Genomic DNA, 63,682 nt, shown 5'->3' on the forward strand with positions numbered 1-63,682 from the left:
GATCCCTACACCAACGACGTCTTGCCTGAATGTGACGATCTCTCAAACAAGGGATCACGCGAGGACGTCGGGCGCGAAGGTGACCCTATGCAGTCGATTCCGAATCGTCTGGCCACTCACTCTCACACCAGTGTCTGTTTGAAGACGAGCGCTGACCTGATTTGCTGTGATGACACGATTTCTCAAGGCCAAGGTACGGATAAATCGATCCTGGGCTTGAGTTGTCGCCCTTGGTCGACCTGAGCGTGGTCTGTCCTGTACAGATTGTGTATCACGGTATCTGGACCATAGCCTGCTTATGACAGACTGAGAAACATTCATCGTCCGCGCCACAACCGCCTGTGTTGTGCCGATCTGTAGCATGCCAAGGGCACGTAACCTTTCATTTTGGGTAAGCCGACGCATATCAAAATTTGTTTTCTGGTCACTAAAACAATTAAACTGATGTTTCCACCCTGGAATTCAATGCCACAATAACTGTAACATTCAAAGTCAGAGTCGTGCAAATCTTGGGTTGGACCCCCATGATGATCCCAAGCATCACCTGCATTCCATGCGGTAGCTATTGGTGCGTTTGGGCGTCACATGTAACTGGAAATGTTTCTTCTGTTAGGTTCTATAGTGACTTTTTTCGTAGTCATTTGCATATTTTAGTATTATGCTCCCAAAATCAAATATCCCCTACTTTTTTTGAATAGTATATTATAATTAGAAGTGCCAACTCATAATCTAATTTTTCATAATTTATCTTTAAATAACTGGTGTACTTATAGTTATCAATATGCTTAGCTTTAATATGCTATACTTTAATAAATTGTCAGCTACAGGTGTAATATAGATTTAAAGTGTAAACTGATGTATTGTGATATCTTCTAACAAATGTAGTAATATTTAAATATATTGCCACTGTATATATATAAACATATGTGAAAAGTTAAAGATAACTACTATTAGGTATTAAATACACAAAAATATAAAAGTTTTTGAAAGAAGAACTACATTATTTGGTAATTACTAGCACTTTAGCTTATTTTATATTTATATTTATTTATATTTAAATATTATATAAATTTAATCTTAGTTGACAATGGCCTCTATTTAATTGTCCTTTTTTGAGATACATGTATCTTGAAATGATTTATATTATTTATATCAAAATAGTTTTCAAGAATTATAGCAATATTCTAACACAATGCCTAGATGTTATCTCAAAAGTTTGTCAATTATCCGAGTTAATAATGGCTTCAATTACTTTTTAATAAATCTTGTCAATTATCATCAAGTTCGTAATTAACGACAATTCATGATCTGTCGTAATAAGAGGTATTCCCGAATTTATTAAGTTCTTACCAATATTATTATTTATCTTTGATTTATAAGAATCTTTTTTTATGTTTATAATCTTTTATTGGTTTAAAGATATATATTGTTATCAATAAGTAACCCGAAATTCAGCCATCATGATATTATGTAATTATACAATAAAATTAACACATTTATTTAGATTTGTTCTTTAATAATGACACCAAGAAACTAATTAAATGGGGACAAATAATTTGCTTCAAGCATATTAAGAATTACAGAATATTAGCTTCATTGAATAGGGCATGAGTTTTCTATGGTTCCTATTTGTATAAACTGTGTAGTCCATGGGTAAATATGATGGATCAGCGCCAGCATTACTATTCGACTTGCAACAACAGCTATAGCCCAGACACGTTCAACGTGGTACTTGATCTTAAATAATATTAGTATTTATTGTTGGCAAAGGGGCATTAATCGTTCCTGATAATAGGAAATCTGAGGTAATGAACACAGTCATACGTCGTACAGTAAGCTATATGGATTCCAATTGCCTAGAGATCTTTTACCTTTACGGCAATTGTGTTCACAGGATGTCGCTTTTTCGTCCCATCCGAATGACTATACATTGTCGCATGCCAGTCCCTATGTTCTGCACCACTGACAAGGATGAACTACCCTGGCCCACGCAGGGATCTAACACCAGACCACCAGAGGGGGGGGGGGATGCATGGCCGAATGGTTAGCATGTGCATGCTGTATCATACATAAGGCCTGTCATTGAGTCAACTGGCTTGATTTCGAATCCCCAATTATAGGTGACAAGGAGTAGGGTCGCCTGTCCAATTTCGTGGGGTTTCTCCGGGTCCTCCGGTTTCCTTCCATTTTCTGGTTTCGTGCACGTTAAAGATTTGACGTCCCTAAAATGTAGTATTAATTACAGATAGAGTCCATGCTCAAACAACGTCAAGCCTTCTATTCAAATTTAATTTTGCAGAAAAATATTTGTATCGTTGGAATCGGATTGACGCCAGCTATCAAAACTGTAATCAGAATTTAAAAATTCCAAGAAATAAAATTTTTAGAAAATTTTGCAATTTTCACCAAAAAAAATCAAAGCGACAAAAGTTATAAATTCGACGTTTTTGAACTGCTATCTGCTCCGAAATGTCACCACCTATCCAAAAATGTAAATATGAGAAAAATCGGTTGGGAATTAGCAGAATTGTGGCCGATTTTCAATTTGCGTGCACGTTAAAGATTTGACGCATTTCCGCTATGTGCACAAATTTGGTTTTATTTTTAAGCACTAACCACCACCCATTTTCCCCGAGAGAAAACCAAACCTCAGACCTCTATCTCTTAAAGTTGCTGAGATCTAGCTTCCCCCAATAAAAAAAATAATAACTAGATCTGCATAGCAGATATGAAAGCTTTCATATTAACTGCAAAGGGGGTTATTAGAATCTATTGAAACAATAAGTATAAATGTCATCAGGTATCTGAAAAATTACATTTACCTTATGAACAAAATGGGAAAAATACAAAACAAAAATTGTCGACTTGTGGCTACCATCCAAGGCATATTTAGAAAACCGTATATTATATTTATAGAGTACGCAGGACAGGAATTAGTTGTGCTTCAATGTAAACCGGCCCGTTTCTTGCCTTTAGTTTTAGAGTTAGGTGTGATTTTCAAAAGATTCAATCGGAAATCGCTGAAAATCAATTGGCTTCTTCATCTCATGACCTTAAACACTGTATAAATTTAAGGTCAATCGGATATTGAATTTAGCTTCTAGAGCGTCCACAAGATTTTTTAAAGTGATCAAGGGCAATAACTCTCACGGTAATTATCGGAAATGGCAGTAAATATCAGATATCGCTGAAAATCAATACTGTAGGCATCTTCGTGTCATGACCATAAATTTAGAGTCAATCGGATATTAACTTTGGCCTCTAGAGCGTCCACAAGATATTTTGAAGTGATCAGGGGCCACAACACTGCGCATAAATTTAAAGTCAATCGGATATTAACTTTGGCCTCTAGAGCGTCCACAAGATATTTTGAAGTGATCAGGGGCCACAACTCTGGCAGTAAATATCAGATATCGCTGAAAATCAATCGCCTACTTCGTCTCATGACCTTAACCACTGTGTATAAATTTAAAGTCAATCGGACATTAACTTTGGCCTCTAGAGCATCCACAAGAATTTTTTTAAGTGATGAAGGGCCATAACTCTGACAGTAATTATCGGAAATCGCTGAAATTCAATTTCAATGTGGGCGTATAAAAATTAACCGATGGCATATAATATTTAATGTATGATAAAGACAAAATAGTCTATTTCGGTTTTTGGTGTTGCGCTCATTTTAAAAAAAAATGTCTTTTACGGATAATGTGTATAGTACTAATAGCAATCACATACGGAAGAGGCGATAAGATCCCTTTGCATTTGGAATTTCAAAATTAATTAAAACCAAATTTAAATTCCGAAAATCGGTTGTTTATTTTTTGCTGAAACTCCTTTTTTTAATCTGTTAAAATGGGAGTAAGTCACAGAGTGGTAATTGGCATATTGTGTCCAAATTTCATGGTTTTGGGACAATCGGTGCCGGTTTCGTGGCGAAATTCCACTTTTTTCGCCCTTACAGAAGCCGTAAATGGCGGAAAAAAACGAACGGCAGGAACCGTGTCAAGAACAAACGATCTGAACGAATGCAGGTATCGCCTTGAAGTTTTCAGTGCACCTAGGTACCAACGTGAAACGTTCCTCGCCGGAATTTGGTAGTCAACGTACCTTTGGTTCCAGCGTGGCACATGCGCGAAGCAAAAAGAAATTACGGTCGATTTTGGGATTTTGGCTATATTTCGGAGTGGTTTGGTAGATGACGGTGGATCAGGGACTCAGATTGATCTAAAATGGCGATCATAACACAACATGATAATCACTTTGAAGTATAGGTAAATTTTCGCGACCGGGTTGTTTTGCTCTACCCAGGCAACGTTCCTGTGCTCCGATTGCCTTCAAATTTGCACAGAATGTACCTTGGGATTCTAGCTATCACATATTAAAAATAGAAGAGTGTTGGATTCCGATGGGATTCTAGCTATCACATATTAAAAATAGAAGAGTGTTGGATTCCGAGAACGTTCAAAATAAATTCAAAACCCACCCCCAACAATCAAAGGTTTTTTGCTTAAAAAATTGCCGTATTTTATCGAATTTTTATTGTTCTTGATATCTGAGGATTTTCTCAATTTAATATGTGATAAATATCATCGCGGCGCAGCCAACCGCTAGAAATTCCAGAGATTTGGACCACCGGAAGGATGCCTCAGCAGTCAAAAAAGGTCAAAATAGGCGATTTCGGTTTCTAGTGTTGATACATCGTTACGGTCATTTTAAAAAATTGTCTTTTAAGGATAATGTGTATAGTACCAATACCTATCACATAAGGAAGAGGCGATAAAATCTCTTTGCATTTGCAATTTCAAAATTAATTAAAACCAATATTAAATTCCGAAAATCGGTTTTTTGCTAAAACTCTTTTTTTTTAATCGGATCAAAATGGGAGTAAGGCACAGAGTCCGGGGTGGTAATGGGCGTATTGTGTCCAAATTTCATGGTTTTCGGACAATCGGTGCCGGTGTCACGGCGAAATTCCACTTTTTTCCCCTCATGGAAGCCGTAAATTGACTTGAAGCCAGGGTCCTTGAAGTTGTACAGCTGCACCCGGTGACCGATATTTATTTAACGGGGAATAAGTGATAATTCATATTATAGCAGTAAATAATTAAAATATTTCATAGGGATTATAATAATATGTATATCTTGTCTGGGTACAGGGTTAAAACCAATATTAAATTCCGAAGATCGTTTTTTTGCTAAAACTCTTTTTTTTTTAATGGGATCGAAATGGGGGTAAGGCACAGAGTCCGGGGTGGTAATGGGCGTATTGTGTCCAAATTTCATGGTTTTCGGACAATCGGTGCCGGTGTCACGGCGAAATTCCACTTTTTTCCCCTCATGGAAGCCGTAAATTGACTTAGAAAAAAAACGACGAAAGGCAGGTGACAAGAACAAACGACTTGAACGAATGCAGGTATCACCTTGAAATTTTCAGGGTACCTAGGTACCATCGTGAAAAGTTGCTCGCCGGAATTTAGTACTCATGGTACGTTTGGTTCTAGCGTAGCGCATGCGCGAAGTCAAATCCAGCTAAACTCGAAAACAACCTTGTCGGCACGGAAAACATCAAAGGAGAAATTCGAATTTTTGAAATATTCAAATACCAAACGTTCGACCATGATCCAGGCTATACGAATCAATAGTGTCGTAGCTAGTAAAGAAAAAAAAATCAAGGCAATCTGACCTATATTTCGTCGATTTTTTTGAAAACTTTGATCCTTAATTTCATCAAGGGGAGATAATTTAGAAAATTTCTAATGATATTTTTGAAGTCGCATTGATAAGATCTACTTACATTCTAAATTTCATGAAAATCGTGCAACTATTAAAAAAGTTTTCAAATTGATCTCAACTTCCGGTTCAAAATCACAGCGACGAATTTTCGAAATTCGAAAATTCGAAATTGCAGATTTTAAGTAAATGTTTCAAGGCACCCCTCAAAAAAAGAATTAGTAAAATAGGTCAAATAGTTACAAAGTTACAGTAATGTAGGTCAAATGAATTTGTTCGTAAAATTCGGTGATTTCGGATTCGAAAAACGATTTGAAAATATATTTAATCAACATTCGCACCCCATTTTTGGGGGGGTAGGTCAAAGTTTCAGATTGATCCTATGGTTAGATTCTGAGAAATCCGATTTGTAGAAATGACACCCCAAAAAAAAAATAATAATAGGAACAAGTGGTATCAGATGCCTCAGAGAGAATATTCAAATGCTCCTTGTGATACGTTTGTAACACAATTATAACCTAATGTATTACACGGGAGTGGAGTGGGTGGGTCGGGGGGCTTTTCGATTGGCAGGGGACTATTAAAATGGGTAAGCAGAGATAAGCAATTTGATGAAACTTTGTGTATAGTTTCATTACATTAGTACCTTGACCATATTACCATGACCAAGTTCGACAATGAGCATTCTCTTAGTCAGGATAAGCAAAGCAACTTGATTGGCCGGGACTTTGAATTGGTTGATGCTTTGGGGTATGATAACTTTGGTTATAATGAAGTACTGGAACATAACAACCCAGCTTTTAATTGAGCTAGAATGTTTAAACTTGGTGTAGATGTTCATCAGGTCTTGACTGAACATTTTGAGCTACAGCTTGGCAATTTCATTGGTCGATGCTTTGGGACAAGATAACCTTGATTTCTATCTGACAGAGAGTGATGAAATTTACAGTATAGTTTGATTGCTCGATACTTTTGAAAAAAATATGAAAGTGCGATTAATTAATGTGTCATCTTTTACTTTGGGGTTTTGGCGGGAGACATCAGCCATACTGTTTGCTTGTTTAATATCCCCTATACAATATACGCTCGACCTCATTACCCGAACTGGGGTAGAAAAGTGGGATCTTTGACAATGAGGCAATGAACTTGTACATTCTTTTGCAGCTGCACAAGAGGGAACATCAACGCCGGATTAACCATGGTGGTGGGGAGGGGGGCTGATACCGACCGTGAAGCCCCGCAAGGGGGTCGGGTCAGGGGGTTCTCCCGCTAAGAAATTTTAATTGGAGGCCGAAAACGTGATTTAATGGCATTTCAGGCACTTGTGTCGGAGCCATTTAGAAATACCTCCCCCAGAAAAATAAAATTCTGCCACAAAATTAGCCACAATCCATGCGGGTGCTGTGAAATTTCTAGAGGAGGGAGCTGGAACCCATGAGCCCATTAAATTCGCCACTGTAAATGAGCAGAGCTACATCAAACCTAATTTTGAGTCCCTCAGTGATAAATAACGTGATTCAAAATCGTATTTTAGCCCCAACGACGATTTGATGAATGGAGACCGTAACGTTACGACAATGTCTAACACTGTAAGTACCAAATAGTCATACGAGATATGTGCATCTCATCAAATTCAGCTTATACCATACCCACAATAATGTTACGGAGTCAGTGAGTTCAAGTTAGACAATACGCTGACCTTCCACTGACCATGCTTATAATATAAAATCTGTCAATGACAGCTGATTCATTGTTTAGTTTTTTATATGATATATTTAATATCAATAATATATGTATATGCATGCTTTATTTTACTTTACACGACCTCTAAAAATGCCCCAAATCGTAAAAATACGACTTTTTGGATTTCGATCTCCTTTTTTCGGCTACCCCGGACATTTTCAAAAAATGATACAATGATTTCACACAACAGGCCAGCTATTAGCCTCTCGATTGACAAGAGTTTCATCGCCCTCCATTCATTATAACCAATGTCATCGTGCCCTAAAGAATCAACAAATCAGCTTGCTTATCTCTGCTTACCTTAGGCAAAAAATGCTCATCTTTGAACTCAATCATGACATTGACCTAGTGAACGCCTACACCAAGTTTGAACATTCTAGCTTAATTAGAAGGAGAGTTCTTGTGTTCCAAAGTCCCGGCCCTTCAAATTGCTTCTATTTTTCATTTTCAATTCAAAATGGTGACGATCACGTGACCGAAATCAAAATTCTGATCCGATAGATTTTTAGGCATTCCTTCCAGGATTCCGAAAATATGACGCCCGAGTCTGTAAGTAAAATAGCAAAAAAGCCTTTTTGATTTTTCACGTTTAAAGATGGTGGCACTTCCGGTTCGATCGACAAACTCCATATTTTGTGTACGAATCAGTAATTACTTGTCTAGTATCGAATTTTTTTTTTAGGTCATTCTGACCTATATTTCGACGATTTTTTTGAAAACTTTGATCCTTAATTTCACCAAGGGGAGATAATTTAGAAAATTTCCAAGGACATCATTGAAGTCGCATTGGCAAGATCTACTAACATTCTAAATTTCACGAAAATCGCACAACTATTAAAGAAGTTGTCAAATTGGTAATAACTTCCGGTTCGAAATGACAGCGACGAATTTTCGAAATGCCAAAATCCGAAATTGCAGATTTGAAGTAAATGTTTCAAGATACTCAAAGAAAAAAGAATTAGTAAAATAGGTCAAATAGTCACAAAGTTACAGCATTGTAGGTCAAATGCATTCCTTCGTAAAATTCGGTGATTTCGGATTCGTAAAACGTTTTGAAAATATATTTAATCAACAGCCACCACCCATTTTTGGGGGGATAGGTAAAAGTTTCAGAACGATCCTATGGTTAGATTCTGAGAAATCCGATTTGTGGACAAAACACACAAAAAAAACTAGATCTGCATAGCAGATATGAAAGCTTTCATATTAACTGCAAAGGGGGTTATTAGAATCTATTGAAACAATAAGTATAAATGTCATCAGGTATCTGAAAAATTACATTTACCTTATGAACAAAATGGGAAAAATACAAAACAAAAATTGTCGACTTGTGGCTACCATCCAAGGCATATTTAGAAAACCGTATATTATATTTATAGAGTACGCAGGACAGGAATTAGTTGTGCTTCAATGTAAACCGGCCCGTTTCTTGCCTTTAGTTTTAGAGTTAGGTGTGATTTTCAAAAGATTCAATCGGAAATCGCTGAAAATCAATTGGCTTCTTCATCTCATGACCTTAAACACTGTATAAATTTAAGGTCAATCGGATATTGAATTTAGCTTCTAGAGCGCCAACAAGATTTTTTAAAGTGATCAAGGGCAATAACTCTCACGGTAATTATCGGAAATGGCAGTAAATATCAGATATCGCTGAAAATCAATACTGTAGGCATCTTCGTGTCATGACCATAAATTTAAAGTCAATCGGATATTAACTTTGGCCTCTAGAGCGTCCACAAGATATTTTGAAGTGATCAGGGGCCACAACTCTGGCAGTAAATATCAGATATCGCTGAAATTCAATCGCCTACTTCGTCTCATGACCTTAACCACTGTGTATAAATTTAAAGTCAATCGGACATTAACTTTGGCCTTCTAGAGCATCCACAAGAATTTTTTTAAGTGATGAAGGGCCATAACTCTGACAGTAATTATCGGAAATCGCTGAAATTCAATTTCAATGTGGGCGTATAAAAATTAACCGATGGCATATAATATTTAATGTATGATAAAGACAAAATAGTCGATTTCGGTTTTTGGTGTTGCGCTCATTTTAAAAAAAAATGTCTTTTACGGATAATGTGTATAGTACTAATAGCAATCACATACGGAAGAGGCGATAAGATCCCTTTGCATTTGGAATTTCAAAATTAATTAAAACCAAATTTATATTCCGAAAATCGGTTGTTTATTTTTTGCTGAAACTCCTTTTTTTAATCTGATCAAAATGGGAGTAAGTCACAGAGTGGTAATTGGCATATTGTGTCCAAATTTCATGGTTTTGGGACAATCGGTGCCGGTTTCGTGGCGAAATTCCACTTTTTTCGCCCTTACAGAAGCCGTAAATGGCGGAAAAAAACGAACGGCAGGAACCGTGTCAAGAACAAACGATCTGAACGAATGCAGGTATCGCCTTGAAGTTTTCAGTGCACCTAGGTACCAACGTGAAAAGTTCCTCGCCGGAATTTGGTAGTCAACGTACCTTTGGTTCCAGCGTGGCACATGCGCGAAGCAAAAAGAAATTACGGTCGATTTTGGGATTTTGGCTATATTTCGGAGTGGTTTGGTAGATGACGGTGGATCAGGGACTCAGATTGATCTAAAATGGCGATCATAACACAACATGATAATCACTTTGAAGTATAGGTAAATTTTCGCGACCGGGTCGTTTTGCTCTACCCAGGCAACGTTCCTGTGCTCCGATTGCCTTCAAATTTGCACAGAATGTACCTTGGGATTCTAGCTATCACATATTAAAAATAGAAGAGTGTTGGATTCCGATGGGATTCTAGCTATCACATATTAAAAATAGAAGAGTGTTGGATTCCGAGAACGTTCAAAATAAATTCAAAACCCACCCCCAACAATCAAAGGTTTTTTGCTTAAAAAATTGCCGTATTTTATCGAATTTTTATTGTTCTTGATATCTGAGGATTTTCTCAATTTAATATGTGATAAATATCATCGCGGCGCAGCCAACCGCTAGAAATTCCAGAGATTTGGACCACCGGAAGGATGCCTCAGCAGTCAAAAAAGGTCAAAATAGGCGATTTCGGTTTCTAGTGTTGATACATCGTTACGGTCATTTTAAAAAATTGTCTTTTAAGGATAATGTGTATAGTACCAATACCTATCACATAAGGAAGAGGCGATAAAATCTCTTTGCATTTGCAATTTCAAAATTAATTAAAACCAATATTAAATTCCGAAAATCGGTTTTTTGCTAAAACTCTTTTTTTTTAATCGGATCAAAATGGGAGTAAGGCACAGAGTCCGGGGTGGTAATGGGCGTATTGTGTCCAAATTTCATGGTTTTCGGACAATCGGTGCCGGTGTCACGGCGAAATTCCACTTTTTTCCCCTCATGGAAGCCGTAAATTGACTTGAAGCCAGGGTCCTTGAAGTTGTACAGCTGCACCCGGTGACCGATATTTATTTAACGGGGAATAAGTGATAATTCAGATTATAGCAGTAAATAATTAAAATATTTCATAGGGATTATAATAATATGTATATCTTGTCTGGGTACAGGGTTAAAACCAATATTAAATTCCGAAAATCGTTTTTTTGCTAAAACTTTTTTTTTTTTAATCGGATCAAAATGGGAGTAAGGCACAGAGTCCGGGGTGGTAATGGGCGTATTGTGTCCAAATTTCATGGTTTTCGGACAATCGGTGCCGGTGTCACGGCGAAATTCCACTTTTTTCCCCTCATGGAAGCCGTAAATTGACTTGAAGCCAGGGTCCTTGAAGTTGTACAGCTGCACCCGGTGACCGATATTTATTTAACGGGGAATAAGTGATAATTCATATTATAGCAGTAAATAATTAAAATATTTCATAGGGATTATAATAATATCTATATCTTGTCTGGGTACAGGGTTAAAACCAATATTAAATTCCGAAAATGGTTTTTTGCTAAAACTCTTTTTTTTTAATGGGATCAAAATGGGGGTAAGGCACAGAGTACGGGGTGGTAATGGACGTATTGTGTCCAAATTTCATGGTTTTCGGACAATCGGTGCCGGTGTCACGGCGAAATTCCACTTTTTCCCCTCATGGAAGCCGTAAATTGACTTGAAGCCAGGGTCCTTGAAGTTGTACAGCTGCACCCGGTGACCGATATTTATTTAACGGGGAATAAGTGATAATTCAGATTATAGCAGTAAATAATTAAAATATTTCATAGGGATTATAATAATATGTATATCTTGTCTGGGTACAGGGTTAAAACCAATATTAAATTCCGAAAATCGTTTTTTTGCTAAAACTTTTTTTTTTTTAATCGGATCAAAATGGGAGTAAGGCACAGAGTCCGGGGTGGTAATGGGCGTATTGTGTCCAAATTTCATGGTTTTCGGACAATCGGTGCCGGTGTCACGGCGAAATTCCACTTTTTTCCCCTCATGGAAGCCGTAAATTGACTTGAAGCCAGGGTCCTTGAAGTTGTACAGCTGCACCCGGTGACCGATATTTATTTAACGGGGAATAAGTGATAATTCATATTATAGCAGTAAATAATTAAAATATTTCATAGGGATTATAATAATATCTATATCTTGTCTGGGTACAGGGTTAAAACCAATATTAAATTCCGAAAATGGTTTTTTGCTAAAACTCTTTTTTTTTAATGGGATCAAAATGGGGGTAAGGCACAGAGTACGGGGTGGTAATGGACGTATTGTGTCCAAATTTCATGGTTTTCGGACAATCGGTGCCGGTGTCACGGCGAAATTCCACTTTTTCCCCTCATGGAAGCCGTAAATTGACTTGAAGCCAGGGTCCTTGAAGTTGTACAGCTGCACCCGGTGACCGATATTTATTTAACGGGGAATAAGTGATAATTCAGATTATAGCAGTAAATAATTAAAATATTTCATAGGGATTATAATAATATGTATATCTGGGTTAAAACCAATATTAAATTCCGAAAATCGTTTTTTTGCTAAAACTTTTTTTTTTTTAATCGGATCAAAATGGGAGTAAGGCACAGAGTCCGGGGTGGTAATGGGCGTATTGTGTCCAAATTTCATGGTTTTCGGACAATCGGTGCCGGTGTCACGGCGAAATTCCACTTTTTTCCCCTCATGGAAGCCGTAAATTGACTTGAAGCCAGGGTCCTTGAAGTTGTACAGCTGCACCCGGTGACCGATATTTATTTAACGGGGAATAAGTGATAATTCATATTATAGCAGTAAATAATTAAAATATTTCATAGGGATTATAATAATATCTATATCTTGTCTGGGTACAGGGTTAAAACCAATATTAAATTCCGAAAATGGTTTTTTGCTAAAACTCTTTTTTTTTAATGGGATCAAAATGGGGGTAAGGCACAGAGTACGGGGTGGTAATGGACGTATTGTGTCCAAATTTCATGGTTTTCGGACAATCGGTGCCGGTGTCACGGCGAAATTCCACTTTTTCCCCTCATGGAAGCCGTAAATTGACTTAGAAAAAAAACGACGAAAGGCAGGTGACAAGAACAAACGAATTGAACGAATGCAGGTATCACCTTGAAATTTTCAGGGTACCTAGGTACCAACGTGAAAAGTTGCTCGCCGGAATTTAGTACTCATGGTACCTTTGGTTCTAGCGTAGCGCATGCGCGAAGTCAAATCCAGCTAAACTCGAAAACAACCTTGTCGGCACGGAAAACATCAAAGGAGAAATTCGAATAAAAAATGATACAATGATTTCACACAACAGGCCAGCTATTAGCCTCTCGATTGACAAGAGTTTCATCGCCCTCCATTCATTATAACCAATGTCATCGTGCCCTAAAGAATCAACAAATCAGCTTGCTTATCTCTGCTTACCCTAGGCAAAAAATGCTCATCTTTGAACTCAATCATGACATTGACCTAGTGAACGCCTACACCAAGTTTGAACATTCTAGCTTAATTAGAAGGAGAGTTCTTGTGTTCCAAAGTCCCGGCCCTTCAAATTGCTTCTATTTTTCATTTTCAATTCAAAATGGTGACCATCACGTGACCGAAATCAAAATTCTGATCTGATAGATTTTTAGGCATTCCTTCCAGGATTCCGAAAATATGACGCCCGAGTCTGTAAGTAAAATAGCAAAAAAGCATTTTTGATTTTTCACGTTTAAAGATGGTGGCACTTCCGGTTCGATCGACAAACTCCATATTTTGTGTACGAATCAGTAATTACTTGTCTAGTATCGAATTTTTTTTTTAGGTCATTCTGACCTATATTTCGACGATTTTTTTGAAAACTTTGATCCTTAATTTCACCAAGGGGAGATAATTTAGAAAATTTCCAAGGACATCATTGAAGTCGCATTGGCAAGATCTACTAACATTCTAAATTTCACGAAAATCGCACAACTATTAAAGAAGTTGTCAAATTGGTAATAACTTCCGGTTCGAAATGACAGCGACGAATTTTCGAAATGCCAAAATCAGAAATTGCAGATTTGAAGTAAATGTTTCAAGATACTCAAAGAAAAAAGAATTAGTAAAATAGGTCAAATAGTCACAAAGTTACAGCATTGTAGGTCAAATGCATTCCTTCGTAAAATTCGGTGATTTCGGATTCGTAAAACGTTTTGAAAATATATTTAATCAACAGCCACCACCCATTTTTGGGGGGATAGGTAAAAGTTTCAGAACGATCCTATGGTTAGATTCTGAGAAATCCGATTTGTGGACAAAACACACAAAAAAAATAACAATAATAATCTTAACAGAAACAATAAGCTTTCATATGTAATATGAAAGCTTAATAACAATAACTAGATCTGCATAGCAGATATCAAAGCTTTCATATAAACTTCAAAAGGGGTTATTAGAATCTATGAATCATCAACCACTCTGACGGATGTAGAAAGGAATATATTGTTACTAAATCTGTTGTACTGTTTCTTGTTATGGTAAAGAAAACATGAATACAACTATGAGATTTGTATAGAATTGGCAGTAATCAATATATTTATTGTTTAATACTACATGTATATTATAGATACAAAGTGAATTAAATGAACCCAATTACATGTACTTTATATAAGCAATGTTTTTTTATTCATCGTTACTTTGAAATCACATTATTTTCATTGATGATAAAAAGGTTGTATTTGTACCGAATCCAAAAAGTATGTTGTATGACATTGCATTATCTGTACCAATTGTTTATTTGCAAACCAATATACAATGTTTATTTCTACTCCAATATATTTGTTTCAACCTATGATAGTTTATTCACTCTTCTCACTTAAATACAAGAATAACACACGATTAAATTACTGAAACAAGTAATGCTGGTAGATTATAATTTGATATTGTATACCATTTACTCTCTGTTAGATAAGGCGACGTGGTAATCTGTTAGATAAACATACATGGAAGTATATGTTAGATAACTACAATTTATGATATATTTTAAACCAAGGAAGTGGCCTTTCTAAAAATAAAAAAAAATAAAGGAAAATATATTTCATACAATTGTTATACTGTTACTGTTATCGTGAAGAAACATGATTGTTTATTTAATGTTGTTTATGACAAACATGTAATCATGTACATTTTTTAAATAAGAACAATTATGCTACATGTATGAATAACTCTCAAAAATTATGTTTTCATCAATCCAAGTATTTTTTTATTTGTATTACTTGATTTATACTGAATAAAGATTACACAAACATACAAAATGGTGTTGGCTGTGTGACGGAATTCCTCGTTGAGAAGTGGTATCGGGTGTCCCATAGAGAAGAAGCAAACCCTCCTTGTGATACACTTGTGAACATTTTAAAAGACCCATTTCGCTGTGTTCCAGAAAAATCCCCATTATAGCTAGTGCATTTTTGGGGGGATAGGTAAAAGTTTCAGAACGATCCTATGGTTAGATTCTGAGAAATCCGATTTGTGGACAAAACACACAAAAAAAATAACAATAATAATCTTAACAGAAACAATAAGCTTTCATATGTAATATGAAAGCTTAACTAGATCTGCTAAGCAGATATTAAAGCTTTCATATTCACAGTCACTGTCACATGTCATAGAAATAATATGAACAGAAAAAAAAAATCATTATAATGAGTAAAAATTTGGTGAAGTTAATTCGATTTTTCACTGGTAAATAATTAAATAGACAAGTGGCATAACTTGACCCGCATCCCATCAGCTATCCTGAAAAATGCTGGAAAAATTAAACAAGTAAATTGTGTTTAGTACTGGGTTAATTAAGACAGGCATATGCCTTTGCTATACAGGATGACATGAGGGAAATTTAGCTTGGGAGGTGTAGGCCTGCAGCCAAAATTTCTAGCTAGCTTAGAAACACAACTCCGCTACACGGTCTTCCATAAAAGAAAAACTATACATTTTTGGAAAGCTTATGATGCCAGGAAGACAAAATCTGGGAGTTCCAAGCAAAATGTTTGCAATTTATTGATTTAGGGCCAGATGAAATTCGTCAAAATTGTCAAATAAATGCTATTTGTGTACTAACAATTCTGAAGTTGACATAACATTAAATAGTTGGTAAAACACCTCATGCCTTCATCCTTGGCAATGAACAGTTTATTGGACAGATTTTGATGTAAATAAAAATGCTCAAAACACAAATGTCATGGGTGAATAAAGAATTGTGGAAATCCATTAACGGTAAAAAAGAATTATCTCCCTTTCTGTCAAATGCCTGTAATTGATAGACTATCAGGTCTTGTATGAATCATAAGACCAGGTGTGGGCAAACAAGCCCAATAATTATTTTGTTTGTTGGATCTCAAGGGCCTGTTAGGGTTGGTTGTTGGATGTTTGCTCAGAAATTATCGCTTGTATGGAACATGCTAGAGTCGATTTGTAGCATATTCTAGCCAGGGGATATGTTTGACAGTAGTTGAGTGATATGCTTTTGAAATAATGGAGATCAGTAGCACTTTATAAGCATTGAACCACATGATTCCACTAAGATAAACATTCTAAACCCACATACATGTTCCCTTTCAATTAGCCACTACAGTATTTTTACAACTGTACATGTAGCTGTGAACTACTATTTCGGATATGATTAATGGTCAAATTACAAACATACATGTAGATATAAGTTAAAAAAAATAATTGTGTATCTGGGCTGGAATGAAGGGAAAGGTTAGAAAACAGGATGAACAGTTGTGAAATTATTTATTAAAGTGAAACAATCATTGAAAATCAAAATTAAACAGTTACTCTGCACATCAAATGTCATCAAAGTTAATCTTCATTATCATCATCACTGTCACTAAATGTATTAACATCAAATTCGGTCTCTTTAACAGTTTTTTTTTCATTTTCACATTGACTACACATGCACAGGTCTGTACAAGAAAGGGGGGTTGGGATGGCCTAGAGTGCCGCGCTTCGACCTCTAGCTGGTCGGTCACCTCTGGCTTGTGGCTGTGGCTTTGATCCCAGGTGTGAGCGTATGTGGCATGGAGATAGAGGCGTCTTCTCAACCTCGTGGGTTTCCTCCGGGCACTCCGGTTTCCTCTCACTGCTAAAGACCCATACGCGCAAGCGAATTATTGAAATAAAATTGAAACTGTATGTTAGTCCCAAAATGACCTAGTTTGTGTTGAGTGGACGTTAAACCCCATTTCTCTCTCTCTCTCTCTGTACAAGACAACTTTGCTGGCCATTTATGATTCTTTCTCTTATGACATCTTCACAGAATATATTGTATGTGGTTTAATATTCGACGGAGGGCTAGTCATCTTTGCTGAAAAGTATAAATAAACATATACATGTACACAATTAAAACAAAATTCTGGAGCTTGGTTTACTCTCATTAATTTCGTACAACAGAGGAAAAAGACACTTACACAGGGGTTAACATCTTATTTTCATGCAGAAACCAGCTAATGAAGACAGGAAGGCATTAGCAGTACAAGGAGAGATAGAGAGGAGAATTGCGGTTTAACGTCCACTGGACAAAAACATAGTAATTTCAGGACTCACCCATGGTTCAGTTTTATTTGAATAATACCAGTGGCAAGAAGGCGGAGAATACAAATAAAAAAAACATCACAAATATTTACCTTTCTGATAACTGTCTAAGAAATTCAGTACATTAGCCACAATCCATGCGGGTGCTGTGAAATTTCTAGAGGAGGGAGCTGGAACCCATGAGCCCGTTAAATTCGCCACTGTAAATGAGCAGAGCTACATCAAACCTAATTTTGAGTCCCTCAGTGATAAATAACTTGATTCAAAATCGTATTATAGCCCCAACGACGATTTGATGAATGGAGACCGTAACGTTACGACAAAGTCTAACACTGTAAGTACCAAATAGTCATACGAGATATGTGCATCTCATCAAATTCAGCTTATACCATACCCACAATAATGTTACGGAGTCAGTGAGTTCAAGTTAAACAATACGCTGACCTTCCACTGACCATGCTTATAATATAAAATCTGTCAATGACAGCTGATTCATTGTTTAGTTTTTTATATGATATATTTAATATCAATAATATATGTATATGCATGCTTTATTTTACTTTACACGACCTCTAAAAATGCCCCAAATCGTAAAAATACGACTTTTTGGATTTCGATCTCCTTTTTTCCGCTACCCCGGACATTTTCAAAAAATGATACAATGATTTCACACAACAGGCCAGCTATTAGCCTCTCGATTGACAAGAGTTTCATCGCCCTCCATTCATTATAACCAATGTCATCGTGCCCTAAAGAATCAACAAATCAGCTTGCTTATCTCTGCTTACCCTAGGCAAAAAATGCTCATCTTTGAACTCAATCATGACATTGACCTAGTGAACGCCTACACCAAGTTTGAACATTCTAGCTTAATTAGAAGGAGAGTTCTTGTGTTCCAAAGTCCCGGCCCTTCAAATTGCTTCTATTTTTCATTTTCAATTCAAAATGGTGACCATCACGTGACCGAAATCAAAATTCTGATCCGATAGATTTTTAGGTATTCCTTCCAGGATTCCGAAAATATGACGCCCGAGTCTGTAAGTAAAATAGCAAAAAAGCCTTTTTGATTTTTCACGTTTAAAGATGGTGGCACTTCCGGTTCGATCGACAAACTCCATATTTTGTGTACGAATCAGTAATTACTTGTCTAGTATCGAATTTTTTTTTTAGGTCATTCTGACCTATATTTCGACGATTTTTTTGAAAACTTTGATCCTTAATTTCACCAAGGGGAGATAATTTAGAAAATTTCCAAGGACATCATTGAAGTCGCATTGGCAAGATCTACTAACATTCTAAATTTCACGAAAATCGCACAACTATTAAAGAAGTTGTCAAATTGGTAATAACTTCCGATTCGAAATGACAGCGACGAATTTTCGAAATGCCAAAATCCGAAATTGCAGATTTGAAGTAAATGTTTCAAGATACTCAAAGAAAAAAGAATTAGTAAAATAGGTCAAATAGTCACAAAGTTACAGCATTGTAGGTCAAATGCATTCCTTCGTAAAATTCGGTGATTTCGGATTCGTAAAACGTTTTGAAAATATATTTAATCAACAGCCACCACCCATTTTTGGGGGGATAGGTAAAAGTTTCAGAACGATCCTATGGTTAGATTCTGAGAAATCCGATTTGTGGACAAAACACAAAAAAAAAATAACAATAACTAGATCTGCATAGCAGATATCAAAGCTTTCATATAAACTTCAAAAGGGGTTATTAGAATCTATGAATCATCAACCACTCTGACGGATGTAGAAAGGAATATATTGTTACTAAATCTGTTGTACTGTTTCTTGTTATGGTAAAGAAAACATGAATACAACTATGAGATTTGTATAGAATTGGCATTAATCAATATATTTATTGTTTAATACTACATGTATATTATAGATACAAAGTGAATTAAATGAACCCAATTACATGTACTTTATATAAGCAATGTTTTTTTATTCATCGTTACTTTGAAATCACATTATTTTCATTGATGATAAAAAGGTTGTATTTGTACCGAATCCAAAAAGTATGTTGTATGACATTGCATTATCTGTACCAATTATTTATTTGCAAACCAATATACAATGTTTATTTCTACTCCAATATATTTGTTTCAACCCATGATAGTTTATTCACTCTTCTCACTTAAATACAAGAATAACACACGATTAAATTACTGAAACAAGTAATGCTGGTAGATTATAATTTGATATTGTATACCATTTACTCTCTGTTAGATAAGGCGACGTGGTAATCTGTTAGATAAACATACATGGAAGTATATGTTAGATAACTACAATTTATGATATATTTTAAACCAAGGAAGTGGCCTTTCTAAAAATAAAAAAAAATAAAGGAAAATATATTTCATACAATTGTTATACTGTTACTGTTATCGTGAAGAAACATGATTGTTTATTTAATGTTGTTTATGACAAACATGTAATCATGTACATTTTTTAAATAAGAACAATTATGCTACATGTATGAATAACTCTCAAAAATTATGTTTTCATCAATCCAAGTATTTTTTTATTTGTATTACTTGATTTATACTGAATAAAGATTACACAAACATACAAAATGGTGTTGGCTGTGTGACTGAATTCCTCGTTGAGAAGTGGTATCGGGTGTCCCATAGAGAAGAAGCAAACCCTCCTTGTGATACACTTGTGAACATTTTAAAAGACCCATTTCGCTGTGTTCCAGAAAAATCCCCATTATAGCTAGTGCATTACATGGTTGTTGTTGGGGGAAAGGTGGGTCTTTTCTATTGGAAATGATTTACTTTTTATAGGCCCACATTGAAATGTGGTCGTATATTGTCGTCGCCCCCCTTTTGCTGTTAATATCCGATTGACTTTAAATTTATACGCAGTGTTTAAGGTCATAAGACGAAGAAGCCTTTGATTTGCTCTGCCCAGGCAACGTTCCTGTGCTCCGATTGCCTTCAAATATGCACAGAATGTACCTTGGGATTCTAGCTATCACATATTAAAAATAGAAGAGTGTATTTTTTATTATTTTAAATTAAAATTGACAATTTGGTATAAAGAACAGCAAATATTCATATAAATTACAGTTGGTAAATAAAATTGGTATTTTTTTGGTGAATGTGTTTAATAATTAATGTCAATTTATCACCCCAGAGAGAGAGAGGGGGGGGTAATATCCACTGGACACAAACTAGGTCATTTCGGGACTAACATATGTTTCAATTTTATTTCAATAATTCGCTTACGCGTAGGGGTTTTTAGCAGTGGGAGAAAACCGGATCACCCCAAATAACAAACCAGCGGCTGCCAGGCAGGATACGCCCACATTTTGCAAGAGATGGGTAGAGAAAAAGCTAAAAACAAACGGGATTTTTTTGTACAATCAGGGGCAATAATCCAGAAAGTTATGGTCTGAAATGCGCAAATATCAAAAGGGACTGGGATCTTTGGGATATAAAGATAGATTTTAAGTTTCAGAAGAATCGGATAAAAACTGTGACCTCTAGAGGGTCGACAACCTTCGTATTGCATAGTATTATAATATGGGTTGTTACATGCTAACTGTTTTAATCCTCATATAGGAGCTGTAGATTATTGAGATTAATGATATATCAACATTACGATTTCTTATTTACATTTCATATTTATCTTTCATTTTTTTGTTCTTACTCCGTATTCGTAATGAAGATTAAGGGTTTATTAGTATCAACGGTTATTTTAGTTTAATTGTATATTTCCCTCCCTTTAAGGGTTTCTTATAGATTAATATTAATAATAGTTCATAGGTATTAGGTTTAACTTTGAATGGCTTCTGATTTAACTCTTAATTAGCTTATTGTTATCCACTTGTATATTGTATATAAGGGTTTCTTATTGATTAATTATAGTTTTCATAGGTATGGGGTTTAACTTTATGGCTTCTGATTCAAACTCTTAATTAGTTTATTGTTATCCACTTGTATATTGTATATAAAGGTTTCTAATTCATTAATAATAGTTTTCATAGGTATGGGGTTTAACTTTATGGCTTCTGATTCAATCTCTTAATTAGTTTATTGTTATCCACTTGTATATAACCTTCTGTAACATGTTTGATTGTATCATTGCTTGATAACGGTGAGAGTATTATTGCAAAATTAAAGAAGAGACACTTACTCACTTGTTTGAAAACTGTCCGTATTTATATTATTATCGTAAGTTCACTACAACACATATACAAAACATCTCCGATAACAAATCCTTCCAATTACCTAAACCATACTTTAATTTGACATCTTATAATAACCAAACTATACTATTTCTTTTCTATTACTTTTATACTGTGTGGGAAAATAAAGACAAACTTCTGGTTTCGGATGAATTAATATTTCAATTTTACCATGACATTACTTCGCAATATTAGATTTTTTTTACTTTTGAATTTTTCTACATATGTAAAAACGTTTGAGTTTGGTGTATTTTATACTTTCAGATTGTGTAATACTGCATTTACTTGTTTATCAAATGTATGTTAGATTTAAAAAAAAAAAAAAAAAATCATGTTCGACGTTTAAAAAGAAGAAAAGAAAAAAAAATCGGGTCACATAACGCATAATTACATCATTATTTGTGTTAATGTTTGTTTAAATTAGTTCTTTATAATGAATATTATAGACTGCTTCTTAAGATATTTTGACAAGATATTTTGTATTCTATTGTATATATGTATAATGCCAAGTTTTATTGCCATGTCTTTAGAACTGTTTAGGTGTATTGAAATATTAATTACTTGTAAAGTGTAACGTGAAAACAATAAAAAAAAAAATCCTAATTGAAACGTTGCAGTTAATAAAACCTAGTGAATGTTATCCATAAAGTTGTCATTTTATTATATATCCTGTTCACTAAATGCCCTTCAAAGATATCATTTTAGATATATTTCATTTAGATCCTGTTATAAAGTACACACATTCTTTATGCATCTGTAACTGTAAGTTATGGTAATAGCACGATATTAAAATTGAGAAAATTGTGTTAATGCTGTATTTTTTGTATTAATGGCTAGTCTAATTATTATATTTATTGAAATTAGATGCCAGGTTTTAGCAGCAAACAATTAAAATGTTTTATACCCATACTTTTTCTCGACTCTTTGATGAAAATGGATGGGTATACACCGATACACACTTTAAGCGGCCGTGTATCAGTTGAAAAGGGACAAAAATAACAAAATCATGATTTACATATTTATTTGAACATCTACAACCCGTTTTGAACATCTTATGGTAAAAGAGTTATCATTTTCAACTGTCTCAGAACTTTTCGAATGTGCGTCACTCTCAGTCATATTCTTACATTTTGTCTCACATTTCTTTACATTTTGAAATCTAGTCGCACTTTCACATTTTGTCGCACTTTCACATTTTGTCGCGGCTTATGCTCATCCGCAGCATATAATCCAAATATTTTACTATTATAAATTAATCTCTTGGCATTTTCAACACTATAAACTTCCACATTTTGTCGCGGTTTATGCTCATCCGCAGCATGTAATCCAAATATATTACTAGTATAAATTAATCCATTGGCATTTTCTACACTACAAACTTGAGAACTCTACAATTCCAACTCGTCTTCATTTAATGGCTGTTCTTGTTTTTGTCTGTCAGTGGATGTCAATACCTCGCGAAGTTAATGAATTGATCTGTGTGGAAATTAGCAAATGTACCTTGCTTATCAAAAAAGTTAAAAACCCAATCTTTTGTACTGATCTCGAAGTGTCATCATATTACTATGCAATTGGTATTTTTCCTCGTGTTTGGCAGAATTCGACTCATCTGCATGGCTTTAATTTCTTATTCTGCGAAGGATCGGGCTTCTAAATCTTCGCGATCATTGACATCTCTTGCAGAACTGATATTCTCGGTCTTAGAAATATATATCTGTGACATTATAAAGTAGGATTCTTCGACGAATTTCCGCATTCATTTCTGCCATCCACTACAATCGACGCAGCAAGGATGTTGGCAAAACAACAAGAAATGGCTATTGTACATAATGATTGGATGACGTTTGCTTTTCTCAACCAATCAATGTCCCTGCTATGAACATTTTCCCTGACCTGATTTAAACCGTGAAATGCACGTGTGGTGTACCGACATCATTTACCTGAGTAGAAATAAGCGTTTGCCATGAGATAATTGGGGGGGGGGGGCTCTGAATGGGAAACTTTGATAAATTTGTGAAATGTAAAATGCTTTTGAAATTGGGAAAAATAGAAAAAATAGAAAAAATCTCTATTTCTCGAAAAAGTATTTATTTTAAGTCAGTTATATACCTTGTTTTCTCGGTGTATGGGTTGATACACCTTGAAAACAAGGTATATAACTATTACTTACTGACATATTTACAAAATTAGTCTCTGGTATAAAATTTTTGAATATAATTAATTATGTACAAATTTTATATAGTTATGAATTTCTTTACAGAGCTCTATAAAGTCAAATCAAATTGAGAATAAAAACTGTGAAGAAAATACTTTGATTAATAAAATGGTACAGACAGAGAAAATAGTTGATGCTATCGCAGGTTAGTTAAACTCATTTTATAGACTTGTAGATTTTTTATAAGATATGGCTGTAAATGTTCAACATAAAAACATGATTATTTTGAAACAAGTTGCTGCATGGTTTCTTTTTCGGGATATATTCTCTCTATGCAGAATCCTGTCTTGTAAAAGTGACAAAGTTGCAAAATTGTGCCCCAGTTATGAGAAGTTGTCCCTGAATCTGAAACCAGTGAATATGGTTTCTAGACAATTTATATTCATCTTCATCATCATTTTGAATTATAAAGAAATCTTTCAGTTTATTACATGCTTCTGTAAGTGTCAAATCTCAAGCGGAGAAGGACATTTAATTTTAACGAGCCAAGTCTCGCCTTTAATACAAACAATTGCATCTGGTGTAGCACCTAAAAATGAAAAAGCAGGATTTATTACAAGTCCAATGTCATGAATATGATTCCCAGTCTGTTTGATATACATTTGTTTAGCAATGGTTTCGTTTGCTTGCTTATAAGAAGTTGGAACAGAATAAAAATTACCTTTGTCAAATGTGTTTTTAAAAATGAATTGTTTATTCTTTCTTTTCATAATAGCTCCAAAATTTGAGGCAGTAACACCACACTTTCTTTCGTTCATCCAGGTCTTATTATTATTTCTTGTAAATCTCTCTATTTTTAAGGCTTCATCTTGCTTTACATCTATTTATTTCCACTCAACTTTCATCTTTTCTATCTGATTTAAATCTAAATGTACATCAACTGGTTTTGGAAAAACTATTTCACCACATTTATCAGGGTTCTCTGTTCTCGGTTGAGTTGTCACTTGCATAAGGGGTGCTTGAAATACATATTGTAATCTATTTACTGTATATATTTTTCAGGATTTCAATCATGGACATCTTGGCATTTGCTGCAGAAAATATAAAAATTAAGGAAAAATATGCAAAATTAACTGTGGAAAATGAAAATCTTAAATGCAGTCAAGTTCATCAAGTATGGCCACACACAAATATTATCATTTAAAACTGATTTTGGCTGACTTGTCTGTTGCATTTTAACAAATTTTATGCGATTCCGTACTGAGAAATAAAAATGGAATATAAAATACTGCATTATGTCTTCTTTGTTACTGAAAATACAGGGGGATAACTAATGATATTGTTTTTATTACGGTTTTGCATCTGCGGTTTTGCTAAAAATACCTAAACTGGCCCAAATCAATGTAGATACATTATTACATACATGATATGCAAGTGGGGATCCAATAAGTTGAGGGCCAATAATGGGTGTTGTTATGGAGTCTGCTGTGCTGCTCACCAAGTATGAGATTGGACTGTCCTTCAAGGTTTGAAGATGTAGTATATATTGGTATCTGATACTTGAATTTTTCTAAAAAAGAAAGTATTAAGCTACAAAGCAAGCATACCATTATTTAAAGAAATTGCATTTGACACTCCTTGTATACTGAGCGCCATGGAAAACGCATCACTTTTTTTTCCCAAATATTTTATTACTAGGTGGTTTTGTATGTATAATATTATGCAATACTATGAACTATTGTTTCACACAATGCTCCCAAACGCAAAAAAATATCGGCCCGTGTGCAAAAAAAAAATTGCACGAGATGCACATGAAAAACCCAATATTCACGTGCAGCATTGTGTGTGAGCCCTTTAAAAGCATGTTTTCAACATGTAGCTCAAGACAGCTACATCTGGGTCACTCACCTGCGTGACAGATTCCGCCCAGCGACTCGAACAGGTGCAGCAGTCGTCGGAAGACAAGGACCAGTAAGAGCCAACACCAAAAGACGTCGTCTAAGAGAAGTAGGACTCCGTGCACGACGACCTTATGTTGGAGCTATGCTCAGGTCAGGGCCCATAAACCAGGAAGTTGCATCTGATATGCACAAACATCGAAAGGAACTACTTGCGGTTATAAAGATACATTTCAAGCCCAAAGTTTTATCATAACCAGATAAAAATTGTGACCGTCCACCAGCTAAAGTAACCAGCGGCTGGCAGGCAGGATACGCCCACATTTTCGAGAGATGGATAGAGAACAAGCTAAAAAGAAAGTGATTTTGCCAACAATCAAGGGCCATAATTCAGGAAATTACAAATCGATATACGCAAATATTGAAAGGAACCGAGATCTTTTGGTTATAAACTTACATTTCACGTTTCAACAAAATCGGATAAAAATTGTGACCTCTATAGGGTCCACAACCTTGATATACCTGATACCATATTTTTACGCTATTTTAGAACTAGGGGCGGACATTTTGCCTGTCAGTTCTGGGCCGATTTTCACAAAATTCGAACTCAGCCGTCCTTAGGGTGTAACGGTGATACACTAAAACGTTTTTTTTTTAAATCGGATAAAAATTATGACCTCTATAGGGTCCACAAGCTAAAAACGCGATTTTCCCTACAATCAAGGGCCATAATTCAGGAAATTACAATTCGATATGGGCAAATATCGAAAGGAACCGGGATCGTTGTGTTATAAACTTACATTTCAAGTTTCAACAAAATCGGATAAAAATTGTGACCTCTATAGGGTCAACAACCTTGATATACCATATTTTTACGCTATTTGAGAACGAAGGGCGGCCATTTTGTCTGTCAGTTTTGGGCTGTTTTTTACGAAATTCGAACCCAGTCGTCCTTAGGGTGAAACGGTGATATACTAAAAAAAAAATTTTTAAATCGGATAAAAATTATGACCTCTATAGGGTCCACAAGCCAAAAAACGCGATTTTTCGTACAATCAGGACCCATAATTCAGGAAGTTACGGTCCGATATGCGCGAATATCGAAAGGAACCGAAATCTTTGGGTTATAAACTTACATTTCAAGTTTCATCCAAATAGGATTAAAATTGTGACCTCTATAGGGTACACAACCTTGATATACCATATTTTTACGCTATTTGAGAAAGAAGGGCGGCCATTTTATCTGTCAGGTTTGGACCGATTTTCACGAAATTCGAACTCGGCCATCCTTAGGGTGTAACGGTGATATAATAATACGTTTTTTTAAATCAGATAAAAATTATGACCTCTATAGGGTCTACAAGCTAAAAACGCGATTTTTCGTACAATCAGGGGCGGCCATAATTCAGGAAGTTACAGTCCGATATGCGCAAATATCGAAAGGAACCGAGATCTGTGAGTTATAAACTTACATTTCAAGTTTCAACAAAATTGGATAAAAATTGTGACCTCTATAGGGTCCACAAGCTAAAAACGTGATTTTTCGTACAAACAGGGGCCATAATCCATGAAGTTTCGATCCGATACATGCCAATATCGAAAGCAGTCGAGGTCTTTTGGAGATAATCCTATATTTCAAGTTTCGTCAAAATCGGATAAGAATTGTGACCTGTGTCTACAAACAAATTGTGGACGCCCGGACGGACACGGGCAACGACAATATACGTCCACATGAAAATGTGGGCGTATAAAAACGTGATTTTCAGTGCAATCAGTGGACATAAAAAATAAAGTGGTCCGACACATGTCAATTTCGAAAGGTACCGAGATCTTTGGAAAATTTCGGATTATATTGTGACCTGTCCAGCGCCCACAAAAAAATTGTGTACTGACATCCAATGAATGAATGAATGAAATGGGGTTTAACATCCTACTCCTAAACTGGGCTAATGAAGACGGGCATATGCCATACAGTGTGCTAAGTGTCCCGGGCAGTGGCACTACGGCCTACTCTTATATCGAATTCCAAATGCCAAGGGATCTTTTACGCGCACACCAATGTGTACACAGGACCTCGGTTTTCCGTATCATCCGAATGACTAGACAGCTGTCCTTGTCAGGCCCACCGTCCTACATCACTGACAAGGGGAACCCACGCCAGAAAATCTGGATGAACTTTCTCGGCCAATGCAGGGATCGAACACCCGACCTCCAGGCTAGCGAGCCAGCGTCTTACCCACGTGATCATCCTGGACTGACGTCCAGACAGGGGGGTGAGTCAGGTGAACGACATGATATACCGGTACGCAGGGGCGGATTGGGACCGGGAACCGGCCTGGGCTCCAGTGTCGGAGCGGCCCCTTTTACTGAACGCCGAGCCCGGACGGGGGGTCCGCGGGGCTCTCCCCCGGGAAATTTTGAAAAATGAACCCCAAATATGCGATTTGGTGGCATATCGTCTCGCACTCATATTCAGCCAACAGACCAGCTATCATCAAATTTTGCTGAGTTACGTACCATCGGCAGACGTTTCTGGCGTATCCCCACAAACAAGGTGCAGATAACTTAATAATTAGTAAATTTGCGGGCGACAGTGTCGGGTGAATCCGATGAAATTTTCGGATGAAATTCGGAATCCCCATTGCAGGATTCCGAATTCCCGCCCACATCCAGCACACCCGGCCCAGAAAGTCTATTATACCAGCCCATTCCAGACTCCAGTGATGGCGTGGCGGCCCGTAATCATCGCTACATGGCCGGTCCAATACATGCCCCCCACCCCCCTTGTATAATGTTAAGCAGAAAAGGGTTTTTTTTTAGACGAATTGGAAAAAATTAATTTTTTCATTTTTTCTCCGACCAGCCCTTCGGGCGATCGCCCGATGGCCCAATCCGCCCCTGCCGGTACGGTCACATGAAAATGTGAGAAACTTCCAAAATGTGTGCATTTAAAAAACAGTAAGCTTATATTATCCAACATTGATATAAATGTAAATTATTGTCATAAGAGTTGAAATAATAGTGGATTTGGTTACAAGTTGAACTTCACATGCCACATGAAATGTGTGGTAACCTGATATCTAGGAAACCGCTAACCGGAAGTGGTTGAAATTTTGCCTACTCGGAGTTATTATTTTTGTTATCATTTTCTGTAAGATTCATTGAAATCGGTTGGTAATTGCGGTATGTAGCCGTGCCACATGAAATGTGTGGTAACCTGATATCTCGGAAACCGCTACTCTGAGACATTATTAATGTTATCATATTCTGTAAGTGGTAACCTGATATCTCGGAAACCGCTAACCGGAAGTGGTCGAAATTTTGGCTACTCTGCGATATTATTAATGTTATCATATTCTGTAAGTTTCATGGATATCGGTTGATAATTGTTGCCTGTAGCCGTGCCACATGAAATGTGTTGTAACCTGATATCTCCGAAACCGCTAACCGGAAGTGGTCGAATTTTTACCTACTCTGAGATATTATTAATATTATCGTTATCTGTAAGTTTCATTGCAATCGGTTGATAATTGCGGTACGGAGACTTGCCACATGTGGCAAATAGTCTTCGGATTGTCTTACCACATGTGGCAAATAGACAATTTGGTATAAAGAACAGCCAATATTCATATAAATTACAGTTGGTAAATAAAATTGGTATTTTTTTGGTGAATGTGTTTAATAATTAATGTCAATTTATCACCCCAGAGAGAGAGAGAGAGAGAGGGAGGTGTTAATATGGGGGTTACCGCACATTTCATGTGGCACGGCTACAGACTGCAATTACCAACCTATTTCAATGAAACTTGCAGATTATAATTACATTAATAATATCTCAGAGTAGCCAAAATTACGACCACTTCTGGTTAGCAGTTTCGGAGATATCGGGTTACCACACATTTTACCTACTCTGAGATATTATTAATGTTATCGTTATCTGTAAGTTTCATTGAAATCGGTACGGAGACTTGCCACATGTGGCAAATAGTCTCCAGATTGTCTTACCACATGTGGCAAATAGCCCCCCCCCCCCCCGCCCCAGCCTTACATAAATGTGGACCTACAATGTACATATATTTTTTATTATTTTAAATTAAAATTGACAATTTGGTATAAAGAACAGCAAATATTCATATAAATTACAGTTGGTAAATAAAATTGGTATTTTTTTGGTGAATGTGTTTAATAATTAATGTCAATTTAACACCCCAGAGAGAGAGAGGGGGGGTAATATCCACTGGACACAAACTAGGTCATTTCGGGACTAACATATGTTTCAATTTTATTTCAATAATTCGCTTACGCGTAGGGGTTTTTAGCAGTGGGAGAAAACCGGATCACCCCAAATAACAAACCAGCGGCTGCCAGGCAGGATACGCCCACATTTTGCAAGAGATGGGTAGAGAAAAAGCTAAAAACAAACGGGATTTTTTTGTACAATCAGGGGCAATAATCCAGAAAGTTATGGTCTGAAATGCGCAAATATCAAAAGGGACTGGGATCTTTGGGATATAAAGATAGATTTTAAGTTTCAGAAGAATCGGATAAAAACTGTGACCTCTAGAGGGTCGACAACCTTCGTATTGCATAGTATTATAATATGGGTTGTTCCATGCTAACTGTTTTAATCCTCATATAGGAGCTATAGATTATTGAGATTAATGATATATCAACATTACGATTTCTTATTTACATTTCATATTTATCTTTCATTTTTTTGTTCTTACTCCGTATTCGTAATGAAGATTAAGGGTTTATTAGTATCAACGGTTATTTTAGTTTAATTGTATATTTCCCTCCCTTTAAGGGTTTCTTATAGATTAATATTAATAATAGTTCATAGGTATTAGGTTTAACTTTGAATGGCTTCTGATTTAACTCCCTTTAAGGGTTTCTTATAGATTAATATTAATAATAGTTCATAGGTATTAGATTTAACTTTGAATGGCTTCTGATTTAACTCTTAATTAGCTTATTGTTATCCACTTGTATATTGTATATAAGGGTTTCTTATTGATTAATAATAGTTTTCATAGGTATGAGGTTTAACTTTATGGCTTCTGATTCAAACTCTTAATTAGTTTATTGTTATCCACTTGTATATTGTATATAAAGGTTTCTAATTCATTAATAATAGTTTTCATAGGTATGGGGTTTAACTTTATGGCTTCTGATTCAATCTCTTAATTAGTTTATTGTTATCCACTTGTATATAACCTTCTGTAACATGTTTGATTGTATCATTGCTTGATAACGGTGAGAGTTTGAAAACTGTCCGTATTTATATTATTATCGTAAGTTCACTACAACACATATACAAAACATCTCCGATAACAAATCTTTCCAATTACCTAAACCATACTTTAATTTGACATCTTATAATAACCAAACTATACTATTTCTTTTCTATTACTTTTATACAAGATATTTTGTATTCTATTGTATATATGTATAATGCCAAGTTTTATTGTCATGTCTTTAGAACTGTTTAGGTGTATTGAAATATTAATTACTTGTAAAGTGTAACGTGAAAACAATAAAAAAAAAATCCTAATTGAAACGTTGCAGTTAATAAAACCTAGTGAATGTTATCCATAAAGTTGTCATTTTATTATATATCCTGTTCACTAAATGCCCTTCAAAGATATCATTTTAGATATATTTCATTTAGATCCTGTTATAAGGTACACACATTCTTTATGCATCTGTAACTGTAAGTTATGGTAATAGCATGATATTAAAATTGAGAAAATTGTGTTAATGCTGTATTTTTTTTATTAATGGCTAGTTTAATTATTATATTTATTGAAATTAGATGCCAGGTTTTAGCAGCAAACAATTAAAATGTTTTATACCCATACTTTTTCTCGACTCTTTGATGAAAATGGATGGGTATACACCGATACACGGCCACTTTAAGCGGCCGTGTATCAGTTGAAAAGGGACAAAAATAACAAAATCATGATTTACATATTTATTTGAACATCTACAACCCGTTTTGAACATCTTATGGTAAAAGAGTTATCATTTTCAACTGTCTCAGCACTTTTCGAATGTGCGTCACTCTCAGTCATATTCTTACATTTTGTCTCACATTTCTTTACATTTTGAAATCTAGTCGCACTTTCACATTTTGTCGCACTTTCACATTTTGTCGCGGCTTATGCTCATCCGCAGCATATAATCCAAATATTTTACTATTATAAATTAATCTCTTGGCATTTTCAACACTATAAACTTCCACATTTTGTCGCGGTTTATGCTCATCCGCAGCATGTAATCCAAATATATTACTAGTATAAATTAATCCATTGGCATTTTCTACACTACAAACTTGAGAACTCTACAATTCCAACTCGCCTTCATTTAATGGCTGTTCTTGTTTTTGTCTGTCAGTGGATGTCAATACCTCGCGAAGTTAATGAATTGATCTGTGTGGAAATTAGCAAATGTACCTTGCTTATCAAAAAAGTTAAAAACCCAATCTTTTGTACTGATCTCGAAGTGTCATCATATTACTATGCAATTGGTATTTTTCCTCGTGTTTGGCAGAATTCGACTCATCTGCATGGCTTTAATTTCTTATTCTGCGAAGGATCGGGCTTCTAAATCTTCGCGATCATTGACATCTCTTGCAGAACTGATATTCTCGGTCTTAGAAATATATATCTGTGACATTATAAAGTAGGATTCTTCGACGAATTTCCGCATTCATTTCTGCCATCCACTACAATCGACGCAGCAAGGATGTTGGCAAAACAACAAGAAATGGCTATTGTACATAATGATTGGATGACGTTTGCTTTTCTCAACCAATCAATGTCCCTGCTATGAACATTTTCCCTGACCTGATTTAAACCGTGAAATGCACGTGTGGTGTACCGACATCATTTACCTGAGTAGAAATAAGCGTTTGCCATAAGATAATTGGGGGGTGGGGGTGGGGGCTCTGAATGGGAAACTTTGATAAATGTGTGAAATGTAAAATGCTTTTGAAATTGGGAAAAATAGAAAAAATAGAAAAAATCTCTATTTCTCGAAAAAGTATTTATTTTAAGTCAGTTATATACCTTGTTTTCTCGGTGTATGGGTTGATACACCTTGAAAACAAGGTATATAACTATTACTTACTGACATATTTACAAAATTAGTCTCTGGTATAAAATTTTTGAATATAATTAATTATGTACAAATTTTATATAGTTATGAATTTCTTTACAGAGTTTCTATAAAGTCAAATCAAATTGAGAATAAAAACTGTGAAGAAAATACTTTGATTAATAAAATGGTACAGACAGAGAAAATAGTTGATGCTATCGCAGGTTAGTTAAACTCATTTTATAGACTTGTAGATTTTTTATAAGATATGGCTGTAAATGTTCAACATAAAAACATGATTATTTTGAAACAAGTTGCTGCATGGTTTCTTTTTCGGGATATATTCTCTCTATGCAGAATCCTGTCTTGTAAAAGTGACAAAGTTGCAAAATTGTGCCCCAGTTATGAGAAGTTGTCCCTGAATCTGAAACCAGTGAATATGGTTTCTAGACAATTTATATTCATCTTCATCATCATTTTGAATTATAAAGAAATCTTTCAGTTTATTACATGCTTCTGTAAGTGTCAAATCTCAAGCGGAGAAGGACATTTAATTTTAACGAGCCAAGTCTCGCCTTTAATACAAACAATTGCATCTGGTGTAGCACCTAAAAATGAAAAAGCAGGATTTATTACAAGTCCAATGTCATGAATATGATTCCCAGTCTGTTTGATATACATTTGTTTAGCAATGGTTTCGTTTGCTTGCTTATAAGAAGTGGGAACAGAATAAAAATTACCTTTGTCAAATGTGTTTTTAAAAATGAATTGTTTATTCTTTCTTTTCATAATAGCTCCAAAATTTGAGGCAGTAACACCACACTTTCTTTCGTTCATCCAGGTCTTATTATTATTTCTTGTAAATCTCTCTATTTTTAAGGCTTCATCTTGCTTTACATCTATTTATTTCCACTCAACTTTCATCTTTTCTATCTGATTTAAATCTAAATGTACATCAACTGGTTTTGGAAAAACTATTTCACCACATTTATCAGGGTTCTCTGTTCTCGGTTGAGTTGTCACTTGCATAAGAGGTGCTTGAAATACATATTGTAATCTATTTACTGTATATATTTTTCAGGATTTCAATCATGGACATCTTGGCATTTGCTGCAGAAAATATAAAAATTAAGGAAAAATATGCAAAATTAACTGTGGAAAATGAAAATCTTAAATGCAGTCAAGTTCATCAAGTATGGCCACACACAAATATTATCATTTAAAACTGATTTTGGCTGACTTGTCTGTTGCATTTTAACAAATTTTATGCGATTCCGTACTGAGAAATAAAAATGGAATATAAAATACTGCATTATGTCTTCTTTGTTACTGAAAATACAGGGGGATAACTAATGATATTGTTTTTATTACGGTTTTGCATCTGCGGTTTTGCTAAAAATACCTAAACTGGCCCAAATCAATGTAGATACATTATTACATACATGATATGCAAGTGGGGATCCAATAAGTTGAGGGCCAATAATGGGTGTTGTTATGGAGTCTGCTGTGCTGCTCACCAAGTATGAGATTGGACTGTCCTTCAAGGTTTGAAGATGTAGTATATATTGGTATCTGATACTTGAATTTTTCTAAAAAAGAAAGTATTAAGCTACAAAGCAAGCATACCATTATTTAAAGAAATTGCATTTGACACTCCTTGTATACTGAGCGCCATGGAAAACGCATCACTTTTTTTCCCAAATATTTTATTACTAGGTGGTTTTGTATTTATAATATTATGCAATACTATGAACTATTGTTTCACACAATGCTCCCAAACGCAAAAAATATCGGCCCGTGTGCAAAAAAAAAATTGCACGAGATGCACATGAAAAACCCAATATTCACGTGCAGCATTGTGTGTGAGCCCTTTAAAAGCATGTTTTCAACATGTAGCTCAAGACAGTTACATCTGGGTCACTCACCTGCGTGACAGATTCCGCCCAGCGACTCGAACAGGTGCAGCAGTCGTCGGAAGACAAGGACCAGTAAGAGCCAACACCAAAAGACGTCGTCTAAGAGAAGTAGGACTCCGTGCACGACGACCTTATGTTGGAGCTATCCTCAGGTCAGGGCCCATAAACCAGGAAGTTGCATCTGATATGCACAAACATCGAAAGGAACTACTTGCGGTTATAAAGATACATTTCAAGCCCCAAGTTTTATCATAACCAGATAAAAATTGTGACCGTCCACCAGCTAAAGTAACCAGCGGCTGGCAGGCAGGATACGCCCACATTTTCGAGAGATGGATAGAGAACAAGCTAAAAAGAAAGTGATTTTGCCAACAATCAAGGGCCATAATTCAGGAAAACACAAATCGATATACGCAAATATTGAAAGGAACCGAGATCTTTGGGTTATAAACTTACATTTCACGTTTCAACAAAATAGGATAAAAATTGTGACCTCTATAGGGTACACAACCTTGATATACCTGATACCATATTTTTACGCTATTTTAGAACTAGGGGCGGACATTTTGCCTGTCAGTTCTGGGCCGATTTTTACAAAATTCGAACTCAGCCGTCCTTAGGGTGTAACGTTGATACACTAAAACGTTTTTTTTTTAAATCGGATAAAAATTATGACCTCTATAGGGTCCACAAGCTAAAAACGCGATTTTCCCTACAATCAAGGGCCATAATTCAGGAAATTACAATTCGATATGGGCAAATATCGAAAGGAACCGGGATCGTTGTGTTATAAACTTACATTTCAAGTTTCAACAAAATCGGATAAAAATTGTGACCTCTATAGGGTCAACAACCTTGATATACCATATTTTTACGCTATTTGAGAACGAAGGGCGGCCATTTTGTCTGTCAGTTTTGGGCTGTTTTTTTTACGAAATTCGAACCCAGTCGTCCTTAGGGTGAAACGGTGATATACTAAAAAAAATTTTTTTAAATCGGATAAAAATTATGACCTCTATAGGGTCCACAAGCCAAAAAACGCGATTTTTCGTACAATCAGGACCCATAATTCAGGAAGTTACGGTCCGATATGCGCGAATATCGAAAGGAACCGAAATCTTTGGGTTATAAACTTACATTTCAAGTTTCATCCAAATAGGATTAAAATTGTGACCTCTATAGGGTCTACAACCTTGATATACCATATTTTTACGCTATTTGAGAAAGAAGGGCGGCCATTTTATCTGTCAGGTTTGGACCGATTTTCACGAAATTCGAACTCGGCCATCCTTAGGGTGTAACGGTGATATAATAATACGTTTTTTAAATCAGATAAAAATTATGACCTCTATAGGGTCTACAAGCTAAGTATGCAAGTGGGGATCCAATAAGTTGAGGGCCAATAATGGGTGTTGTTATGGAGTCTGCTGTGCTGCTCACCAAGTATGAGATTGGACTGTCCTTCAAGGTTTGAAGATGTAGTATATATTGGTATCTGATACTTGAATTTTTCTAAAAAAGAAAGTATTAAGCTACAAAGCAAGCATACCATTATTTAAAGAAATTGCATTTGACACTCCTTGTATACTGAGCGCCATGGAAAACGCATCACTTTTTTTTCCCAAATATTTTATTACTAGGTGGTTTTGTATGTATAATATTATGCAATACTATGAACTATTGTTTCACACAATGCTCCCAAACGCAAAAAATATCGGCCCGTGTGCAAAAAAAAATTGCACGAGATGCACATGAAAAACCCAATATTCACGTGCCGCATTGTGTGTGAGCCCTTTAAAAGCATGTTTTCAACATGTAGCTCAAGACAGCTACATCTGGGTCACTCACCTGCGTGACAGATTCCGCCCAGCGACTCGAACAGGTGCAGCAGTCGTCGGAAGACAAGGACCAGTAAGAGCCAACACCAAAAGACGTCGTCTAAGAGAAGTAGGACTCCGTGCACGACGACCTTATGTTGGAGCTATCCTCAGGTCAGGGATCATCACCGTCAGCGGTGATATGGGCTCAAGGACACCAGACATGGAGAAGAGTAGACTGGCAAAGTGTGCTCTTCAGTGATGAGAGTCGCTTTCATCTTTATCACGCTGATGGCCGTCAGCGTGTATGGAGACGTTTTGGGGAAGGCCTTCGAAACGAATCGATGGGGTGGGGAAGTGTAATGGTGTGGGGAGGCTTCACATTTCATCACCGGACCGCCCTACACATTTGCAGGGGTCGCGTTAATGCTGTAGCCTACCGTGATGATGTTTTGCAACCAATTGTTGTTCCGATGTTTCGAGCGCACCCATAACTTCAGCATTTCCAACAGGATAATGCACGTCCGCATACCGCCCGTTTTAGTATGGACTACCTGGCTGCTAACAACATCATTGTCTTGGACTGGCCAGCCATGTCTCCGGACATGGCACCGATAGAACATGTCTGGTATGAGATTGGACGCCGTCTGTATCGGAGACCACAGATGCACACCATTGCTGCTTTAGAAGCTGCTCTTGTCCAAGAATGGAGGGGATCACGTGGCTAAGTGGGTAAGACGCTAGCCTGGAGGTCGGGATTTCGATCCCTGCATTTGCCGAGAAAGTTCATCCAGATTTTCCGGCGTGGTTCTCCCTTGTCAGTGATGCAGGACGGAGGGGCTGACAAGGAAAGCTGTCTAGTCGTTCGGATGGGACGAAAAACCGAGGTCCCGTGTACACATTGGCGTGCACGTAAAAGATCCCTTGGCAGTTGGAATTCGATATAAGAGTAGGCCGTAGTGCCGCTGTCCGGGCAAAATTTCCCTCATAGCACACTGTATGGCGTATGCCTGTCTTCATTAGCCCAGTTTAGGAGCAGAACAGTAGGACGTTAAACCCCATTTCATTTCATTTCATGTCCAAGAATGGAACAATTTGCCCCAGGCCTTCTTTCAAACATTGGTAAATTCCATGCGACGTCGCTGCACAGCGTGCGTAAGACCCCGTGGAGGACACACGCGCTACTGACATCTGTGTCATACTTTTGGTTTTGACCCATCTGACTTTGTACCGTTGATTACAGATTAAAAATCCATAAGTGTACAAATGTGTTGTTATTGATGTGTTTACTGAGACGAAAATATCAGACAAATAGCTCTTGGAATGGCTACAGATGCAAGGAAATGACGAATAATTTTCTTGCCCCCCTTTTCAAAATTCCTAGATCCGCCCCTGAATAACCATTTCTATACACAAAGAACAACTTTAATCGTAAGCCCATTTGAAATTTACAGTGAATATGGAATTTTCCGATGACTATGCATAACATGTACAATAGATCGCAGTCATTTCTCTGCCAATCAACGCTGTGAATCTAATTACCATGTACCGTTCCATGTACCGTTCCATGTACTACGGGTGTAGTAAATGAGGTTAAACTTCGGCGCGAAAATTGCACGGGATCATACGTGGAATTCCTGGTGCCGTTTGGTGAGTGATTAAACTGTCAATGCAATTGTAAAATCTTTTATTATAAAGAAGATAAATGATGTTAGACATTATAACCTAATCGTATCAAAAACATTTATGCATCCATCAATTAAATGTTGTTTAAACTCCAATCAACAAATAATACGAGTCTACTTGATTACAAAAACACCGGTGAGCAATAATTATTGGGTAAATAGTATTAATTATAAACAACTGATGAGTTTGTGTACGATTCTACTCTTAGTTCATTCGTGAGGTATTACGCACGCGTTCCACCTAGAGTGATGTCTTTGATCTGGCCGGCGTAAAAAAAGATAATTACCTAATCAACATTCTTAATTCGACTAACACTCACTGCTAACACCAACGTGTAAATTAATTTATGACCCATGCCTGTATAACTTTTATAGTCTGATTGATTAATTAATGGCAAATATTAACGACACTACACTTTATGTGGAAAAGCTAAGTGCTCGCAGTAAAAACCACATAGCTGGACCCGTATATTATTTACATATTAAAAGTGTTCGTCCAATAGGTTCCATATTGTAAAAAAATAATTAAGAGTTCAAGACTTCAAAGTTTAAAAGTTGTAGGCACTCTAAATTGGATCTTAAATTAAAATGAATTACAAAACAAATTATTCCGTAGTCAATTAATTTATTTAATTAGGGGGATTAAGGAATCCTTCAGGCGTTAAAGAATACACACGCCGGCTGTATATCGGCAATTAAGGAATAAACATTTGAGGGGATTAAGAGTGTTTTCGATAATTGGCAAAGTCGTTTTTACGGGAGGTTTACTTTTACGACTTTGAACCAGATTGGCGTGAACTTGCCGTAAAGTGGATATAGTAACCACTGGCTAAACGCATTAAAAAGTTTTTCCTCCATCTTATGTGCACTTTAACATAATGGATTTAGCTGTTCAAGTCATAAAGATTCATTGAAAATTAATATACTTGTTCGTCTCAAGACTTTAAACTCTGTGTGTCAATCTGAAGTCAATCGGATGATAACTTTAGCCTCTAGAGCGCCCACAAGTTTTTTCAAAGTGATCAAGGGCCATAACTCTGACAGTAATTATCGGAAATCGCTGAAAATCAATAGGCTTCTTCGTCTCATCACCTTAAACACTGTGTATAAATTTAAAGTCAATCAGATATTAACTTTAGCCTCTAGAGCGTCCACAAGATTTTTCAAAATGATCAAGGGCCATAACTCTGGCAGTAATTATCGGAAATCGCTGAAAATCAATAGGCTTCTTCGTCTCATGACCTTAAACACTGTGTATAAATTTAAAGTCAAATTGGATATTAACTTTGACCTCTAGAGCGTCCTCAAGATTTTTTGAAGTGATCAAGGGCCATAACTCTGGCAGTAATTATCGAAAATCGCTGAAAATCAATAGGCTTCTTCGTCCATGACCTTAAACACTGTGTATAAATTTAAAGTCAATCGGATATGGACGCCGGACCCTTTGACGGACGCGACAACAATCATTTCAATGTGGGCGTATAAAAATCGTGACCTCTATAGGGTCCACAAGCTAAAAACGTGATTTTTCGTACAATCTTGGGCTATAATCCATGAAGTTACGTTCCGATACATGCCAATATCGAAAGGAACCAAGATCTTAGGGAGATAAACCTATATTTCAAGTTTCCTTGAAATCAGATAAAAATTGTGACCTGTAGAGTGTCCACAAAAACAACTGTGTACGGACGGATGGACAGGGGCGACGACAATATACGTCCACATGAAAATGTGGGCGTATAAAAATATAGTTTGCCAGGCAACAAAAAATATGCCCACAACAGCTAATTCGTTCGAGCAGTTGACAAAGGTTGTGTCATATCTATTCTCTTGTTTGTAATGGGCCTATGGGGGCATATATAAGACATTTATTTACTGCATATGGATGATAACTTTTGTCGTTCACAAGGTTCTACAAAGTGAAACAAGGTAAATAACTCTAGAAATAGGAACATAAATTGTTCAAATTTGATCACCTTCTTCAGGTTTACTAATTTAAATAACGCATATGAATTTCATACAGATCAGATGATAACTTTTGTCGTTAGAACATTCACCGGGTTCTATGAATTAGAAGTAATTAATGGAAATTGTCTGAAATTCGATAGACTTCTTTGTTTTAATAATTCAAATAACAGATTTAAATCACATACAGATCAGATGATAACTTTTATTGTTAGAGCGTTCACAAGATTCTACAAAGTCAAACAAGGGCCATAACTGCATACAGATCGGGTGTTTACTTTTGTAGTTGGTGTGCATTCATAAGGTTCTACAAAATTTTCACATGGGCCACAATACTAGAAGTAGTTAGAGGAACTTGTTAAAATTCTTTGGTTTGCTAATTTAATTTAATAATGTATATAAATAACGGCCATTTTGTCTGGCAGTTTCGATCCCATTTTTACAAATTTCGAACTCAACCATCATTATGGTGTAACAGTGATATATTTGAATGGTTTTTTTTTAAATTGGATAAAGTTGTGACCTCTAGAGGGACCACAAGATAAAAACAATCTGGAGCCATAATCAAGGGAGTTACGGTCCAATATGTGCGAATATCGAAGGAATCAAGACCTTTGGCTTATAAACATACATTTCTAGTTTCGTCAAAATCGAATATAAATTGTGACCTCTTAGAAAAAAAACCTGATTTTTCGTATAATTTGGGGGCATAATCCATGAATTTACGGTCCAATACATGCCAATATCGATATAATCCAAGATCTTTTGGAAATAAAACCTATATTTCAAGTTATGTCAAAATCGGATAAAAATTGTGAAGTGTAGTGTCCACAAACAAATTGTGGACAAACACGGCGACAACATTATGTCCACATGAAAATGGGGGCGTATAAAAACAATTAAATGATAAATGTAGTCTGTAGAGTGTTAACAAGAAATTGTGGACGATGGATGGACATAGGTGGGCAAACGACCACATTTCCAAGTGGGTGTAAGACAACAATACATTTACATAATACATTATAAGTCAAATTAATTCAATAAAGCAGTCACAGATTTAACTTAAAGGAGTATATTGTTCACCTTGTCTGAAAAATTCAGCACAAAAAATTCAGCCATTTCAAACGCCAATATTTCAGCATGGTTACGACTTGTACCTAGTGGCACCTGATGGATGTATGAAAGGGTGTGGGGACTCATAAATTACCTAAACGCGATATTGAATGGGAGCATATGAGCACAAGCATTGAAATTTAAGTCATTTAGAATTACTTTGAATGCACCCAAATCAATACAATTTTGGGGAGATTTCAAATATTTTGACAGCTGAGATAATATAATGTATAAACATAGATTTGCCAGACAAGGAATATACACTACCAAAAGCTTTTTGAAATATCCCTGAAAATTGATTCCTCCTTAAGTCCAGGTAAACAATCCCAGCAAGTTTGAAATCAGAAAAAATAAATAAAAACTATTGACATGTAACTGACAGAGGCAGTAGCGCTGCGAAAAATCGATACATGACAATAAATTTCAATAGGGTTTTCCCTTAAGACTAGTCAAGACAATCCCAGCAAATTGATTTTTTTTCTCGAAAACTATTGTAGAGTGCTTACAAGAATTGTGAAAGGACAACAATGCAAGACCTCAATATAAAGATAGGTTGCCAGGCAATGAAACATACACCCACAGCAGCTAAATCGTCCGGGCAGTCAACAAGTGTTGTCGCATATTTTTACTTCTTTCGGTAATGAAATATTTATAATACACTAAAATCTGATTAAGAGTAACAACTCATGAAGTAATTATCAGAAAACCATTAGAATTTGTTTGGTTTTTATAAAGTTCTGCCCCATGCTAACGTTTAGCCTCTAGAGTGTCCACAAGATTTTTCAAAGTGATCAAGGGCCATAACTCTGGGGATAGACATCAAGATCATCAAATTTGAGTCAATAGTTATGGACTTGCGGTCATTTGGAGGTGTTGGCGGCCAATTTAAACATAAAAGGCCAACATCATTTTTAATGACCTTAATGTGTTCTTTGCCCCAAAAAACCTAGCCAAATACACCATGATCATCAAATTTGAGTTGATAGTTACATAGTTATGATCATTTTAAGACCTTAATGTGTTCTTTGCCCCAAAAAACCTAGCGAAATACACCATGATCATCAAATTTGAGTTGATAGTTACATAGTTATGATCATTTTAAGACGTTTCGGTGGCCATCTTTGACGCCATCTTGAAAAAACACTTTTCCAGGGGTCCTACTTTGACAAACTTTTAGTATGTTATAAAGTACACTAAACCCTACCAGAATCAGTTGAGAAACCTTTGGTAGCAATTTTTGGGGGGTTGAGGGGGTATTTTCCATATTGACCTGACTAAAATGTTATTGGTTAAAAGTTTGGCAGACTTTGTGACACGGCCTGCAGGCTGGAGTTCGGCCATGAAACCATTCAATTGTTTTTTCGCACAACTAGTTTCATGATGTATAGGAATCGTTGTGAAACTAAATAAGAGAGATTTTGATTTGACAGTTTTTACGTACTTTTGAAACAGGTTTCGAAGTGTTTTGGTTCTGTTATGCAAAATCTTTTTCGACTTTCTAAAGTAAATGTACGGTGCTAAGACCACCTACAGATAAGTTTTAAATGTTCCTTTTATTAATAAGAACAGGTTTTGCTTTAGTTTTTATATTCTATGCTGATATTTTATTGCTTTAAATTTTACTAGTGCAAAAACGGACAATTTGATCTTTTGGCCTACGAGGTCACAAAGAATAATGGTGAATTTAGCAAGTTAACATTTTTATTGAAAGGCTGGTTACTTTCTATCATTTTCAGTATGTTTTCGTGATACAAGAATGGCTGCACATTCACTTTCAGTGCAAATGACCTCATTTGACCTTTGACCCCGAATATCTCGAAAACACCCCAACGGCAGACTGATTACCACTTGGCATCGTATTCTTCGCAAAATTTTACTCTAGAAAAGTTGGGTCTCGTTTTGTGCCCATTTGTTGGACACCCCTCCGCACTGAGCCTCCAGACTAATCTTGCATCAACTTAAATACGATTCGACTTACACTCCACATTAAAATATGGTACTGTACTATTCTACTTCAATATAGCGTGGTTCATATCAGTATAAGGCAGGTGTCACCATGGCTACCAATAGCATATATATAGTTGAGTTAAGATATACTGTAATTAAAGATACCTTCCACATACAAACTGGATGATTTGGCGATATATTTAGACTAAAAACATATTCAAACTAATTGGTTTATCAAAAATTTACTTCAAATCCATCTCAAAACATTGTATTCGCGAGGAAATACCCTAAACTATAAAAAAAAATCTATTAAAAGAGGTTATGTTTGTGTCACATGACTTGGCTATTGAGGTACCTAGCAATGGGTGTGAAGCCTGGAGAGAATTCGTTACATATAAAAGATGATGTAGTCTTTAATTCTGTCCATTTATCATAAATATCCAAGCCTAATTAAATACTCAGATTATTCCCTGTCCAAGTCTTTTTCCGTGGTTTTCATCTCGGAAACTGTTGGTGTTCAAGTATCTCACTATTTCCACGTCTTCTCACCATCGAGTTTGTCAACATATACATCAAGTGCTCCCTAACGACAAGAGCTCAGACATCTATGTGTGTAACCAATGACGTCACTTGAGTCAACAGACCTTAACCGTCAGGATGCCGATTAGTGAAACCCTCTCATTTTTGTCCTGTGCATGCTCCATGGGTTTTTCAAGGAATCCTTTTTTTCTAGTAAGATTGGGTGTCTCTACTTTCCATATTACATACCAGAATGCCATACTTTTAGTGGAAATAACCACCCGATAAATACTTTGGTGGGGAAACTATCTTTAAATCATTTGCCAATCAATACTGTGAATAGACAATTCTCAAATTCAGATGTGTAGCCTGTACACATAAATTTCTACTGAGATTCACGTCAACATATCGGATGTATAGATTTCAAAATAAAATAAAAAAAAAACAATCACCCAAATCATCACCAATCATTCATACCAAACGAAGATACTTGTTTTAATTTAAAATTCACCACCATAACGGTGATATTATCAACAGAACCACGATAATATGCCTGCAAAACCAAACTCTTGGCACCAAAATGAGGTTCATTCAACCTCTCTTTGATATATTCTACAGCTTCTTCACTACTAAAACAATCCCATAGTCCATCTGTGGCTAAAATCATAAATTGAGGTTGAAGGTCACTAAGATCAAAAGTTAATATATCTGGTTCAGCTATGACTAGATTTTTATCTTTTAACGGGTAATCCCCTAAAGCTCTTGAGGTAGCTAAAACACCTGCGACTCGCCAGACTCCATTAAAACTTATAAAACCACCAGCTTGACGAATTCTTTTCCTTTCTTTTAACTGAAAAATCAATGAAATTAGACGTAATAATACTCTTCATTATCCCGGTTGGTGCAGAAAAGTAGGATGTTAAGGCCGCGGTTAATTGTTTGTTTCTCATGATCTGTGTTTGTGAAATATACATGCTACATGAGGTAATTATTAATTATTGAGATGGAATTTAAAATTTTTAAGTTTAATGCTGTTTCTATTTCAGCAATGAACTAATGTCGGTTACTTGGTCATTGAAAACCAAACGGTAACTGGCGTTTGCGATTTATTCACATTTGATAAAATTTTTATAGATTAAAATATATGTTGCAAAATAGCTGGGCATCGGAAGACTTGATCATAATACATGTATGTAATAGGTCTATTTATTAGTGATACGCTTCTAAGTTAACCGTTTGTTCCAATCAGGTTGATGATTTGTTCTAACATAAATATTTAAAAGCATACCTTTGGAATTTTGAATACAACATTAGTTAGATCATGTCAGTCCAAAGAATTTATTACACATGTGTTCGTTTCTCTAACCAAGAAGGAAGATAGTACCAATAACCTGTATGTTAATTGTCTTCAACTTCGACCCCATCGGCAAATGGCATCATGATAAATACTTTTTATAATTTTGTCTATCTTCATCAAAGTATTCACATTTATTAGTATCTTTGTGTCCTTTTGAGACTGTGTTTATAGAGTGTCCTGGTTAATAAAATACCGTGATGTAGTCACAATTAGTCGGTAGGCTTACCTCATGATCGAGACTATCTCATGGCACCAGGTTTGGAACCATTGGTCACAGAGTGCTAGTCACGTAAATAAAATATTTTAGCACTAATTTAAAGACATTTATATCTTTCCATGAATGTTATTACTTGACAAGTGCCTTATGAAGTATGTATGTCGTCTTTGGTGAAAGAAAATGCTGCAGAATTACAGATATGATACAGCTTTTTTAACTTCCGGTTTCGTGTATGGACTTCGTATATTTTTTCAGGTTCTAGCCTACTAGACTTTACTAATCACCTACAGTGTCATGTTTATCGATAAATAGTCGATTTTAATGTGTCAATTCATTGTTAATATTTGAAGGCAAACAAATATAGTTTTACAAATTTTACAGGATGAATTTGTGACCTCCCTAAATTTGACCAAATAATTATGGAACTGCGTAATTATAAGGGATGAAAACGGACATGCGAGCGAGTCATGAGAAACAAACAATTAAATAACTGCGGCCTAAAGCCTATTTCAATATACTTGATTTAGTCACAAAATGACAATTTGCCCTGTTGGTGCAGAAAAGTAGGACGTTAAACCATATTTCATTTTATTTGAATTGTCAAAAAATGACAATTTGTGCAAACTGGTCCAGAAGTAGTTTTCCCCATTCTTTGTCACTAGGTAGACTGGTTGATTGTGATTGTGGACTTACACTAGGGCTGTATTTACAGAAAGACATGATCAAGTGATTTATTCTGGTTTGAAAATATTTCATAACCACAATTTGATTTTTTCTTCATCAACTCAAAACTTGATTGACTTGTCCAGTATAAGGGAAATGTTGCCTGGACAGTGGCACTACCATCCTCTCTTTATTTTGAATTCCAACTGTCAAGGTATAAATTTACATGCATGTCAACAAGAGATCTCCTGGTTATCGAGCTAACACTTTATACACTGAGTCACCATTGCTCCCTATTTTGGTATGTGGTATACAGCTAATCCCTGTTTCACAAAGTCGATAACACAGAAACTTTCATTTTGAGACACATTATACATGTATATTACAGGGAATGGTAATTTTACCATTGATTTCGCCTCGTTACCACTTGAAACTACGCTTTTAGTTTAAAGATATACTCAGGCAAATTAAAAACTTGACACTGATGAATTTCAACAAATTTTTTTTCTGGTAAGTCAAATAAATTTTAAAGTGTTTCTAACGATAGTAAGTAGTAAGAAGCCTTTAATTTCATAAAATTGTAAAGTCACGTGGATCACGTGACTTTTGAGCATATAAAGATGAAAAACCTGAAAAACACGTGCAAACACAAACTCGTGAGGTCAATCGATGCAAGCTTGCTTAAACTGAACACCACACGTAACTTGAACTTGAAAAACAAATTAAAATTGTTATTTTCATCTTTGTTAGAAAATGCCGCACCTTTCAAATGTAGAATGACTACGTGCTATAGGTAGGCTCTATGCTGGTCAGTCTGTGGTCACTGTTGCAAGAGCCTTTAATTGTTCACGCCAGACAATAATTAATCTTAGAATGAGAGTTTGAATACACTATTTTGCCTATAACGTTTTTTAGGACTTCGAATTCTGTCTGATGGTTTGGATTATTCGTACTTGGTTTTATTTTATTTTTATCACACTGGAACTATTGCCGACCGTCCAAGGGCGGGAGCGCCAGGAAGATCAAGCAATACGATTACGTCATCTTAGAAACAGATTTGTCACTGCAACCTCCACAAGTAGAGAGATGTTTGGTGGAAGGGTAACTGCACAAACTGTTCGAAATCGCTTGCAGACTGCTGGTCTTCGAGCTCGGAGGCCCTATAATGGACCAATATTGACACCTCTTCATCGCCGTAACCGACTTGTGTGGGCCACAAGACACATAAGATTTACTCAAAGACAGTGGAATTCGGTTGTCTTTAGTGACGAATCTCGATTCACTTTGAGATTTGCCGATGGCAGGGTCCGAGTGTACCGCAGACGACGTGAACGTCAGCAAGTGAATCCACCACTGACGTTGCAGGACCTTCAACATGCTCTTGCTAAGCAGTGGTAACATCTTCCTCGGGTAGTGTTTACTAATGTTCTGAGATCTATGAGAAGACGTTGTGTGGCAGTACGAGACGCTAGAGGAGGCCACAACCGTTACTAAACACTTTATTCCGATTGTTCTCCAAGTCTGTGAATTTCATTTAGGGGGGTACTGCGACATCACAAACGTTATCAATGTCAAGGACTTTCGGCGAGACGTATTCTTGCTTTCTGTTGATGTCAAGGTCGTCAGTGCACAACATAACACTAAAATAGTTGCCTTAAACCAAATATTAAAAATCTAGTCTCAAAAATCCCGAGTGTCAAGTTTTTAATTTGGCTGAGTATACATTATGTAAGATTTAGATAAAGAGCTGACCATTCTTGCTATAACAGCTCAAAAATAGATAATCTAAAATAAAAATATTGAAAATTACTTCATTCTGAGCCAAGTTATCACTGTTTTTAGTTTTGACAAGATGTGTACATTGTGGTAACCAGGGCACTGGTATATTCGAGACTAAGCTGCACTTCCTCATTTTTAAATTAAATTTTTTTAAATGGTGAACTATTCTAATCTAGTTACAATCTCAAGTATCCAATGCCATCGAGAGTTGATCTCTTGCATAATGTATATTTAATGTGACAGTGAATTAACAACATTTTTGTAACAACATTTATAAGGATAATTGGTGGAGTTTAGATTTGTGCAACAATTCACTTTAAAATGTTGAAATTTCCAAAACAATCTGTAATGGAGCTCAAAACAGGATTACTATGTTTAGAATAACCTCTTCACTATAGAACATAATGTAGTTTCTCCATTATATTTATACCTGCTGTGGTTTATGATCAAAAGATAATGGTAACATTTTTCCTTCTTTATCACAGATAACTCCACGGGAATCTCCAACATTGGCCACTGTTAAGATTCCATTTTTTATTAAGGCAACTAGTGCTGTCGTGCCTGAAACATACAAATATTAAGTCAGACTGAAATTCAAAACTAAATGTCTAGTGACGAGTAATCAGATATTCACAGGACTGAAGCTGTCGGTCACCACAGGCGCAATTTGCGATAAAAAAAAGAAAGTGGCAATTAAAATTTGATTTTGACGATAATGTTTTGGAGTACCTGCGATTCTTTTTGAGATGTGGCGGAAAAAATCTTAAAATTCTAATCGTATCCTAGATTGAACAGTTCGTTGAATGTCAATCACAACCATGTGGCAGCATACTATAAACAAATCAACTGGCTGATAACCCAAACTGTGTCATTGAGTAATACTAATCAATTGTCTTGGATTAATGATTATAATTGATTGATAATTGCCAATGATATATATAAAGGCTATCTCAAGTCATTATGTAATCCTAATAATTAAAGATACATTATAGGAGATTCGATAACAAGTTGGCAGTTCTCACTATAATAGTTAAGAACTAGATAATGTAAAGTCAATTTGCTGAAAATTTCATTCAAATTGATCCACTATGAACTGAGAACTAAGTGACTAAAATTTCTGCCTAGAGCCTCGATCATCATTACTAAAGTCAGTACGATAAACAGCATAGTCGGGATTATCCATTTAATCGTTAAATCGTGAAGGAAAGTTATGCAGTAAATCGGCTCATAATCCACTAATGATCGTAGGCTAGCGATGCTATCTAGAGTTGATTATGGTCTGGATAGGTTAATTAATGCCTAATTAATAATTTAGATAACATTTCAGGCCTAAGGAAAGACCTGCAATAGACAGATTTAGCTCTTGCATAATGTATGTTTAATCCATGAGGTGATTATTTGATGATTTGTTTCATCTTAAAACAATAAATGGAAATAAACAAAATGGCCGACAATTCTTCTCGAAGACGTGTAAATACTGAAAATATATTGTTTAATACGGTGTGCTAAAAGATTCAAATCACCAAAAATGAAATCTGATCGTAGTAAATCATCTCATAACTGGGCTAATGTATTGATTGTATGAACTGATAATTCTTTTATAGTAGGTCTACCTGGGAAATAAAATTATCAAACATTTTTGGCAGATAAAATATTCCAGTTGGCAGAACAAAAGTCATGCAAATACCTAATTTACTTTATTTTTCATATTTTTATACACCAACATTTTCATGTGCACGTATATTGTCGTTCCCTTTGTCCGTCCGTCCACAATTTGTTTGTGGACACCCTACAGGTCACAATTTTTATTTGATTTTGACGAAACTTTAAATATAGGTCTATCTTCCAAAGATTTTGGTTCCGTTATTGGCATATATTGCACCATAACTTCATGTATTATGGCCCCTGGTTGTACGAAAAATCAAGTTTTTTGCTTGTGGACACTCTAAGAGGTCACAATTTTCATATGATTTTGAAGAAACTTGAAACCCAATAGTCTTGGTTCCTTTCGATAATTGTGCATATCGGATCATAACTTTATGAATTATGGCCCTTGATTGTACCGGTACAAAAAATCGCGTTTTTAGCTTGTGGTCCTAATAGAGGTCACAATTATTATCCGATTTAAAAAAAACGTTTGAATATATCACCATTAAACTGTAATGACACTTGAGTTCGAATTTCGTGAAAATCAGACCCAAACTGCCGGACAAAATGGTCGCCCCTCATACGCAAGTGTAAAAATTTTGGTATATCTAGGATCTGAACCCTCTTGAGGTCATAATTTTGATCCAATTTTGATGAAACTTGAAATACATGTTTATAACCCAAAGATCTGGGTTCCTTTCAAACTTCGCGCATATCGGATCATAACTTCCTGAATTATGGCCCTTGATTGTACGAAAAATCATGTTTTTAGCTTGTGGTCACTCTAGAGGTAACAATTTTTATCTGATTTGAAAAAAATCTTTGAATATATAACCATTACACCCTAATGATGGCCGAGTTCGAATTTTGTGAAAATCAGACTAAAACTGCTGGAGAAAATGGCCTCCTCTCGTATGCAAATAGTGTAAATATATAGTATAATAAGGTTGTGGACCCTCTAGATGTCACAATTTTGATGAAACTTGAAATATATCTTTATAACCCAAAGATCTTGGTTCCTGTTGATATTCACACATATTGGATCGTAACTTCCTGAATTATGACCCTTGATTGCACGAAAAATAGCTTCTTGTTTTAGCTTGTTCTCTATCCATCTCTTGCAAAATGTAGGCGTATCCTGCCTGGCAGCCGCTGGTTACTTTCTAGTGTGGTTGTGGTCCTGTGGACCAAGAACATTTTTTCATTGACACTAATGTTTCTGACTATTCATTAGTGATGATTCACCGGACACAATGATATTGGCTACAATTACTGTTTATTGCAGAGAAACATTTTAATTTTTAAAAAAATAGTTTATTTACAAAACATATATTTATGTTATTTATATAATGTCCCATCACATTCCATATTAAATCCTTTATTAATTACTGTTCGAAGTTACGACCAGTTGATCAATTTGAAAAATCTTGTGCATGCTCTAGAGGCTAAAGTTATTATTTAATTTACTTTAAATTTATACACAGGGCAATGAGACGAAGAATCCCATTGAGTTGTCACCTTGATCAATTTGAAAAATCTTGTTAAAGCCATCATAGGTTAAGAAATCATCCAACTGGAGATTAATATGTAGTGATGAAGAAGCTGATACATGTAATTACTTTTAGAGTTGTTGTCCTTGATTATTTTTAAAATGTCCACCTTGTTATAACTATCAGTATTTAACTTGTCAATAACAATTATAGAGATACTTACTTCCACAGTACAGTTAAGGTCAGTGAAAACAGAATGAGTAATTTGATACAATGTTTTGATTGAATGATTGCGGTTAATGTCTATAAACATGAAGTTTTACACAACTGATTATTATTGAGAATTGCTATTGAAGGGATAAAATTGTAAAACTGTAAAAAGGATTTATTGTTCTTTTGCTTGTATATAGACTTGTAAATACAGAAAACACTTTGGATAGTGTTAAGATGGGTAAGAAAGAACTACAAGCTTCATAGCTTCATAAGATTATCATTTATCATTATGGATTTTCTTGTAAGGATACTATCAGAAAATCTTGTGGACACTATAAGGGCTAGAGTTCATGGATTGCTAACTCATGATCACTGCATGATGTGCTGTTCTATCAACTTTTCTGAGAAAAAAAAAAACCTGACATCTTCTAGACTGGTGCAGATGCTGTAAGCTTATAAAGTAAAAGTTTTATATTACACATACATAACTTAGATTGTCCAAAAACTATGAGAGCCATTTACATAAAATAAAATATTCACCTGAAATTTCCAGGTTAGCTTTAGCTAATTGTAATAATTCTTTATCCACCTCAAGCATTTCCTCTGTAATCATACCAGATATATCTTCTGTTTCTTCCCCTAATGCTATTTTTAATAATCGCACCATTAAACATTTAAACAATGTCTTCTCTGTAAAATCAGCTGCAAACTGAAATAGAAATTCACTTAAATAAGAATAGGGGTGGGCAAATGACATCAACATTTATCGATTTCCCACATGACAAGTGTTTTCTAAGGCCATTTTGGCTGCAGAATCTGAATCCGATTAGATTTTTGATATGTGACGTCATTTTAGATTGGTTCAGTGGCCATTTTCAAAATGGCCGCCAAAAATGGAACTTTTTCATCGTAAAAGTATATTCTTATTAGGGGTGGGCAAATGGAGGTCCATTTTAGGTGACGAGTGTTTTCTAAGGCCATTTCGGCTGCTGAATCCGAATCCGATTAGATTTTTGATATGTGACGTCATTTTAGGTTTTCTAAGGCCATTTTGGCTGCAGAATCTGAATCCGATTAGATTTTTGATATGTGACGTCATTTTAGATTGGTTCAGTGGCCATTTTCAAAATGGCCGCCAAAAATGGAACTTTTTCATCGTAAAAGTATATTCTTATTAGGGGTGGGCAAATGGAGGTCCATTTTAGGTGACGAGTGTTTTCTAAGGCCATTTCGGCTGCTGAATCCGAATCCGATTAGATTTTTGATATGTGACGTCATTTTAGGTTGGTTCAGTGGCCATTTTCAAAATGGCCGCCAAAAATGGAACTTTTTCATCGTAAAAGTAAGGAAATATTGAAACTAGTCCTCTAATATGTTCAAATGTATGTTTTTAAAGGTCGGGGATACCAAATAAGACGAACTTAGATACAAAGGAATAATGGTTATACAGCAATCATGCTTTTTGTCCTTTGTTTTCAGAAAAATCTGCATTTTTGTTCAGATAATTGTGCATAATTTGTTCATATCTGTGATGTCGGGTTATTCCATTTCAGATTTCTTTGTACTGATACTGAACTGGGATCTTCCCAGACCATAAATAGTTCAATGAAAGTTTTATACTCTCTCCTGGTAGAATCTGTGTTGTTCTCAGGTGCGAGAGTCGCCGTTTCGTAAGTACTTCTGGTGAAGTATATCGACAAAGCCGTGCTGAATAGTATCCTCTTGTTCTTTGGAGCAATGTGGATGGATTGAAGGACATCTGCCCCGTATTTTCCTATGTCTCTAATGCAGTGAGATCTTTCTGGAGAAGATCGAAGACTGTCTGGTTTCCCACTACCAGAGACTGTCATCAACAATAAGCTTGAAATGGGATGACTTTATGGATTCTGGTAGATCGTTGATGAAGGCTATGGACCAATACAAGCACAGTGCACCGTGGAACTCTGGTGTAACCTGAGCCATGTCAGATATTGCTCAGCCGAGTAGGACTTGTTGGTGTCTTTTTTGTCACTTTAGTGAGTTGCCTCTTACTCCGTAATGTTCACGCTTATGAAGGAGCTTTTCATGGGGCACTTGTCAAACGCTTTGGCGAGGCCAGGAGTATGATGTGCAATTGTTTTCCCTTGGCTACGGGTGAGCCTATTTCCTGTATGGTAGAGATCAGTTGTGTCTTATAGGAGCGACACTTCCTGAAACCATACTGACTATCACACAAGATGCTGCTCTTGTCGAAGTGCTGCATTATACTGTTATGCAATATATGCTCCAGTATCTTGCAGGTGATGTGGGCAAGTGACACCGGCGTTTAGTTCCATGGCTGATGTATGTCTCCCTTCTTGAATATTGGCTTCTGTCCAATCCTTGGGGACTATGCCCGAGTCGAGTGACATCTGGAAGAGTTGTGTATGGGCAGGTGAAAATTTGGTGACTACAGCTTTGATGATGAAGGAGGGGACTGTGTTTGGTCCAGTTGCATAATGGAGCTTCAAATTCATCAGAAGTTTCAAATGTATGTACACCTTTCCAATCAAGTTTGATGGATGCCATGGTGGGAACACTGCAGTGAAAGCTGATTCAAACTGTGGATTCAGTATGTTGGCTTTTTACTGGGTGTCACTCTTGTTTTTGAGTGGTGCTACTCAAGTGGCTTCTTGGCCTTTACTTCTTGGAGTCTTCCTTATAGTCACTGCTGATCGTGGTTTCAAGGTAATTATGTAGCTTCTTGTAAAGGTCCTTGTCTTGATTCTTCTTAGTAAGGCGGGCCTTCTTGTAAGCCCTCTGTTACCGTCTGATGGCTCTATTAATATCTGTGTTTATCCAGAGATTTGTGTATTGAGAAGTCGTCATCTTGGAGGGGACTCTTTTGGCGATGGTCTGCCCTTTGGGGTTCTCCCATGTTATATCAACGTTTTCCGTGACTATAACTGAAACGGTAAGGTCAGTGAGATCCTCTTTGATTCTTTGTATGTCTGCTCGTTTCCAGAGGTATAGCTTTCTGCGAATGGGTTTTAGTCACTTAATTAGCCGTAGAGTACATGTCTAGAAGGACTATGTCATGGTCAGTGTTGCCATAAGATGGAATAGGTTGGTTGATGTCCAGGGTGTTGCCTTCCCCTGTTGGGAAGTTGGCAAGCTGTTCTAAGTTGCTATGGTATCTGAGATAGAATAACCCGACATCACAGATATGAACAAATTATCGGCGTTATTCTGCAAAAATGCAGATTTTTCTGAAAACAAATTACAAAAAGTACCATTGTAGTATAACCATTATTCCTTTGTATCTAAGTTCGTCTCATTCTGTATCCCCGACCTATAAAAACATACATTAGCACATATTAGACGACTAGTTTCAATATTTCCTTACAATAATGACGAAAAAAGTCCATTTTTGCCGGCCATTTGGAAATGGCCACTGAACCAACCTTAAATTACGTCACATATCAAAAATCTAATCAGATTCGGATTCAGCAGCCGAAATGGCCTTAGAAAACACTCGTCACCTAAAACGGACCTCCATTTGCCCACCCCTAATAAGAATATATTTGAATATACAGTGCAGCACTTTTATTTGCCCAACAAAACCAGTGGCTTCCAGGCAGGATACGCCCACATTTTCGAGAGATGGATCGAAAACAAGCTAAAAAGAAAGTGATTTTTCATACAATCAAGGGCCATAATTCAGGAAATTACAATTCGATATGCGCCAATATCGAAAGGAACCAAGATCTTTGTGTTATAAACTTACATTTCAAGTTTCAACAAAATCGGATAAAAATTGTGACCTCTATAGGGTCCACAACCTTGATATACCATATTTTTAAGCTATTTGAGAACGAACGGCTGCCATTTTGTCTGTCAATTTTAGGCCGATTTTCACGAAATTTGAACTCAGCCATCCTTAGGGTGTAACGGTGATATGATAATACGTTTTTTTAAATTGGATAAAAATTATGACCTCTATAGGGTCCACAAGCTAAAACGCTATTTTTCGTACAATCAGGGGCCATAATTCAGGAAGTTACGGTCCGATATGCGTGAATATCGAAAGGAACCTCTATAGTGTCCAAAAGCTAAAAACTTGATTTTTCATACAAACAGGGGCCATAATCCATGAAGTTTCGATCCGATACATGCCAATATCGAAAGGAACCGAGATCTTTTGGAGATAAACCTATATTTCAAGTTTTGTCAAAATCGGATAAGAATTGTGACCTGTAGAGTGTCCACAAACAAATTGTGGAAGGACGGACGTCGGGATGGACAGGGGCGACGACAATATACGTTCACATGAAAATGTGGGCGTATAAAAATCCTTTGATAACTAATTGATCATTCTTTCCCATGTTCATCAAAAATACCAGCACTCGATATTTTCATTGTTTAAAAAATAAATAGTCCCACAATGAATGCTCTTATCATTGTATAGGCAGTAAAATATCCATGTACAGAAAATTTTGGCAGTTGGCTCACACTTCTTTTCAGATAATGGCAAATAATCATCCTGCTTTCAGCAAAGTGAAAGATAGAGAATCTTCCATTTTATGTACATTGAAATGGCATAAATGTGAGGTTTAGCTTTTGGTCAGTAAATAATGAAAATGGATGGTAAAATAACCCTTACCGTCCAGATATCAAATATCCAACTAGAGAATCAGTTTCTTCCACATTCAAACGTATGTGAATTTTACAACATAAAAGATATTTTCTGGGTATAAATCACGGTAGCACGACATGTCGGTCCAGGGACCTTGTATACTCAATGCAAACAACATTTGGGACTTGGTTTGATGACGGCTTGGACTTACTTTTCGGACTCGGTCCAGCGACGTTTCGGATTCGATGAATAAATAGAAGACTGTTGAAAATTTGTGTGTATAGGATTGGGTTTTTTTCGTTTTAGGTGAGGCTGCTGACAGCTTATTAAAGATACATTATGTAAGATTTAGATAAAGAACTAGCCATTCTTGCTATAATAGTTCGAAAGTAGATGATGTAAAATGAATAATTTGAAAATTTCATTCAAATTACTCTATTGCAAGCGAAGATATTAGCCTTTGAAGGTTTGACAGACGTGTGCAATAATTTCAACCACCGTACTGGTTGATCGAAGCTAAGCCTCGGTCTTCCATATTTGATTAAATCAAAGTATCGCTGAACCATTCTAATCTATTTAATATTGGAGAAATCTGATGCCATCGAGAGTTGATTAAGGCCTGGATCAGTTAATTAATGCCTAATTAATATTTTAGAAAACATTTCAGGCCTAAAGAAAGACCTGCAATAGGCAGATTTAGCTCTTGCATAATGCATGTTTAAGAATAATAAAAAAATATATGTTAGTTGTCTTTTATTTATTGCAATAATCGCTAGTAAAAGATTGAAAACAAAAACAAACAACCCAACATTGCTAGTTGTCTTTTTTAAAATTTATTCGGCGACAATTGAACTTGATGCTAACTCACTGAAACTGTTAAACTGAAGTCTTTTGTTTTATTTAATTGATAGGGCCAATCGGAACCATACAATAAGAATGAGATAAGTGCCACAAAACTATTGAGAAGGGTTGATGTATGGCCCATCAGCGCAGTGATATACTACTTCGTCTTACAAAAAAACAAAGATGGCACCCAGAAATGACTTGTCTGAAAATTCAGGACACTCACATATTAACCACAATTTTGGTCCTATTACTGAAATAGCTGAAAAAAAAACCTTATATAATTAATTATTTTATAAAATAAATGACCGTGTGTTACTATAAACAGAATTGACATTTGACTTGTGTTTTAACCTTTCATTTAAACTTATCCTGAGTCAGAAAAGTCACCTATCCGAGTATGAAGCGTCACCTACATGTACCCGAGTCTGAAACACCATGTAATCTAAATCTCTGTGTCTACAGTGTAGGCTACTATATGTAAATTTGTAAACCCAGTTGAAATACATATCAAGATAACTCTTAGTCTTACATATAATGTATACTCAGCCAAATTAAAAACTTGACACTCAGGATTTTTGGGACTAGATTTTTAATATTTGGTTTAAGGCAACTATTTTAGTGTTATGTTGTGCACAGACGACCTTGACATCAACAGAAAGCAAGAATACGTCTCGCCGAAAGTCCTTGACATTGATAACGTTCGTGATGTCACAGTACCCCCTAAAATGAAATTCACAGACTTGGAGAACAATCGGAATAAAGTGTTTAGTAACGGTTGTGGCCTCCTCTAGCGTCTCGTACTGCCACACAACGTCTTCTCATGGATCTCAGAACATTAGTAAACACTACCCGAGGAAGGCGTCGCCACTGCTCAGCAAGAGCATGTTGAAGGTCCTGCAACTTCAATGGTGGATTCACTTGCTGACGAACACGTCGACCCAGTTCGTCCCAGATGTGTTCAATAGGATTAAGGTCGGGACTAAGCGACGGCCAATCCAGGACTTGGACACCTGCATTTCTTGAAAAATTCTGGGTAACAATTGCTGTATGGGGTCGAGCATTGTCTTGTTGAAACGTTAGTCCAGCCCATGTCTCTGCATAAACGGAAGATGAACAGGTTGCAAAATCTGATCCCTGTAATGGACAGCATTTAAGTTCCCTTGGACAACAACAAGAGGAGAACGTCCATGTGCACAAAAAGAACCCCAAACCATGACGCTGCCGCCACCAAATCGGTCAACTTCTCTGACGCATACTTGAGCGTAACGTTCACCTCGTTTGCGGTACACTCCGACCCTGCCATCGGCAAATCTCAAAGTGAATCGAGATTCGTCACTAAAGACAACCGAATTCCACTGTCTTTGAGTAAATCTTATGTGTCTTGTGGCCCACACAAGTCGGTTACGGCGATGAAGAGGTGTCAATATTGGTCCATTATAGGGCCTCCGAGCTCGAAGACCAGCAGCCTGCAAGCGATTTCGAACAGTTTGTGCAGTTACCCTTCCACCAAACATCTCTCTACTTGTGGAGGTTGCAGTGACAAATCTGTTTCTAAGATGACGTAATCGTATTGCTTGATCTTCCTGGAGTGACTGGGCGGTCGGCAATAGTTCCAGTTTGAAGCACTCTCATTCTAAGATTAATTATTGTCTAGCGTGAACAATTAAAGGCTCTTGCAACAGTGACCACAGACTGACCAGCATAGAGCCTACCTATAGCACGTAGACGTTCTACATTTGAAAGGTGCTGCATTTTCTAACAAAGATGAAAATAACAATTTTAATTTGTTTTTCCAGTTCAAGTTACGTGTGCGTGTTCAGTTTAAGCAAACTTGCATCGATTGACCTCGCGAGTTTGTGTTTGCACGTGTTTTTCATCTTTATATGCTCAAAAGTCACGTGATCCACATGAATTTACAATTTTATGAAATTAAAGGCTTCTTACTACTTACTATCGTTAGAAACACTTTAAAATTTATTTGACTTACCAGAAAAAAAAATTTGTTGAAATTCATCAGTGTCAAGTTTTTAATTTGCCTGAGTATATCTTTAAACTAAAACAAAAGCGTAGTTTCAAGTGATAACGAGGCGAAATCAATGGTAAAAATGGTAAAAAAAAATTGTTGAAATTCATCAGTGTCAAGTTTTTAATTTGGCTGAGTATATATCAAAGTAGCTAAGTCTCTAACTCAATATCATGCAAAGTCATACACGTTGAAAATACGAATTATTTGTCAATTCAAATCAACATTGATGTTGTGATCTTACCAGGAAAAGACAGGTTTCTGATATCCAATATTTAAGACAAAATAAACATTTTACCATTGGTACACGAATCTAGTACCATAGTGCGTTTTAGCGTCATTTGCAACAAGTGACCAGAAAGAACGAGGCTAGACATATTCAACTGGAGAACCTGCTCAATAGACTGGAATAACCAGACGCTAGAAATTGCTATAGGGTTGAGACACAGGCCGGATTTCGCTCGACATAACTGATTTGAATTAAGGGTCAAAACGGAAACAATTGAATGTAAATCAGTTTATGTACAATCAGATTACATTTTTATATGCGTTGCGACCCATTTTGGGTCAATTTCTAGGTCCCAAATATTAGCGATTTAGCTCCTTTAAACCTTCTCAAATTATGTTGAGACAGAAACGGTTTAGTTTTAACATGTAGAGTACTACTAGTAACTAAATATGTGTCCATCTGTGACCATCTTACTCTAATCATCTTAAATTAATCCAAAACAAAAATTACCTCTCCCCCATGTCCATCAAAAATACCATAAATAGAAGTATTGGTATGTTCAAAATCATTGACTACGTTAAAACGATCCTCCATATGCGGTCGCCTGCCCTGAATCGCATAAATTGCAACATTCTCTCTACGAAGTTGCCAGGATGCCTTTGTCTTGTCATCAGGCGATTCTCCATCAATGTTAGCAACGTTTTTTTGTCCTCGCCATTTGAGTTGTAATTTTACTTTTGCTTTTTGAACAACCTGCCAAATCGGCTTGACGTGTGTCAACGAATTGTAAAGGACCAGCAGAACTATGCAAACAATAAAAGCCTCTGGGCTCAAAATATAGAGACGGAAAAAACGACTGGTAGCAGCCACCAATGTCATGTTAATTTGTAAATAAATACAACTAAGAAATAAATGGTTTTGTGCTTATAACATATTACACCTGATAGCCAGCCATGATATGTTTTCTGATAAGCGCCACCTGGATTCCAGGGGAATGTAACTCTAATAGTAAGTGCAGGGGGACTGCACCACACAAAAACAAATACACAGACAGGACATCATACTCAGGAAAACACAAACATACAGACAATTAAAAAAAGTGAATGGATCCGTGGGATAGCCGTAAGCGTCCACTGCGCTGTACAGTCCCGGGTCTGTAGTGACACAGACTTCACTCAATCAAATTTGAAAACAATTAGGATTAGGAATACTTGTGTAATGCGAGCATGGGTCATGATCTGCAATCTGCGCTGTCGTCCTGCGCAGATTGCAATCTGCGCTGTCGTCCTGCGCAGATTGCAATCTGCGCTTATGAAGCATGTCCTTTCCCTAGTGACTTTGTAGTGAAATATTTTCAAAATCACTACATAATTAGCGTGTGTTCTTTGAAAATAAGATTTTTAATTCTAGTCAGAGTTTGACCGATTAAATCAACCAATCAGAGCTGTGGTCATGCAGACACGTAAATGGACACAGATCACTAAAGATTTCCCCATTGACTCCAATGTTAATTCTCGTATCTTAGACCGGCTCTAACTTTTTCCCAAATTTTCGTTGGGTAGAACGCTTTCTACCACAGATGGAGCAACATGTGGCAACCACTTGCCCAAAAGCACGTATGAGGTTCTTCATGAAAAACTTGAGATACACAAGCTGGAAGTAGAGACAAGTAAACATGCAATTTCAGGCCCTACATTTCAACGTAACCAACCTCTCAACTCTTGTATACTTCCGCATCAAAATTATGAATATTCACCAAAACCTGGCAGAAAATGTATTTTCAAACCCTTTTCCTCAATTCTACACCAAAAAGTCAACAAAAATCGCCATGCAAAAGGGGGAAAAAGGAAAAGGGAGAGAAAGACTAAAAATAGCTTTGGCCCTAGCTTTGGCCCTTGTTTCGTGGGTGACGGCGTAGGAATATTTGGTGATCTGTGTCCTATATAGGGGTGAAACTTCAGGTATCACCAAAAGGCCTTTTTTATTTCCTTCCCATGTGTTCTGGCAACATGCCAGTGAAAGAAAATCAAAATCAAAAATAACTGTAAAAATGATGGCCCTTTAAGTACACATGCTGCTTTATGTACACTGGTGCATCTCAGATCCATAGGCCTTTTGTGCTAAAATTTAAAAATCTTTCTTATTAAAGGCAGTATCTGAGTTCTGTGAAAAAATTAGACAAGTTACAAAGAAACTACATAGAAAACACTCATAATTTGGAATTTTTTTCAAAAATATAATTTTTTACTGCCATGTGATGAAAAATGTACAAAATTTACATGTAGCATCTCTCAAAATACCAATAATTTTCCACTTTTTTAAATATCCGGACGGACAAGAAATATATTTTTAGAATCTGTGGACAATATGCAAACAGAAAAAATGCAAACCAGTTGCAATGATTGTAATATTAGAGATCTATACTGAAACATGTATGCCTACCCCCTGAACATGCCACTGATTGAATTAATCTAATCTATGGTTGCAGAACTTACATTACCAAAGGAATCTGTCTAACAGCTATGTTTTACCATCCCTGGCTAACATATGCACATATAAACTAAAATAGGTGCAATAAATATGAATTATGGTTAAAAATAGGCCTTGATGAATGAAAAAAATGCCATATTTGGTCTATGATCACCCCTCTCTAACAGAAGGGTCACAGAATACACAATTTTCACAAATTTGGGAATATTTCAATGTTTCCAACATCTCAAACCTCAGAGGCATGTTACAAATTTGTATTGCAATCCTTGTGCTGTAGCAAGATGTCTGGAACTTTACATTAATTTCCTGAAAAAATGAAGTCAAAAAAGTAGTCATCACAGACTTGACAACATAAATAGAGGCCTGAAAAGGAGAAAAATTAACATTTTATTGTTTTATAGGCAACATAAATGCAGCAAACACCACAAATGCTGGATTTTGATAAGAAAATATTGAACATTTAAACTGACATTTACACATCTACACGTTTGACTCTGAACAAATAAGGGTTAGAAATCCTTGAAATGCACAAAAAAAATATTTTTGGGTGAAAAATAACATTCTTAGCTGTAATTCAACCACAAATTCCAATTAAGATCATTTACATGTCAACACAGGTGCATTTAAATCCCTCAAAACACATTAATAGAAAAGGGTGGGGTGGGGCATTTATTGCCTCTCTAAACAGAATGATGGAGTAAAAAATGTCTAGAAAGGCTGGGATATTGCTTCCTACATGAAGGAAATGCAAGAATTTAATGTTTCAAAGAAGAAAAAAATGCTTATTCTGGGTAAAATAGTGGCAAAATTGAGCCAACCCATTTTGAACATTTTGTACAAACCCATCTGCTGTACATTATTAACTCAGTGTTACCAATTTTAAATTTTCTGTAGGAAAGCTGGAGCTATTTCTAAACCTGACAAACATGTAGATCTCATCTAAGTTATATTAGCAAAGAAAATATGGGCATTTTTAGACATTTTGACTCATTTTAGTAGTCATGAAAATATTAATTTCTACATCCAAATGGGGGGAATCTCAAGATTTTTTGTGAATATTCCTGATTTTTAGACAAAATTTGGTGAAATTTCAATACTGTTCACTTTATCTGTGCTTTCTGAGACTGAATAAGCCAACATTGGGCATTAGAATATTTTACTTACTGTTAAAAATTCAATAAAAATTGAAAATTGAGAAATTTGCAGTAAAATCACAATTTTTCTTCAAAACTTTGATTATTTTTTTTTTAATTAACTTTTTTTTAGTTTTTCTGTAGCCAAACTATTTTATTCATATTTTCTGAGAATTTAATCTTCATATTTTCAAAACTAAGGCATATCAGTGACAGCCTTATCACACACAGACAGGACACAGATCACTAAAGATTTCCCCATTGACTCCAATGTTAATTCTCGTATCTTAGACCGGCTCTAACTTTTTCCCAAATTTTCGTTGGGTAGAACGCTTTCTACCACAGATGGAGCAACATGTGGCAACCACTTGCCCAAAAGCACGTATGAGGTTCTTCATGAAAAACTTGAGATACACAAGCTGGAAGTAGAGACAAGTAAACATGCAATTTCAGGCCCTACATTTCAACGTTACCAACCTCTCAACTCTTGTATCCTTCCGCATCAAAATTATGAATATTCACCAAAACCTGGCAGAAAATGTATTTTCAAACCCTTTTCCTCAATTCTACACCAAAAAGTCAACAAAAATCGCCATGCAAAAGGGGGAAAAAGGAAAAGGGAGAGGAAGACTAAAAGTAGCTTTGGCCCTGAGGAAGACTAATAGTAGCTTTGGCCCTTGTTTCGTGGTGACGGCGTAGGAATATTTGGTGATCTGTGTCCAAATATAAAATAAAGGTATTTCCGGCAGACACCACCAACCTGTCATAATGGTAAAGAGGTGTGCTCGGGGTACATAAAACATGTAATTGAAAATTCGGACAGTAGATACGCGGAGAGACTGACAGGAGGGATAACCTTTTTTCCTTTCTCAAGTTTGGAAGAACACACGATACCAGACGATGGATAGGTTGATGCGGACACCCTTTCGAGCAGTCTAACGGAGAGATAGGCTACTGGGTGAGCGGTGAAAGGCCCACATTGACATTAGCAATGCAAAATCTTTTTTATATTTTTGAATCTGACTAAAACTGAATATTTACTAGCATTCCAGCCCCCTTCCCATGTAAGAAACCAAAGAAAATTTAAAAATCGGTTTTAAAATATGCCAAAAAAGTGACCGAAGACCATTTCTCAGCAACTAGGCTATTGAAGATATTGGCATCAAATTTTCAGGAAATATCCTTCCGACCATTAACTATCTATTGGAATTTTTAAATTTGGGCTCAATAATTTATTTGTTTTGATATGGGGTCTGCAACATGGAG

General features: G+C 36.0%; 1 protein-coding gene and 2 long non-coding RNA genes across 8 annotated transcripts; all 3 read right to left on the reverse strand.

Moving 5' to 3' along the window:
- Positions 1–23,856: 23,856 nt before the first annotated feature.
- On the reverse strand, positions 23,857–27,193 carry LOC130013245 (uncharacterized). Of its 2 annotated transcripts, XR_008788624.1 has the most exons (4): positions 25,686–27,193; positions 25,201–25,347; positions 24,499–24,868; positions 23,857–24,366 (listed from the first exon to the last, which is right to left on the reverse strand). It is a non-coding gene; the product is annotated as an uncharacterized LOC130013245 (long non-coding RNA). The 2 variants fall into 2 exon arrangements; XR_008788625.1 differs by having other exon boundaries at positions 25,201–27,191.
- A 5,730-nt stretch (positions 27,194–32,923) lies between these two features.
- On the reverse strand, positions 32,924–34,649 carry LOC130010867 (uncharacterized). Its single transcript, XR_008786166.1, has 3 exons — positions 34,216–34,649; positions 33,514–33,883; positions 32,924–33,381 (listed from the first exon to the last, which is right to left on the reverse strand). It is a non-coding gene; the product is annotated as an uncharacterized LOC130010867 (long non-coding RNA).
- A 5,642-nt stretch (positions 34,650–40,291) lies between these two features.
- Positions 40,292–60,044, reverse strand: LOC130010819 (protein phosphatase 1L-like). 5 transcript variants are annotated; one of them, XM_056098934.1, is made up of 4 exons: positions 60,005–60,044; positions 51,642–51,810; positions 48,182–48,312; positions 40,292–44,585 (listed from the first exon to the last, which is right to left on the reverse strand). In XM_056098934.1, the coding sequence occupies exons 1-4, from the start codon at positions 60,026–60,028 to the stop codon at positions 44,196–44,198; spliced, it is 714 nt and encodes a 237-aa protein (XP_055954909.1). In that variant the 5' UTR covers positions 60,029–60,044; the 3' UTR covers positions 40,292–44,195. The 5 variants fall into 5 exon arrangements, with proteins under 5 accessions (XP_055954909.1, XP_055954986.1, XP_055954891.1 ...); XM_056099011.1 differs by lacking the exon at positions 60,005–60,044 and adding an exon at positions 59,878–59,901; XM_056098916.1 differs by lacking the exon at positions 60,005–60,044 and adding an exon at positions 59,304–59,782.
- Positions 60,045–63,682: the final 3,638 nt, after the last annotated feature.

The sequence above is a fragment of the Patella vulgata genome, chromosome 1 (genome assembly GCF_932274485.2).
Source record: "Patella vulgata chromosome 1, xgPatVulg1.2, whole genome shotgun sequence".
In the NCBI taxonomy this organism is placed as follows: Eukaryota; Metazoa; Mollusca; class Gastropoda; family Patellidae; genus Patella; species Patella vulgata.

What these genes read in the sequence shown, in the direction of transcription:
- LOC130010819 (XM_056098916.1), bottom strand. Translation starts at nt 59,672, where the DNA reads ATGACATTGGTGGCTGCTACCAGTCGTTTTTTCCGTCTCTATATTTTG. An exon ending in TTGATGGACATGGGGGAGAG is followed by an intron (nt 51,811 to 59,303) that starts GTAATTTTTGTT and finishes TTTCTATTTCAG; the next exon opens with TTTGCAGCTGATTTTACAGA. An exon ending in TTGATCATAAACCACAGCAG is followed by an intron (nt 44,586 to 48,181) that starts GTATAAATATAA and finishes TTGATTTTTCAG; the next exon opens with TTAAAAGAAAGGAAAAGAAT.